The sequence below is a fragment of the Eptesicus fuscus genome, chromosome 4 (genome assembly GCF_027574615.1).
Source record: "Eptesicus fuscus isolate TK198812 chromosome 4, DD_ASM_mEF_20220401, whole genome shotgun sequence".
NCBI lineage: Eukaryota > Metazoa > Chordata > Mammalia > Chiroptera > Vespertilionidae > Eptesicus > Eptesicus fuscus.
The window spans coordinates 11000595-11060483 of NC_072476.1; the positions used below are offsets into that span (position 1 = coordinate 11000595).

At 55.3% G+C, this 59889-nt stretch overlaps 2 protein-coding genes and 1 long non-coding RNA gene across 3 annotated transcripts; 1 reads left to right on the top strand and 2 right to left on the bottom strand.

Moving 5' to 3' along the window:
• Window positions 1–12944: 12944 nt before the first annotated feature.
• Window positions 12945–21941, bottom strand: LOC114229730 (mastin-like). Its single transcript, XM_054714151.1, has 7 exons — window positions 21936–21941; window positions 21578–21716; window positions 20112–20292; window positions 19678–19921; window positions 19379–19463; window positions 13410–13567; window positions 12945–13286 (listed from the first exon to the last, which is right to left on the bottom strand). The coding sequence occupies exons 1-7, from the start codon at window positions 21939–21941 to the stop codon at window positions 13116–13118; spliced, it is 984 nt and encodes a 327-aa protein (XP_054570126.1). The 3' UTR covers window positions 12945–13115.
• Window positions 21942–24944: 3003 nt separating this feature from the next.
• Window positions 24945–38779, bottom strand: LOC129148670 (mastin-like). Its single transcript, XM_054714152.1, is given in 7 exon segments — window positions 24945–24983; window positions 24985–25140; window positions 25226–25371; window positions 26217–26488; window positions 26720–26888; window positions 27084–27144; window positions 38702–38779. Coding segments are annotated over 7 exon segments (921 nt in total).
• Window positions 38780–54973: 16194 nt separating this feature from the next.
• Window positions 54974–58342, top strand: LOC129148689 (uncharacterized). Its single transcript, XR_008555653.1, has 3 exons — window positions 54974–55137; window positions 56905–56977; window positions 57324–58342. It is a non-coding gene; the product is annotated as an uncharacterized LOC129148689 (long non-coding RNA).
• The last annotated feature ends 1547 nt before the right edge of the window (window positions 58343–59889 follow it).

A 59889-nucleotide genomic window follows, 5' to 3' on the forward strand; every position in this document is an offset into this window, starting at 1 on the left:
TCCTTTGAGTGAATTTTTTTTATTAGATTGCTGTCGTTGTTTAAAAGGTCATGAATTTGCCGTAATGTAAGTTGTGTCACTTTCAAGGCCAGTGCTAGACTTTTTGCCGCCACTATAAAATATAAATAATACGAGTACTGTCTGCTAAATTCAAGAAAATTTATGTATTTATGAAATAAATAAATTACTTACCTAAATTAAAAAAAAAAAAGAACTACGGCTCAGGCGACACAATGGTGGCCTGGAATGTGCTCGGCGCAGTTCCCCCGGCGGTCTCCGGCTGAGAGGACGGCTCCACTCGCTGCCAAGCACGGACAGACAAGCCCCTGGGAGACATGGGGTGGGAGACTCCGCGCTTGCTGACCTCCGAGTCCTTCAAGAATCTCAACGCCCTGGAAGCGACCAGGTGCGCATGCTCGGCGACCGGCCACCGCTACAGACCCAAGGGCCGATGCAGCGACACCAGACCAGCCCGCCGCCGTGCACCGGGCACACCGGAGCTTCGCTGAGCCCGCCGCCCAACGAGTTCTGCGGGAGCCGCCCTGGAGCTCTGAGAAAATGGCCGAAGGAATTGCTGAGAGGGAATTGACCAACAGGAATTGGGATCAAGAAGACGAAACCCCGCTGAGACCCGGGTCCAGGCGAGGCTGCGAGCCTCTGGGCCCGGGTGTGGTCACACGCCCTTGGGTCTAGGTGGGGCCTCACGCCCCTGGGTCTGGGTGAGACCATGCGCCCATGGGTCCGGGTGAAGCTGAATCCTGGGTCCGAGTGAGGCCGTGGGCCCCTGGATCCGGTAAGGCTGGGTCCTGGGTCCGGGTGAGGCCGTGCGCCCCTGGATCTGGGTGAGTCCACGCGACCCTGGGTCCGGGTGAGTCCACGTGCCCCTGGGTCTAGGTGAAGCTAGATCCCGGGTCTGGGTGAGGCCATGTGCCCCTGGATCCGGGTGAGGCTGGGTCCCAGGCCCGGGTGAGGCCATGTGCCCCTGGGACCGGGTGAGGCCACGCGCCCCTGGGTCTGGGTGAGGCTGGAGCCCGGGTCCGGATGAGGCCATGTGTCCCTGGATCCGGGTGAGGCTGGATCCCGGGTCCAGGTGAGGCCTCACGCACCTAGGTCGGGGTGAGGAAATGCGCCACTGGGTCGGGGAGAGGCCACGCGCCCCTGGGTCCAGATGAGGCCACGAGCCCCTGGGTCCTGGTGAAGCTGGCTCCCAGGTCCGGGTGAGGCCACGTGCCCCTGGGTCTGGGAGAGGCCATGTGCCCCTGGGTCCGGGTGAGGCCACGCGCCCCTGGGTCCAGGTGAGGCCATGTGTCCCTGGATCCGGGTGAGGCTGGGTCCCGGGTCCGGGTGAGGCCTCGCGCACCTAGGTCCGGGTGAGGCCACGCGCCCCTGGGTCTGGGAGAGGCCATGCGCCCCTGGGTCCGGGTGAGGCCACGCGCCCCTGGGTCTGGGAGAGGCCATGCGCCCCTGGGTCCGGGTGAGGCCACGTGCCCCTGGGTCTGGGTGAGGCCGTGTGCCCCTGGATCTGGGTGAGGCTGGGTCCTGGGCCCGGGTGAGGCCACGCGCCCCTGGGTCTGGGTGAAGCTGGATCCCAGGTCCGGGTGAGGCCATGTGCCCCTGGATCCGGGTGAGGCTGGGTCCCGGGCCCGGGTGAGGCCTCGCGCACCTAGGTCCGGTGAGGCCACGCGCCCCTGGGTCTGAAAGAGGCCACGCGCCCCTAGGTTCGGGTGAGGCCATGTGCCCCTGGGTCCAGGTAAGGCCATGTGCCCCTGGATCCGGGTGAGGTTGGGTCCCGGGCCCGGGTGAGGCCACGCGTCCCTGGGTCCGGGTGAGGCCTCGCGCACCTAGGTCCAGGTGAGGCCACGCGCCCCTGGGTCCGGGGGAGGCCACGGGTCCCTGGGTCCGGGTGAAGCTGGATCCCGGGTCCGGGTGTGGCTGTGTGCCCCTGGATCCGGGTGAGGCTGGGTCCCGGGCCCGGGTGAGGCCACGCGTCCCTGGGTCCGGGTGAGGCCTTGCGCACCTAGGTCCAGGTGAGGCCACGCGCCCCTGGGTCCGGGGGAGGCCATGGGTCCCTGGGTCCGGGTGAAGCTGGATCCCGGGTCCGGGTGTGGCTGTGTGCCCCTGGATCCGGGTGAGGCTGGGTCCCGGGCCCGGGTGAGGCCACGCGTCCCTGGGTCCGGGTGAGGCCTCGCGCACCTAGGTCCAGGTGAGGCCACACGCCCCTGGGTCCGGGGGAGGCCACGGGTCCCTGGGTCCGGGTGAAGCTGGATCCCGGGTCCGGGTGTGGCTGTGTGCCCCTGGATCCGGGTGAGGCTGGGTCCCGGGCCCAGGTGAGGCCACGTGCCCCTGGGTCTGGGTGAGGCCGTGTGCCCCTGGATCCAGGTGAGGCCACACGCCCCTGGGTCCGGGTGAGGCCACGCGCCTCTGGGTCCGGGTGAAGCCGGATCCTGGGTCCGGGTGAGGCCGTGTGCCCCTGGATCCGGGTGAGGCCACATGCCCCTGGGTCCAGGTGAGGCCACGTGCCCCTAAGTCCGGGTGAAGCCGTGCCCCTGGGTCCGGCCGAGACCAAACCAGAGGGCGTCGGACCTCCATTACCACCATTTGTCCACCATCCAGAGCTGAGGGGTCAGTGCCGACATGTACACATAAGGAACTGGTGGACATTGAAATTGGATCTCAAAAGAACTGTTGGTCCAGAAAGAAACTCACTACAGACTGATTCATTTGCCTGTCAGCATAACTATTATTGCTCGTCTCACATTCAGTTCTTATAAGTATATCTCTAGTGACACATGATCTCGCTCATCTAGGGGAAATGATGAACAACATAGACGGATGAACAAGAACAGAACCAGAAACAAAGAGGCATCGATCGGACTATTGGGCCTCAGAGGGAGGATAGGGGAGGGTGGGGGGAGGGGGGAGAGATCAACCAAAGGACTTGTGTGCATGCATATGAGCCTAACCAATGGTTAAGTTCAACAGGGGGTTGGGGCATCCGTGGGGAGGGGTGTGGGATGGGAATGGGGGGATGAGGACAAATATGTGACACCTTAATCAATAAAGAAATTTAAAAAAAAAATAAAATAAAATAAAAATAAAAATAAAAAATAAATTAAATTAAAAAAAGAGGCCACTGGAAAAGTGACTGCACCTGGAAAAGTGACCGGCCCTCTGTGTCTCAACGTAGAGGGGCCGTCCTTCCAGGTCATGACCCGCCACTGGCCACGCTGGAACTGGCTGAAGGCTGAAGATGCCAGGACTCCACGACCCATCACCCTCGCCGGGCCCCGGGTAAACGCTCAAGGTAGTGGGTAAGCAGATCTCCTTCCTGATCATATGGGGGCTAAGGCTCTGTCCTTGCCCTCCTTTTCTGGGCCATTGCCCCTTCCACCATCTCAGTCATGGGTATTAACGGCAAACATGCTCTGGCCTCAGCGCCTTCTCACCCCGTCCTCTCCCCCTCTCCACCCTCCCTAGAGAACAACTTTCTTGCTGGCACAGGCTTATCAGATACTCAGTTCTGAACTCAAGCAGTTAGAGGCCTGTTCCAAGAAGTTCTAAAGTTAACTGTTGACAAGGATTTTAAAAGGACCCACTCACCTGGACAGTCCTTCCCCAGGGGTTCAGAGACAGCCCTCATCTGTTTGGCCAGGCCTTAACAGAGACCTCCAACAATGCTCATTAGAACCCAGCACTCTCCTCCAGTATGTAGATGATCTCCTTCTCTTCATCTCCTCCCTGGACACATCTCAGAGGCATACAGCTGGCCTCCACTGGTAGGATTCTTCCAGCCTTCACCCCGCAGCCTACCTGTCCAGACAGCTTGATCCCACGGTTAGGGGATGGCAGCCCTGCCTCCAGGCTCTGGCTGCAGCTGCTGCTCTCACCAAGGAGGCCCAGAAGATTTGCCTCCAGCAACCCTTACAGGTCTTCTCCAGGATCTTCTGTCACACCGATCCTTATCTCTCCTTGCCCCCTCTCGCATGCAGGAACTCCATCTCCTGCTCCTCCAGAGTCCTGACATTTCCCTAACTCAGTCCCCAGCCCTGAACCCAGCCACACTCCTTCCTGCTGCCTCCACCCAACCTGCAGCAAAGCACTCCTGCCCCAAAGTCGTCAGAGGCCCTCACTCAACCTCGGGCGGGACTCTCAGATCTTCCTCTCTCTAATCCTGACTTAACTCTGTTTGTGGATGGAAGCTCTTGTCTAGACCCCCAGGGACGTCAGAAAGCCTCCAATGCGATAGTAACGCTCGAACGGACCCTGGAGACGGCCTTCATCCCTCTTCACCTCGCCCACACTTGTGAGAGGCAGTCACAAGTGCCTGCTCCTCCTACTCACCCCAGGGAGGAATGCGCCCCAACTTTCCTACCCATCAAATGAGGGGACACCTCCCAGGGCAGGACTGGCAGGCAGCTGCTCCAGGAACAGGCTGACAGGTGGACAGGACTGCACACAGTAATCCTCACAACCCCCACTACTGCCAAACTGCTTGAAGATCCATCGTGGCACCATCTCTCCAGACTCAAGAGGACCCCGGAGCTTCATGACTTCTATAAATGTGAGGTGTTGGGCCCCACTAAGGTCCGCCTTAGCCGCCCTCCCCCTCCTCCTTCTCCTCCCAGCCCTGGACAACCTACACCCACCCCCACCTGCTTATGTGTGGAGGTTCAAGGTCCATGAAACCTACAACCAGGACAGCACACAAGTCACCCGGCAGCAGAACCCAGACAGGTGTAATCGAGACGTCAACACCTATGGGGGTTGCCGCTGGTCAGGCTGTGTCATCCATGATGCCTACAATGAGGTCAGGTCTGGTCCCTTTTTCTGGAAGGACGGGACCTTCAACATCAGGGTCCGGGACCCCTGGGACCAGCGATGGGTTGCGGGAGTTATGGGAAAACTATATGGGGGTAGCTGGAGCTCAACCCCTTCAGGGACCATCTACATCTCCCGGGAATATGTCGTGGCCCAGACGGCCCAAATCCAGGTCTCCAAAAGCATCCTACAGGCCGAACATTCCCTTAAAGAGAAGCTGTCTGATTCCCCCCGGGTAGAAGTCCTGTCTTCTTGGCTCCAACTTATCCAACACACTCTACTATTCCTTAACGAGACCCGCACCCTGCCCAATGTCTCGCACTGCTTTTTATGTTTCTCTCTCCAAAGACCTTTGCTGGCTGCCGTCCCACTCATGACTCATCCAGGAACCCAAGGACACGGAGAATGTCACCCTCCCCTGACTGGCATTCCCCTCTGGGAACCCGAAACTCCAGAACCCACCTTGCCCCCGCGGATATGCTACCAGACCAGCAACCTGGTAACTGTGGGACGGGTCACTTGGAACTGTACCCAAAACCACACTGCAGCCAGTCCCACCAAGGCCAGCCCGGGTACCTTCTTTTGGTGCAACGGCACCTTAAGCAACTGCATAAACTCCTCTGACCCCGGGCCTTGCTTCGGGGTCACAGTAGTTCCCCAGCTAACCTTGTATGGAGCCTCGGAGCTTGCCTGGTTGCTCCCTTCATCCCACCCCCGGGCCCGCAGGGCCGCCTTCCTCCCTGTCATGTTGGGGGTAAGTATCGCTGCCTCGATAGGCCTAGCTGGGTCGGGAGGGGGGGGGGGGGGGGCCCTCGGGAACAGCATAATCTCTGCTCAGAATTTCAATGACAGACTCCAGAGTAGCCCTGGAGTCTATGACTACCTCCTTAGCCTCCCTGCAGCGGCAAGTAACATCGGTAGCCCAAATAGCCCTGCAGAACCAAAAGGCCCTAGACCTTCTTACTGCGGAAAGAGGAGGAGCCTGCATGTTCCTTCAAGAAGAATGCTGCTACTGCATCAATGAGTCCGGAGTGGTGGAACAGAACGTGCAGACCCTGACTAAGCTGAGTGAAGAATTACGTGCAAGACACTCCCGGGACAACTCTCTTTAGAGCTACCTGGATCTTACCCCTGATAGGGCCCCTAATTCTCATCTGTGTCTTTTTTCCCCTAGCTCCCTGCCTCCTCAAATTCATCCGCTCCCTTGCAGAAATGTCTCAGGTGACTGTAAACCAGCTCCTGCTCCATCCCTACACTCGGCTGCCCCTCAACCCGCCTCTGCCTGACCCTGGCCTTTAACATCCCCCACCCTCTTCGCCCCTGGTCAGCAGGAAGTAGCCAGGACAATTTCGGTGCCCCTATCACCAAAAAGGCCGGGATGTTAGGTCGAGGCAGGGGGGAAGTCCACAGCCATACAAGCATCTGCAAGGTAGATGGTGACAAAGATAACTGGCGCCTTCCCAGACCCTTGCCCACCTTCCCAGACCCCTGGCCAGAGGCAGGAATTCCGCACCTCTCATGCCCTCCACCCTCCCCTCACTAAACAGCTGTATAAAGGAAGTACCTAAGCCCCCGTTTGGCACGAACTTCCCTGGCCCACTCTTGGACCAGTGAGTTTCACCCGGGAGTGCAAGATTAAAACCTCTCCACTTTCCATCACCTGGACTGTGTCTTGTTTCCTGCGTCGAAAACCTTTCACTTATCATGTTAGGAAGTCACCTATGGCCCAAGTTTTGTAAGAGTTTTATCACAAACTGTGGTTGAATTTATCAACCAAAAAAAAAAAAAAAAGTATTTTTCCATATCTATTGAGACTATCACATGGTTTACATCATCTATTTCTGCTCCGTTAATGTGGTAAATTGCACTAATTGGTGTTAAGCCACGGTGGTTTAGACCTTCCTAGGTTTTTTGGCAATTATTTTATACATTGGGAGTTGGTTTGATAATGTTTTACTTTGGATTTTTCAATCTATGTTTGTAATGGAAACTGGCCTGAAATTTCCCTTTATTCCATGTGCCTAGTTCTGTTCTCCAGACAGTGTGCCAGGGAGCCGCCACTCTTTCTGTTCCCTGGGAGATCGCTCGGCCTTGAAGTCTCAGTGTAATTCTCCAGGAAGCCATGCTGTGGTGTAAGTCTCCCATGTTTTCCTTTATATTTTAGTTCTGGGTAAATGTTCACCACCCAGAAGCAGGCCTTTCATGATTATCAATTTGGTCCTGCTTTCTTTTCTTCTAGTCAGTTCTCATAAGTTATACTTGCCTAAAAATTGTCCATTTCACCTGAGGGCAAATTTGTTTAATGTAGTTGTTCATACTAAACTCTTTCGATTTTTAAAAATCTCTGCCCTGTCCATGTTTCTGTTCCCCTGTTTATTGCTAATACTAGAGGCTCAGTGCATGAAATTGGTGCATGGGAGGAGGGGTGTCCCTCAGCCAGGCCTGCACCCTCTCCAATCTGGGACCCCTTGGGGGATGTCCAACTGCCGGTTTTGGCTGGTTTTGGTTCACAATCCAGGACTAATGGCTCCTAACCACACCTGCCTTCCTGCCTGATTGCCCCCTAACCAGCTCCCCTGCCAGCCTGATTGACCACTAACTGCTCCCCTGCTGGCCTGGTCACCCCGAACTCCCATCCCCTGCCAGCCATCTTGTGGTGACCATCTTGTGACAAGGGCATTACGCCACCTAGGCTTTTATTATATAGGATTATCTGTGCCTCAGTTTTCCTGCCTGATCAATCTTGCCAGAGGTTTGCCTATTTCATTAGATTTAAGGAACTCACCTTTGGTTTTGCATCCCAGTAATTTCTTTATTATCTAGTCCAGGTGCTTCTTTTATTCATTTTAAATCACCCCTGACTTTCTTCCTTTAGTTAGCCTGTCTTTTATTCTCTTCTTTATAATCACTTTCGGTTTCCTCTGACATCATTTTTCTCACTTCTTACTTAAACAGGACATTCTCTGTTCTATTTGTACTAAATCCAGAGAGGACTGGTCATCTCCCTCCAGGTACAAGCCCCCATGTCCCTGTGAATATTAGGAGGTGGTATTGTCACCATTGTGAGTCATATATACTTTTTAATTTTCATTCTGACATTTCCTTAGAAGAATATTTTTTAAATTTCCAAATGTAGGAGGGCTTGTGCCCATTTTTGATATAAGTGTGAGAAAGCTTACAATACCAATGTAGCCTGATGTTTTCCAATACAAGGCAACTGGAAGTGACCTCTGAGAACAGAAATTCAGGCTCAGTATTTGCCGAGGATGTAAACAAAGGCAGAGAAATAAAATGTCCAGCGTCAGTAACAGAAGATGGGTTACAGGACGCCCCTCTTAACTCAGACAGTGAACTTGTTGGCAAGTGGCCTTGTCACATGGTGTTCGCTGTGATCTACTCCTGTCCAACGACTATCAACGTCATATGTGACCATTTAACTGCAAGTATCAGACCTTCCCAATGCATGCAACTGACCAACCACACACACACACACACACATGCACACACACACGCACACACACACACATGCAGAAGATGATGCATGGGCACACGTGGAGGGAGGCCCTAGGAGGCTCCGGGTGCAGGGAGACCAGCCTGGGGCTGAGAACTCAGTCCTGGGTGGCAGTCTGCCTGCGGGGCCCTGGGCTTCCAGCCTTCTCTCCCAGCGGCCCTGGAGCCAGGGGAGCAGCCAGGCCACTGCACCTGGAGCCTCTTCTGGCAAAACTGATCACCTCAGGGGAACGCAATCCGACCACCAACCAAGACGCTGGGAACGTCCCACAGAGAGGCAGCGGGAACCTCCAGCTGCGGGGCCTGTGTAGTAGGAGCCCAGCAGGCAAACCCTAGGGAGCCCGGGTGATGCCAGTCAAGACTCCTACCCATTAGAACACGGTGGGTACCAGGGTGCCTGGGCCTCGGGAGGAGGGAGAGTGGAGAGTGGAGAGCCAGCAGGAGGAAGGAGGGGATGGTGGAGGGGGACCCCGTCAGCCTGGGTGTCACAGGCTGGCACCCCGGCGTCCAGGACAGAGGCCTGGCTGTGGGAGGACAGCCACCAGGAGAGGTGCCAGGGAGCAGCACACAGAACTCGGGGGCCTTGGTCAGAGCCCGGGGGGCACTGCGGAGCTGGGTGCTGCCTGGAAGCCGGTCTCAGGCGCTGCCCTCGGTGAGGAGCAAAGCCGTCCTGTGGACACAAAGCTGCGCTGTGGCCTGTGTCCCTCTGAGCGGTAGGGCAGAGTGAGTGAGATTCAGTGTCATTGTCAGTGTGGTCACAGTTGTCCTGAGGTTTGGTGGGGCCCGAATGGGACAGCCAGTGACATGAATGAGGGCCTCCACGAGCCTCCCTGCCCCGGGCCCCAAGACCACCATTGTGACACGTGAGGACCCGTGGACGCTGGCACACTGCTGCCAACACAGCACCCCTCCCGCCCTCTCTGTCCAGCTTCCACTGCAGTGTTGCAAAATGGGGCTGTTAGGTAACAGAAGCTGTGCCGTTTGCCCACCTGCCCTCAGCCTTCCCCTATCAGGGCTCAGACATCCTCATCACAGCCCCGGCTTTGATCCTGTCCCTGATGCCCACCCAGCCTCACCCTCACTCTGGGCATCCATTCCTGTCATGCAGACCCAGCACCCTGGGACCCCCAATGGCGGCCTGAGGCCAGAAGGACCCCTGCTCAGAGCAGGAGTGCAGGGCACTGCCCACCCTCCCTCCCACACACAGCTGCTGGCCTGAATGCCCACGTGCATGTTATCTCAGCATCCCTCTTCTCATCTTTTTTGTGTATTCTCTCCTCATGGTATTTTTTTCCATTGATTTTTAGAGAGAGTGAAAAGAATTGGGGAGAGAAAGGAGAGAGAAAAGCATCAAAGTGAGAGACATATCAATTGGTTGCCTCCTGCAGGCACCCCAACACGGGGCTGGGCATCAAACCTGCAACCCAAGCACATGCCCTGACTGAGACTCAAACCCAGGCCTCTTCGCTCTGCGGTTTGACACTCCAACCACTGAGCCAAACCAGCCAGGGCCCCTCTCTTCTTTTTTAAAATTATTTGCAGAAATACGCCATGTAAATATTGTAAAGATAGGACAGCTTTGTTATTTTCCTTTTTAATTTTGTCCCCACTCCTCATCCCTCTTCCCCTGGACCACCACCCACTTCTTCCCTAAATCTATGGGTATGTTTCTGTTTTCTTTGTTTATTTCTTTTGTTTTGTTTTAGATTCCACATATGAATTGTTCATTTCTCAACATCTTTGCAAACATGTGGTTTTATTGTACTTTTTTATTTTCCCCAATCTGATGAGTGTGAAACTGTATGTCCTTTTATTTCCCTCAGTATTCCAGTCAATATTTATGGCCACTGAGGTGTGTCTTTTGAGAATGGCAAGCAGTGTGTCTTTTTTCCATTAATGCTTTGTTTCCTTTGTCCCACACCATTCCTCTGAATTAGTATTTCATCTTCCTGGAATAAATCCTTAAGTAGTTCTTTTCAAGAATGCCTGCAGGTGATAAAACACTCTTCGTGTCTTCTGTAATATCACTATTTTTTTCTCAATATTTTGTGACAGTTTATCTGGGGATAAAATTTTATGTTGATGGTGATTTTTCCTCACCACTTCAAAGGAATTGTTCCAGGTTCTCCTTCCACCTCCTGTTGCTCATCAGAACTCCACTGAGTCTGATGGTCATTTCTTTTCAGATTAAACTCTCACTTGCCTCTTCTGGCTTTTAATGTTGACATTTTGCAGTTTTACTATAATGGGTTTAAGTGAGAATTTTTTTGTATTTATTCTGCTGAATTTTCACAGGGCACTATCCCCGGAAGAGTCACTATTTTTCTTTGATTCTAGAAAATTCTCAGATATTTTTGTACCAATACCACGTTGTAGTTTTTCCAGACAATTTTTTTAAGTTCCTAATAAGGGGTTTCGAATCTCTAATAAGCTTCTGAGTTGGAGGATCTCAAACCTTCTACCAAGATGCTCTTGCATATATTATGTTGTTGTTTTTAAGATTCCTCTGTTGCTGCCCTGAGTGGTTTAGTTCAGTGGATAGAGCGTTGGCCTGCAGACTGAAGGGTCCCAGGTTCGATTCCCGGCCAGGGCACATGCCCAGGTTTCGAGCTCGATCCCCAGTGTGGGGCATGCAGGAGCAGCTGATCAATGATTCTCTCTCATCATTGATGTTTCTGTCTCTCTCTCCCTCTCTCTTCCTCTCTCAAATCAATGAAAACATTTATTTTTTAAAAAGTTTCCTCTGTTTCTGATATGCTGATGTTGAAAACCAAACAAGCCGACATTCAAGAACACTCGGAGAATGGCTCTCCACCCCGTCAAATCCCTTCTAAGCTCATGCTTCTGTCCCCACCACCTCTCTCCCTACAACCTCTCTTCCCACCACTTCTGTCCCTCTGCCCAGAGCCCCTTCCCCCCAATGCCCACCATTGCTCATGCTTCATAAGCTGAGCCTGGCATCTCAGCCCCATCAAACCCTCCCAGCAGGGTCAGGCTGGCTCGATCATGCCCTGTGTCACTCCAGCTCTGTCTTCAGCACTCGCCTCCACACCATGTCCCACACTCACTGCAGTGCTGTGTTTATGTCTGTCCTCACCTCCCTGTGGGTTCCAGGAGCCCAGGAACCCACTCAGTGAACTCCTTTCCCAGCCGACCTTGTCCATGCTGGGAACATTTGGTCAAGGATTGCTGGGAACCAAGATCAACAGTAATTAATATAAATTCGAGAAGTCCCCTCAGAAGGCTGAATGGGGTTTTTTGATATTCACAGGGATGAATATCTGCATGGTATTACCTACTACTGACTCAATAGCCTAAAGCAAACTACCCCAACCTGATCATCTTACTGTTTACCAAACATCACCTTTGATGTGTCTGTTTGCATTCCTAAAAGGCAATTGTGTGTTCTAGTAAATAAACATAGATGGGAACAGAGACTCAGTGGAACTTGGTTCTTTGTACCAAGATCACAACTGGCTCCCCCCCAAATTTCCAAATTTATATTTCTTGTCTTGTGTGCTTAATTTGCGCATCAGCTCTTTCTACAAGTCTTTGAACACGAGGCCACGTGGGCTGTGACTTCACAAAGGATAATTAAGAGAGGGAGGGCTGGGAGGAGCTAAGAGACAAGTAGGGATAAAATAAAAAGGAGGGAGGGGAAGAAGAAAGAACGAGGAAAGTGGAGGGATGGAGGCACGGACACTGGGACAAGCATAACCTGCATGAGCTCCCAGAAATGCCATCACATGGAACTGTACCCTGGAAAACCTCCTCACACCCAGACACAGAGACCAGGGACCCGGGGACCTCTCAGGGAGGCCCCCACTGCGCCCTCAGTCAACGCCATGATGAGTCCATGCCACCATCTCAAGCCACGGTTTGGAGCTCGCTTTTCCAAGTTTAGGAATCAGAGGGTGAGCAGGAGGCCATGGGCACAGGCCCCTTATCCTGTGAGAGGCACCAGGCTTGGAGCATTGTCCTGTGTCTGCCACTCTAAAATCAGGAAAGGTGTGTGGACGAAAGGAGCCACATGCTAACCTGACAAGCTCAGGGGAGGCCTGTACAGCAGTCTTGAAAACTCAGAGACCTAAAATAACCACAAAAGATGGTCTAAAAATTAAATATTTAACTACAAACAGTTAAAAGGTTACAGTGGGCAGTCATTCCTAGGCTGATATTTTCCCTGACAAAGATCAACTTAGATCTTTCCTGAGCCCATTTGCCTTTTTGCTTCTAAGATAACATATCTGTGAGATGTCTGGGTAACTTGTAACTTCCTTTTTTTCTGGAGCCCCTGGGGCACAACCAAATGTGGTGGGCGCCAGGACAGATACTTCAAATTCCTTCATTATCATGTTAATTGTTTCTGCACCCACCTAAGTGTGTGTCCATCATTTTACTTTTTATCCAATCCCAGGGGTTTCCCACCGATTTGCTTTATCCCACCTCCTTAATCCATCACCAATGGATTTCATGTAACCCACCTATGTCCCTCCTTAGATGGCAATGTATAAATACAAATGTAACCCACTATTCTTTGGAGCATTATGTCAATTCATTGAGGTTCTGCTTCCCGGCATATGTCAACAGTTTGGCTCAAATAAACTCACTTGACAGGTTTCAATGGTTTTTTTTTTTTTTCGTTAACAGGTGGGTGACCCAGAGGGCAGGAGGGTGAGACGAAGGGTGAGGAGGTTGGGAGGAAGAGGCTGGAATTGGGAAAGCAGTAGGGGTGTCAACAAGGAAGATGGAGGGTCCCCCATCATGGGAACCCTGCCTGGCCTCATCTAGGATCCAGGGGGAGGAGGAACATACTTCCGGATCCAAGAAATGTAGCTCATCACCCGGGCATACACCCCAGGGAAGTCTCGATGACCACAGATGTATCCCCAGCTCACAATCCCTACCTGGACCCAGGTGCATTTCCAGCTGCACACCAGGGGGCCCCCGGAGTCTCCCTGTGGGGAGAGGCAGGACTCATTAAACATTTCCACATGGGCCTCTGCATGGAGCTTCTGAGTCCCAATTCCACCGGGCCAGGAGAGGACAGAGGAGAGAGTCGGGGACAGATAGGGTCTCACCTGGCAGGAGTCCTGGCCCTCACTCCCAGCACACAGCATGTCCTCCTTGATGATCTGGCCAGTGTTGTTGGAAGAGTTCTGGTAGCGCTGGTTACAGACCCTGTTCCCCACAATGGGAACCATCACCTCCTGCAGCTGGTAGGGCCAGGGCAGCGGAGCTGTGGGGAGGGGCTGGTTGAGAACCAGGACTGGTCCAGCCTTCTGCTCCTTCCCAACGACCAGGTACTCCTTCCCCTCCTCTGGGCCACCCTGGCCATCAGCGAAAAGCACAGGGAGTCCCTCTGTGGGCCCTGACCCTCGGTTCTAGAAGCAGCTACACCTGGCCCTGGGACTTAGCCTCCCAGCAGCTACTAAGCCATTCAGATCTGGACGCAGCACTTCGTCAGCCAGAGTCTGGTCTCCACATGCCTGAGGGTAGGCACTGAAGAGAGAGTGTTATCCCAGGATTTTTCTCCTTGAAAAGGAATGGATCAAGGGCTCATCCCAGAGAAATGCATCACAACAGGAAGGAAACACTTCTGCGCTGAGGGGTTGTGTTTTAATTCTGATTTAGGAACCTGGGCACTGTGAGATCACCACAGGCCCTGCCTCTCGCTCCCAGACTGACTCAAGAGGACAATCAGTTCCAAACACCCCCACGGAGTGTGGGGAGGACCCAGGCAGAGCCTCAGGAGAGCGTGTCGGCCTGGTAAACACCTGTGTCCTCAGTGTCCATGAATCTGATCATGAAATCCCAGCTCTGCACACCTTTAGGCTCAACAGGAAATCCCCCCTCAAATAACCAAATGTAGAATTCGCACATGTCCCAGAAATTCTACTCCTAGTCTATTCCCAAAGAATTGAAAACAGATGGTGACAGCCGAAACCGGTTTGGCTCAATGGATAGAGCGTCGGCCTGCGGACTCAAGGGTCCCAGGTTCGATTCCGGTCAAGGGTATGTACCTTGGTTGCGGGCACATCCCCAGTGCGGGGGGTGCAAGAGGCAGCTGATCGATGTTTCTCTCTCATCGATGTTTCTAACTCTCTATCCCTCTCTCTTCCTCTGTGTAAAAAAATCAATAAAATATATTTTTTAAAAAAAAAAAAGAAAGAAAAGAAAACAGATGGTGACAGAGTAGGTGGAAGGTACACTCACCTCCTCCCAGAACCAAATCAGAATCACAACTAAATTATAGACAATCAACCTGAATAACCACTGAAGACTGGCTGAAAAGTCTTATCATTAAGGACACATAGAAGAAGCTACATGGAGACGGGTAGGGAGGGTGGAGACACAGAAAGGGCTGGCATTGAGAGTCAGGAGGGACACCTCGGCTGCAGAGGTCCTCTCTGAGAAGGGAGGGGTCTCCACCCCTCCTGAACTGCCCAGCCTGGAACACCAGTGCCTGGAAGAGGAGCTACACAACATCGGGCTGTGAACATCAGTGGGACTGCACTTGCCAGAGTGAGACAGGAGACTGCTAGGAACCCAGATGCCCTTTTAAAGGGCCAGTGCACAAACATCTCATTTGCAGGTACTCCACCTGGGCTCCAGCGGCCCAGAATGGAAGGGAGGCATACAGGGAGAGATTGGGTTGTATGGCTTTGGGGAGAGGGCTGAAGGGGCAGCCTCCATTATCCAGGACTGAGTCCCTCTCTCACACGGCCCACTCATGCCATCTTTCCTGAGTTGAACACTATGCTCCATAGGGCATCAACCTGAGGGAATGCACTCCCCGCCCCCGCCCCCCACACCGCCCACACCCCTCAACCCCTCACACCTAACCCCCTCCAACCCCCGACTCCAGGCTCCCAGTGGTCCTGCCCTACCAAGCTCATGCCCTCTGGGAGTCTGCTAGCAGCATCCAGCCTGGACCCATACACTCTTCCTCAGAAGGCTCTCCAGGAGGTCTGAGCAGACTCCAGGGCTGTTGGAGACACACAAGTGTTGACTGAGTTGTGTGTCTCTGAGGCAAGGGCCATTTTCCCCAGACATCCCGACTAGCTCCACTGTGCAGAGCCCTCCCTCCTCACTGCCAGATCGTAATGTGTGTGAGCCTGATGAACTTTACTGGCCTCATCCTGACGACTCCCTGATACCCTACCCCACTGCAAAGATTTGAAGACCCCAGGTGGGTAGTACGGGGGGTCGGATTGGGGCGGGGGGTGGCTGGCCTTGGTGTGCCCGGAGGCTTCTGTTGAGTGGTGTCAGACCCAGCACTGGTGCTGAGTTTGAATCTGTATCAACTCGATGAACACCACTCGCTCCAACCCAATGACTCACTGAGAAACTACCTCATGCAACTCAACTACAACAGCAGGGCTCACGTCACCCAAACAACGGACATTCCTGGGGCACCAGCTTAGCTGGAGGCTCTCTCAGTGGCAGAGCCAATGGCAACTGGCAGGCAGAGGCAGATGGTGGGGTGCTTTGGGCCTTTTGTGTCCTGACGCAGGTCTGGTATTGCTGGGAATCAGCCTCAGTATGCAGCTTGGCCCCTCCCAGGTGCACCCAGGCCTAGCAGAGGGAGCCACCAACTGTGGAGCACTTTGTAGCTTCTAACAGGTAGCCCAGGATTGGTCGCAGGCAGGGTCTGACATTGACCTGCACCAGAGTGCCCCCCAGAGGGCCTAGAACCAGCCCACATCAGAGTACAACCCAATTAGCTCCACAAGGGCAAAATCAAAGGGAGATCTCCGCTGGCTCCCGACCCGGCTGGGGCACATAATGCTTCATGGGGTCAGCCTACTCACAGCAGCTCATACAGTGTGATCAGGGTCATTACTCACAGCCAGTCAGCTTGAGGGTCAACCCTACCTACAACAGGCCAACAACAATCAAGACTCAACTACAACAGCAGAGTTCACACAGCCCACACCAGGGACATTCCTGGGGCACCTAGCTTAGGGAATCAGGGAGACTGCACCACTGAGCTCCACAGGACATGTACCCCAAAAAGCCACCCTACCAAGACTAGAGGACATAGCAGATCTACCTAACACAGAGAAACACATACAGAGAGGCGACCAAAACTGGGGGACAAAGAAGCATGCCCCAAATGAAAGGACAGGAGAAATCCCCAGGAAAAGAACTAAGTGAAGTGGAGACAAACAATGTACCAGATTCAGAGTTCAAAACAATGGTTCTAAGGGTGCTCAAGGAACGTAGGGGAAGGGTTGATGAACTCAGTGAGGACTGCAACAAAGGGACAGTAAGCATTAAAAACAGGACATAGAAACCATAAGAGAAAACAGTCAGATATGAAACATCTGAAATGACTACACTGGAAGGAATGATAGCCGATTAGATAAAGCACAAAATCAAATTAGCAATTTAAAAGACAAGCTGGCTGAAAATACCTAATCAGAGCAGCGAAAAGAAAAATATTTTTTAAAATGAGGATAGTTTAAGGGACCTCTGGGACAGTGGTCACCAACTGTTGGTCCGTGGACCACTGGTGGTCTGTGAGGTCCTAAAGGTTGGCAACCACTGCTCTCGGACAACATAAGGCATAGCATTTGCATCATCGAGGTACCAGAAGGAGAAGAGAGAGAGCAAGGGGTTAAGAACCTATTTGAAGAAATAATGATTTAAAACTTTCCCAACCTGGTGAAGACAAAAGACATACAAGCCCAGGAAGTACAGAGAGTCCCAAACAAGATGAACCCAAAGAGGCCCACACCAAGACACATTATAATTAAAATGGCAAAGGATAAAGACGAAGAGAGAATCTTAAAATCAGTAAGAGAAAGACAGTTACTGACAAGTGAGGTCCCATAAGACCAATTTCTCAATGGAAACATTTCAGGCAGAAGAGATTGACACAAAATATTTAAAGTGATAAAGAGCAAGAATCTAAAACCAAGACTACTTTACCCAGCAAGGCTATCTTTTGTCCTAGCTGGTTTGGCTCAGTGGACAGAGTATCAGCCTCCAGACTGAAGGGTCCCGAGTTCAATTCCAGTAAAGGGCATATGCCTGCTTGCAGACCTGATTCCCAGTAGGGGCCATGCAGGAGGCAGCCCATCAATGGTTCCCTCTCATCATTGATGTTTCTATCTCTTTATCCCTCTCCCTTCCACTCTGAAATCAATAAAAATATATTTTTTAAAAATATATATACACGCCTATGTTCACTGCAGCATTGTTTACAGTGGCCAAGACAGAAACAAGGGCAGTGTTCTGTGCTAGATGATTGGATAAAAGATGTGATACATGTGTACAATGGAATACTACTCAGCCATAAGAAAACATGAAATACAGCCATTTAGGACAACATGGACGGATCTTGAGAATATCATGCAAATTAAATAAGTCAGACAGAAAAAGTTAAAAACCATATGATTTCACTCACATGTGGAATATAAAACTGAAAGCAACAAATGAACAAACAAGAAAAGAAACAAACAAAAACTCATAGATACAGATAACAGTGTGGTGGTTACCAGAGGAAAGGGGATGGGGTGGGATAAATGGTAAAGGGGTCAATATATGGTGACAGAAGGTGTGACTTTGGGTGATGGGCACCCAATGCAAGATTCAGATGATGTACCATAGAAGTGCGCACTTAAAACCTCTATAATCTTACTAACCAATGTCACCACAATAAATTAAATCTTAGAAAATAAGATATAAATAGCAAAAAGAGGACACAAGATGGCCAACAGACATATGAAAAGATGCCCAATGTCACTAATCATTAAAGAAATGCAAATTAAAACCACAATGAGATACCACCTCCCACCTGTCAGAATGGCTGTCATCAATAGATCAACAAGCAACGAGTTTTGGTGAAGATGTGGGGAAGGTGAGCCCTCATGCTCTGTGGGTGGGAATGCAGACTGGTGCAGCCCTGTGCGAGACTGCATGGAGGTTCCTCAAAAAATTAACCATGGAACCGCCTTATGACCCAACAATTCCACTTCTGGATGTACATCTGAAGAAACCCAAAACATAATTGGAAAGAATATATGCACCCCTGTGTTCATTGCAGTGTTATGTACAATAGCCAAGACATGGAAGCAGCCCAAGTGTCATCAAAAGACGAGTGATAAAAACACGGTGGTACACAGAGGGTTGGGCAAAAGTAGGTTTATGGTTATGAGTAGGCGAAATACAGAACTTCTTCTTGTATTATTAATTATTATGTTATTTTCCATATAAACAACTATAAACCTACTTTTGCCCCACTCTGTATGTACAATGAACTATTACTCAGCCATTAAATAAGAAATCTTGCCATTATGCTAAGTGAAATAAGTCAGTCAGAGAAAGACAAATACCATATGATTTCACCTCTGTGTAGAATCTAAAGAATAAAATAAACAAACAAACAAAAGAGAAAAAGGCTCATAGATCAGGGAACAGACTGGTGGTTGCCAGAGGGGTGGGGGGGTTGGGCTCTGAGTGAAAAAGGGGAGAGGATTAAAAAATACAAATAAGTAGCTACAAAACAGTCACAGGGACTGTGAAGTACAGATTAGGGAATGTAGTCAATAATATTGTTATAGCCATGTATGCTGCCAGGTAGGTACGGAACTATGAGGGGTGGGGAGACATTTGTAAAGTATATGATTGTCCAACCACTGGGCGCACACCTGAAACTAATACAGAATAATACTGAACATAAACTGCAACTGGAAAATGTTTTAAACGACTTGAGAACAGGTGCTCTGGCGGTGCTTGAACACACAGGTTCACAGCAGCATGACTGACAACAGCCAGAAGGCCGCACCAGTCCCTCATGCAGGAAAGTACAACAAAACGCTCCCTCCACCCAGTGGATGTTACTGGGCCACAAAGAGAAATGCAGTTCTCACACAGGTTACAGCAGAGCTGGGCCTGGAAGGCGACATGCTATTGGAAAGAAGACAAACACGCGAAAGCCATACGTTACACGATTCACATTCAATGAAGCGTCCAGAACAGGTGAATGCACAGAAGTAGAAAGCAGCTCCGTGGTGGCCAGAGCCTGGGGAAGGGGAGTTACCGTTTCCTGGAGACCAAGCTGCGCTTGCGAGGACGAGAAGTTCTGGAAGGGGTGGTGGTGAGGGCTGCACAACATGCTGACTGGGCTGAATACAGAATGGTCACGTGCCCATGTCAGGTACATTGTGATGCACATTGTGCCACAATAAAAAGGTGGAGGTTCCCCCAAATTGCCGAGAACAAAGTATTTTCAGCAAAGCCACAGCCACACCTCCAGCGGCTGCCCTGTGTCTCCCTCCGCACTCCCAGCAGGTCCCCCTGAGCCTCACCTCCGAGGCTGCTGTAACCCCAGCTGCTCACCCAGCACATCTTCCTCTCAGGGACCTTCAGCCAGGCAGGTGGGAGGGGGACCAGGCTGAGGTGCTCCGAGAGTGCCACAGGGGCCTCCAGTTTCAGCAGGGCGACGTCCGCGCCCCCCTCTGCAGACAGGCTCTGGTTGAACTTGGGGTGGCGGACGATCTTAGTCACATTGGTCAGTGTGTCACGGTCATAGAGTCTCAGCTGCCCAACTTGAACCCTGAGGCCATAAGCCTCCACGTCCTCCCTGGGGGAGGGACCAGGAGCCTCTCAGAGGAGCCTCCGGGGCAGGGCCAGTGTGGGCACAGCAGCAGGGGTGGGGCTCACTGACAGCGGCTCTCCCCAGACCCAGGGCCCTGCCCACAGCCCACCTCCATCACCCCTCCGTGTGTTTCCCTCCCCACCCCTGCCAGGGGGCCTCGGGCTGCGTGGCTCACCGCTGGGTGCAGTGGGCTGCGGTCAGCACCCACTGGTGGTGGATGAGGGAGCCCCCACACAGGTGCTGCCACAGCTCCAGCTCCTTATTGTACCGTCGGACGCTGACCAGCCAAGGCCATCTCCCAGCGGGGGCATTGTGCGCCCCCACGGTGCCACCCCGCCGCCTCCCTGAGCCGGGTTCTGGGAACAAAGGGGACACCATCATAGACCCCAGCAGGGCCCCTCGCTCTCAGTCTCCCCCAGGACGAACCAAGGAGTCCCACCCTGAGTTGGTGCTGAGGGGCCTGGGCAGCCTGAGCAGAAGATGGGGACAGGGAGTGAGGACTCACCTGGGAACAAGGGCACGGAGCCCCCCAGGCCTGGGAGGCTCAGGAGCAGCAGCCACAGCATCTGCGGGGATGGCAGGGGCCTGGCTGAGGCCACCAGGGTCTGGGGTCCCCGTGGGGGGATGGAGAAGCCAGGGTCTGGGCAGGGACTTCCTCACCTTGAGGGACTCTCCTTGGGACCCTCTCTCCACCCCTTCATCCCCTGGCACAGGAAGGGGCAGGAGGGGGGCCCCCTGGCTGGGCCATGGGCAGAGAGAGCTTCTCCTCTCTCAGGCCCACCCCAGGTCGGGGGGTCAGTCAGCAAACACCAAGGAGCTGCTGCTGGGCCCTGGGACCAGCCCCCTGGCTGTCCCTGGGCAGCAGCCCCTCTAGCTGCAGGGATCTCAGCCACAAACCCAGCCAGGCCGCGGCATGAGCAGGGAGAGCGTGCCAAGAGGTGCGGGTTTGCTGGCAGAAGCCCCGGAGCGGGGCCCAGGCAGGCGGGCCCAGGCAGGCAGAGACCCAGAGCTGCTGCTGGGCCCTCGAGCCACGGGGCAGCCCCTGGATCCGCTGAGCCCTGTGAGGCAGCGTGGAGCACGCCATCTGACTAGAGCATGCCCTCTGCCTGGCATGGGGCCTGAGGCCACCCTCACTGCCCCCAGTGGACACTGCCCTCTGCAGGGGGCTCTCGGAGCTGCACCGAGAGGGGCTTTCATGGGTACAAACAGGGAGAGGCACCTGGGAGGCAGGTGGATGGAGCAAAGCTGGGCAGAGGGCGAGGCTGGAGCACAATGCAGGCTGATGCCCCCTGACCAGCCCACGGGAGAACCAGTCCGCGGCCCCCACAGGACACACGGCCAGCCCCTGCCTCCTCCTGCACAGCCAAGCGGGACCTGATGGGGTGAGGCAGCCAGAGGAGCTGCCAGGCCTCCCAGACGCTGCCATCAGGTCCCGCCCTGAGGGGGACCTGGCGCCTCTGTGACCGGCAGCGCCCACCGCCTTCTGCCTCGTGTGCTGAGGAGGCGGCCGCAGGACCCCCGAGGAGGCCCTGCCCCGGAAACTGGGAAGGAGAGGCTCAGGGTACAACTGAGGCCGACAGGGCCCCTCACTGTCCACCGAGACCCCCACCCTTTGCTCCCAACTGGGACTCTGGGGCTCACCTGGTAGCAGGACCCACACCCCCCTCCCTGAGGCGCTGAGCTCTGGGCACAGGGACGTCTCAGGCCGGGTGGCCGCACGTGTCCACCTGCCATCACATGGACGAGGGGGCACCAAGGGACACCCAGGGCCCTCCCGTCCCTGCCCCCCATTGTGACACAGCAGCCCTGCCTCTGCCTGGCGGTCAGTGTCATTGTCCCCACCAAGGTGGCGGCACGGCTTGCTCCCTGGCCCCAGACACCAGGAGCTCCATGTACCCAGACACCAGCTGTAACTCCATCTCAGGGACATTCCTCAGTGCCGGCTGCACGGCCTACGGTGTCATGCCCCCGGGGGCTGGCCCATCACCAACACCTTTACCGCCATCGTGTCTGCGGCTCCTGTGACGCCAGTGCAGCCCGGACCTGCAGCGGCGCCCTGTCTGGCTGGGGGAGCGCTCAGAGCCGCAGCCTCTGTGTGGCCAGCGTCCCGGGCTGGAGGGCCCTGTGCGGTGTGGAGCTCGCTGCTCGCTGAGAGGTGCAGAGGCCCTCACGGCCTGTGGTGATGGGGGTGCCCCTGGGTGCTGGGCCGAGGGATCCTAAAGCTTTCCTGTGCCAGCCCCTGGCCTCCTCAGGGCGCTCCCCCTCTCAGGAGCACACAGCCTGGTGGCCTGGAATCTCACCGATGAGGTAGGTCAGGGTGGACCAGTGGGGTCCCTCAAACCTGACCTGACTGAGAAGCAAATGCAGATGGAACTTGGTCAGATGAGGTCAGAGTGCAGGAGGGGAGGCCCTAAAGCCAGTGATGGGTGTCCTTGTAGGAAGAGGGGAGGATGTGGAGAGACACAGAGGGGTGGGAGGGGGTGGGGGTCCAGTGGTTCCTCCATAAGCCAAGGGTCCCAGCACCACCAGAAGTGGAGGAGGCAGGAGCCTGGGGGAGGTGTGGCCCCAGAACAACTTGGTTGAGGGCTTCTGGCCTCCAGCCGGTAAGAGAATGAATTGTGTTGTTTAAGCACACACACACACACACACACACACACACACACACACACCCCAGTCCTGGGCGTTCACTGCCACCCCAGGACACCACAGGTGGGCGAGCCTGGCAGTGACTGAGGTGTGACTTCCACCTGGAAGAGCGTGGACCTGCATGGCATCTCCATTCCAAGCGCTGAGGGTGTCTCCTGTCACCTCAGACAAGGGGAAGAGGCCAACGCCCTCCCCAGGGTCCCCATGGGCACTGACCTGGCCTGCAGGGGCCTCTTTTGGGGGACAAAGCCCTGCTGGCTCAGTGTCCCCCACCTCTGCTGGCCCAGGGCTCAGTTAGAACAGATTTCAGGTACCAGAGGCAACCAGCACCCCGTCCATCTCCAGCCCAGGCATCTGGCTCTGCCCACCTTGCCTTACTGCTCAGCCCAGGAAGCTGTGCTAGGGCCAGGATTCCAGGCAAGTGGGGGGAGGGGAGCAACAGCCCTGAGCCTATCCTCTGGCTAGATCCCAACGGGTACGCCCACCCAACCCTCCCCCTCCCCCGTGGCCATGCCTGCAGACACGGCCCCAGGCCCAGGTGTGTCTCACTCCAGCCTTCCCTCCAACACCAAGTCCCAGGTCCTCTCCCTCCTGGGAGCGCTGGCCTCTAGTCACTGAACCCTCATTCTTACCCTGGAAACACTAAGGTCTGACTGCACCCGCACCCATGGAGGAAGCCCTGCAGAGAGTCACATCCCCCAGGGCCCAATGGCACGGCAGGCAGCCCACGCCCCTCCTGGCGGGCAGAGGGGGACCTAGATGGGTGTGGACCCCCTGGCAGTGCCCATCCACAGGCCCCGTGGACAGGGCAGTCACTTAGGCAGAAAGTGTGCGGGAACCCGAGGGCCAGGGCACAGCGCCAGGCTGTGCTGGGTCAGGCCCTCCTGGCTCCCTGGGCGGAGCAGATCCCCAAGGGGGCCATCTGCACGGTGGTGCCTTCCAGCTGAGTCCTCGGCCTCATTTTCCCAGGAAAAGGAGTTCCTGGAGAGCTCCTGGCGGCCAGGAAACCCAGACTTCAGTCCCGGGCACATGGGGGACACAGCTCCTGGTCCGCCCGCCCTGGAGCTCCCCCTCTCCCTAACTGGAGGGCAGCCCTCCCCGAAGGACCCGGTCACAGGGAGAGAACAGGGCTTTTCCACCCTGGCCTCAGGGGCAGGGTCCTGGGCACTGGGCAGGGATCTCGAAGGCTCCACCACATTTTAGAATAAGGCTGCAGGGTATGGAGCCCCCTCACCCACCATCCAACCGCCTCAGGCTCCCCAGGCTCTCCTGGGTCCTGGCCCCAACCCACAGGTGCAGGGGCACCCCAGCCGGCACCAGCAATGCCCCCCAAATCCTAACCCAGCAGGAACTGCACGTCACTGCCTGGGGCAGGAGGGGCTCCACACCCCCTTCTCACTCCTCCATTTGGGACAGAAGCTCCTCTGTCCTCTGGGAGCCCCTCCCACCCCCTGGGAGAAAGGATGGGCTTTGAGGAGCCTGAGAGGAAGGTGCACCGCGGTGCTTCTCCAGCAGGGGCGCCATCACCTGGGGAGGATGGGGGTCCGCCTCTCCATCCTCCTCTCTGGCCGCCACAGACCCACAGAACTTGGGCTCAGAGGGAGCTGGAGGAGGGGGCAAGGAAGGGGAACTGGGCTTGTCCCTGCCCCTGCAGGTTCTCCGTGCTCAGGAGAAGCTCAGAATGGGAGACTGAGGTTCTGCGTGGAAATGTGATTGGAATTCACTTGGTCCAAGGAGTTGATCAAATTGGAAAATGAGGATTCAGTGGCCTCCATGTCAGAGCAGTGGTGACCATGGGAAAAAATGCTTCCTGTTTGGCTGCTGCCAAGTCCAAGTCCTTCAAAGCCTCCCTTCCACACTGACCGCGATGGAAGGAGGAAGAGGGAAGGTGTGGGCCGCTCTGGGAGCAGCCCTCCGGGCTGTGGTCTCCAGCCCCAGGCAGAACGCTCATCCTCCTCCCCAGCCAAGAGAGCCCACCCATGTGGCCCTCTTCCACGCTGCAGCCATAGTGCCCATCCCCACCTGGTCCACCGTCCAGAGCCTGGGTTCCCCACCAGGACGGACCACCCACTGCCACCCTGGCCCGCCCACAGGTAAGTACACTCAGTCCAGAGCAGTTTGTCATGCAGTTTAATGAGCTACAGAGGGTGGGGAGGAGGCAGGAGGCCTGCAGTGCCCCGCCCCACTTCAGAGCACATCCCCCCTCTCCCTTTTGCCTGTCAGGGGGAGACAGACTGATGGAGGTGGCTGAGGAGGGAGGAGCTGGGGGAGGAGGAGGGGGAGGGCGCTAGGTGCAGTGAAGAGCTGGCATTGGGGAGGAGCAGTGCGGGTCCTCAGACACCTGGGAGAGCCTGTCTTCATCTCATGGGCAGCATCCCGGCCCGGCCCCGGGCTCAATGAGAGGAGTGAATATGATGGCGGATCCAAGGCAAGAAGGATGTCACTCGGGCATAGACTCCAGGAAAGCCGGGAAGACCGCACCTGTACGCCCAACTCACCACCCCTACCTGGACCCAGATGTTCTTCCATTTACAGACCAGGGGGCCCCCAGAGTCACCCTGCAGGGAGAAGAGACAGGAGGTCAATACTCAGGGTCCCTGCAGGCAGGAGCAGTGGACGGAGGCCACAGTCTGGGGGTCTCACCTGGCAGGAGTCCCGGCCCCGGCTCCCCGCACACAGCATGTCGTCCGTGATAACCAAGTCGATCTTGAGGTATTGCTGCCTACAGATGTTATTTGCCACGATGGGGACCTCCACCTCCTGCAGATTGTAGGGCGGCGGCAGCGGCTCTGTGAGAAGAAGCCCAGTGAGCCTGCGGGCCTGAGGGGGCGTCCAGTCACAGGCCGCGGGTTCTAGAACCACACGCTGAGCCTCAGTGCCCCATGGGGACCCTGGGAGTCACCCAAGACCCCAGCTCTCTGGGTTACGTTCAGGCCAGTGGGCTGATAACCTCTAGGCTGACCCTGGGGGCATCAAGCTCCAAAAAGAAACAGAGAAATATATTTTTTATCCACAAATAATTTTTATTGGGAAAAATCAGAGCAAGTGCTTTCCCCCGAGAAATGCACAGTGAGCGGCCCTCCTGTGAAATTTGACTTTGTCCATTGAACAGTGACTCCTGGAGCAGGTCACTGAAGTTCTCTCTCCTGGTCTCCATCCCACTATGGAGCCTCAGCGAGAACGGACCCCGGAAGGGAGCACACAGGCCTGGTGCAGAGTGAGGGAAAGAAATGCCCATGGCTCCCTGGCCGGTGTTCTCAGTGGTTAGAGCACTGGCCCACAGGGTCCCAGGTTTGATTCTTGGCCAATGGCAAGGACCTGGGATGCAGGTTCAATCCCCAGCCCTGGCCGGGAAGGCAACTAATAGATATGTCTCTCACATCGATGTTTCTCTGTCCCCCTCCCTTCAACCCTCTCTAAAAATCAATGGAAAATACATCCTTGGGTGATATTAAAAAAAAAAAAAAATTGCCCATGGCCATACCTCACTCTGGCTACATTGGTCTCTGCTCCTGAACAGATTCCTCTCGGGCTGTCTGCCTCCTACACCCAAGGGAGACGTCGGAGGGACCCCAGCTGAGCCCTCATCTGTAAAGTCTGGCCCGCCCCGTGTCATCCTGGTTCTGGTTCTTACCTTTATAAGCAATGTTGCCCCAGCCAGTCACCCAGCACCGGGTGCCTGGGGGGAATGCGGGGGAGGCTGGCGGGAGGCTGATCCACCTGACGAGGTTAGATGGTCGCACGGAGGCCTCCAGTTTGAGAAGTGCCACGTCCGCCCCATCATCTGCTGCCTCTTTAAGACTGTACTCCGGGTGGCGGATGATCCTAGCCACCCGCACACTGTCATTGAATGAGGGTCTCACTCGTCCTAGTTGGACCTTGAAGTGCTGAGGCACGGGGTTTCTCCTGGGGACAGAGGCCAAAGGCTTCTGAGAGGCTGCGGCAGGAAGTGGGCCAGCCCCTCAGAGCCCAGAGACCTCCCCTCTGTGGTGGGCAAGGGGAGCGCCAGGAAGCTGAATCCTGGTGGGGGGTCTGCAGCCACTCAGCCCAGGATCTGCCCACAACACACATCACATGCCTCCCGACATTGTCCCCCACCCCCACCCGGCCCCCCGGGTGCTGGCAGTGGGGACTTACCCTGGAATGCAGTGGGCAGCGGTCAGCACCCACTGGGGGTGGATGAGGGAGCCCCCACAAATGAGACCCCACTTCTCCTTTGTTTGATTCCAGAACCACAGGCCCACCTGCCACGGCCACGCCCCATTGGAAGCATCATGCCCCCCCACGATGCCCACCAGCTCAGTCCCTGGGCCGGGATCTGGGGAAGCAGAGGAGGAGCCATCAGGGACCCAGGCACCGCTGCCCGGCACTCAGCATGGCCCCATCCTGTCCCTCCCACAGCCACCCTCAGAGGGGGATCTCCACCCCATCCCAGGGGCGGCCTCTGAGAGGTCAGAGTCAGGGGTTCGGAGACAAGCCAGGCCTGGGGGTCAGCACCCACCTGAGGTCATAGGTACAGAGCCCCCCAGACAGGGGAGAGTCAGGACCAGCAGCCACAGCATCTGCAGGGGGAGAGAGGAGGGGAAGGGGGAGAGCCAGTGAGGAGATCTGGGGCAGGAACCTGGGAATGGAGAGGATGGGGCTTTGAGCAGCGTCCTCACCATGCCAGGCCTCTCTGCCTTCTGCCCCTGGGCCCCTCTGAGCCCCTTTATCCTCCTGCCCAGACTGGCCCAAGGGGAAGCCGCCCTCCTTTGGGGAGGGGCATGGAAGGAGGCGGGACTTATCCCTCCAGTGGGACCAGAGGTGACCAGCAGACCAGCTATCAGAAAAAAAAATATGGGGTTTCCTCTCTGAGAAGACACTCAGCATTGGTGCTGGAGCCCTAGCTGGTTTGGCTCAGTGGATAGAGCGTCAGCCTGAGCACTGAAGAGTACCAGGTTCAATTCAGGTCAAGGGCACCTACCTTGGTTGCAGGTTCCCGGCCCTGGTCAGGGTTCATGCAGGAGACAAACAATGTGTCTCTCTCACATCAATGTTTCTCTCTGTCTCTCCCTCTCCCACTCTCTCTAAAAATCAATGGAAAAATATCCTTGGTGAGAATTAACAAAAAATAAAAATAATATCGGTGCTGGAGACATTTCAGTAGTAAGATGACAATATGCACATGAAAAAGAAAGAAATGAGATGTTTTTCATCATCCTGTGCACTGAAGGGTCTCAGGTTCCATTCTTAGTCAGGCCACATACCTAGGTTGAGGGTTCATTCCCCGATCGGGACGCGTACAAGAGGCCACCAATCGATGTTTATCACACCTCTCTCCCCCTTCCTCTCCCTAAAATCGATAAGCATATCCTCAGGTGAGGAACTAAATAATTAATGAACCAGATGCTCTGAAACACAACAGAGCGGGGACACGGATGGAATGGGGGGCTGTCACCTGAGCCAAGAGCGGGGTGAAGGAGAGCAGCAGGCCCAGTGCTCCCCTGCCCCCTCCTTCTTTTGAGGCTCACAGTGCCCCCCACAAAGGACAGACTCGCTGGACCTGCAGACAGAGTTTGCCAGCAGCACACGAGATGGAGGAGGCAGCTGCCCTGGAGCCTCTGGAGGGAGTGGGGACCTGCTGACACCTTGATGGTAGACTTCCAGCCTCCAGCACTGTGACAGAAGGAGGTTTTGTTTAAAGGCCCGAGTCTGTGGCATTTGTTACGGCCGCCCCAGGACACTCAGGCATCTGCTCAGCTGTCCTCATTCATCCTGTGCATGACCAAGCTTTGTCAAAATGCACAGCAAAGGGTGTGAGAGGTGCCGATTTAATGCTAGTTCTCCTCACCTCTCCTCTCCTCCTGCACACACCCGGCACCCCCACAGCGCTGGGAGCCAACCTCCCCTCTCACACTCCCTGCTTTCTGCATGGAGGAGCTCTGTCCCCCAAGTCCACCCCCAGGCCGAGGCCGGCCACCCGCCAGGGACAGGCATTACTGCCCTTTGACATTCTGAGAGTCATTCTCCACCAAGCATGGGATAGGACCAGACAATGCTTCCAGAGGAGAAGCAAGAGAAGGAAGAGGGGTTCCCACACCCCTGAACCACGCCCGGTCCTCTGTCCCCCGTGAGCCCAGTGAGGAGACCACCGAGGGATGCTTTGCAGCACTTAGGTGAGCTCAGGTCTCTAGAAACCCATCATTCCCCCAAGACCCTCAAACTCCTGGGTCCAGAGTCCCTGTCATCCTTGCTGAGATGCGGGTGTGTCCGGGGGCACCCAGAATCAGAATCCTCAAGGGACACTGGGGATCTCCACAGGAAATAACCAGGATCCAACATGGCCAGGGGCCCCCATGATGGGAGGAGCAGGGGAGCACCGAGAAGGGAATGGGCTAGGCTCACAGACAGGAAAGTCCTCAGGTCCAAGGGCGAGACCTCTGGGTGATAAGTGGTGGGGGGGGGGGGGGTTCCATCACTCCCTGTCACTGGTCTGGACAGATCCCTGACCTTTACCCACCTCAATAGAGGATGTGGGTTTTGGGCTGGTTCCCAGGCCCAGATGACAGGAAGGCAAGTCACAGAGGGTTCAGCAAGAAGCCACAGGCCCCAACGCCCAACCTGGACCCAGACTTCCCGTCCCCCTGCACCAGGCCTGAGACAAAGACAGCACTTGATCAGTTCGAGCAGATCTGCCCGAAACACAAACAAGAGGTTTGAGGTTCTTGGGGGGATATCACGTGACTATCATTGGCAGATAATACGATCTTCTCAGAAAAGCCCAAAGCCTCAACTGGAAAGAATTTAAGATTAACTTTCCCAAGGTGTCTACCTGTGAGATAAATGTTTCAAACACAAATCAGGAGGGAAAGAAGAAGAAACTCATCTTTTACTCTCAGTCGTAACTAATGCGATGCCATGATGGTAAAGACTCCATTCACAGCCATGTCCTTACTTTCCTAATCCAGAGTCCGTGACAACCACAACACTTCCTGGACAAGGAAACTCACAGGAAATAAAATGTCATTCCATGTTAAAAAGAGACGGTGTCATCAAATATCAACTCTTCAAATCCCAATAGAATGTGAACTGCAGGCAAATCTGGAACATTCAACATGACCCCCAAGTTTGCCAGGAGGAAAATACAGGTGGGGTGTCCCAGGAAGCCACAGGGCAGTCAGGCAAACTAGACAGCTGGTACCAGAAAGCTGTGGAAATGGGAACCGACTGGCCGCCCAGTGACGCAGGGCAAGTGAACAACCTGGCCAGCCTGCCCATCCTCCTAGGCCCAGCCTCGGTGACAGCACAGCAGCAGACAAATGCACGGTATCAACTCAGAGCAAAGAAGGAGGAGATGGCATCAGTGATGGCCGCTGGGAACCAGATGGTGGGGAGGAAGAAGAGGGGCTTGGAGAGAAGTGCAGCCCACTGTTCCGGTGCTTGGTGTGAAGCCCTCACTGTGCAGGAGGACACGTGCAGATGGGGCCTCCTTGAACTTGAGGGGCCCAAGCAACTCAGATCTTGGCAGGGGCTGGAGAGGGTCACCCTGCACAGAGGAAGGTGGTGAGAGCCGTGAGACTGGAAACACGGTCAGGACCCAGTCCCTCCTCTCCCTCCTGCAGTCGGGGTCACCCCAGGAGGAGGGGGAGTGATCCATCTCTAGGACCTTTGGGCCCAGCAAAACAGAGGACTGGCATCTGGGAAGCCCAGGTTTCCGCCCAGTCGTCTTAGGACAAAATCAAATAGTCCACCCGCCAGCCAGGCTGACAGATTCGAGGCAGCATTTGAACTGTTAATAAACACAGTTGTTTCTGTTCGTTAGAAAAGTATTCTTGCACCCGACTGGTGTGGCTCAGCGGGTGAGTGTCAGCCCAGGAACCAAGAGGTCCCTGGTTTTAGTCCCGATCAGGCACATGCCCAGGTTGCTGGCCCAATCGCCAGTCGGGGGCGTGCAGGAGGCAGCTGATCAATGATGTCCCTCTCTCTTCAATGTTTCTATCTCTCTATCCCTCTCCCTTCCTCTCTCTAAGTATACTTGTTTATGGTGGTAATTTTTTACATAAACCAGCCCAAAACTTAGTGCTTTGCTCTTACATATGAAGAAAACTGTTGGGGCTGACCAGGAAAGCACTGAATTGGAAAGTTAGAAACCAAAGTGAAAACAAATGAAAAAAAAGTTATTCAAACCTATTCAACTAGCCATGATGAGAATTAGAAGTTTGAGTAAGTTTTCAGGGAGGTAGGAGAAGAACTGCATTTATGAAACAAGGATTACCTACTGTTTTCTTCTCAGATCAAGCAGATATTAACCAAGTGCCCTTGGACAAAAAAAAAAAATGTAACAGAGGCCTGTGCACGGTTTCCACACGTTTGGTTGCCATAAATATCTGAGAATCAGTGTCATTTGGGAATGGGCAGATTTCATTTAAAGAAATAAGGTGGAAGATAGCAGCATGGGTAAACACCTAAACTGCTGCCTTGCACAACAATTTCAAAACTACAACTAAAAGACAAAATGAACATCATCCAGAACCACAGGAAAGCTGGATGAGTGGAAATTCTACAACTAGAAGGAAAGAGGAAAGCACACAGAGAATCAGAGGAGCTGCAAAAGGCTGAGGTACAGAGACACACGCCCGGGCGGCTGAGTGCCTGGAGGGCTTTCTCTAGCGGGAAGGAGACAAAAGCTCCCGACTGCACTGAACCTCAGTTCCGACTGCACTGAACCCCAGTTCCAGGCGAGACCCTGGGGTCCAAGGTTTATACAGGGGAAATCTGGACTATCAGGTGGAAACTCAGGGGAGCCACAAAAGGCAGAGGTCTGGAGGCTCGTGCGTGAGTGGGCGAAGAGAGGACTAACTGCTGAGTGTGCTGCTGGCTTTCTCTAGCGGGTGGGAAATGGAAGCTCCCCCACTATGCTAAACTCCAGTACTGGGCGAGAATCTAGGAATCCAGATTCATAGGGGGAGAAACTGGACTGTCTGGCAGCGGGCGAAACTCGAGGGCGGCTTTCTCTCAGAGGTGCTTGCAGCAATTACCAAGGGACACTGAGACCCAGGGGCCTCGTAGGGCAGGGCTGACGGGAAGCCAAGACTGTCTGCTCAGCCCTGAGACTCTGCCCCCTCCAAGCTGAGCACAGAGGCTTTTGCAATTTTGCAAGTCTTGTCTCATAAGGCTGTCTCCAGCACAGAAGTTCTCCCAGCATAGACACAGCTGATCCTCACAGCCAATTGGCCTGGAGGTCAATTCCTCCCAGTGATACCAACAACAATCAAGACTTAACTACAACAAGGCTGTACACACAGTCCACAAAGGGGTGCACCAAGAGTGTCCACCTCAGGTAACTGGGGAGGCCAACCCACTGGGCCATATAAGACACCAAGCACACAAAGCTACCCTACCAACTCAGGGAAGCAGCGAAAATGCGGAGACAAAGAAACAGATCACAAATGAAAGAAATGGAGGAAAACAAATGACTGGATATAGAGTTCAAAACCATGGTTATAAGGTTTTTCAAGAATTTCCTAGAAAAGGCCAATAAATTTAATGAGACCCTCGAGGATATGAAAAAGGATCAACTAGAAATTAAACATATACTGACTGAAATAAAAAAAATATTATACAGAGACCCAACAGCAGACTAGAGGAACACAAGAATCAAGTCAAAAATTTGAAATACAAAGAAGCAAAAAACACTCAACCTGAAAAGAAAAAAGAATCTAAAAATTTGAAGATAGTGTAAGAAGCCTCTGGGACAACTTTAAGCATACCAACATCAGGATAATGGGGGTGCCAGAAGAAGAAAGAGAACAAGATACTGAAAACCTATTTGAAGAAATAATGACTGAAAACTTTCCCCACCTGGTGAAAGAAATAGACTTATAAGTCCAGGAAGTGCACAGAACCCCAAACAAAAGGAATCCAAAGAGGGCCACACCAGGACACATCATAATTAAAATGCCAAGGGCAAAGGACAAAGAGAGAATATTAAAAGCAGCAAGAGAAAAACAGTTAATTACCTACAAGGGAGCACCCATACGATTGTCAGCTGATTTCTCAACAGAAACTATGCAGGCCAGACAGGAGTGGCAAGAAATATTCAAAGTGATTAATAGCAAGAACCTACAACCAAGATTACTCTACCCAACAAAGCTATCATTCAGAATTGAAGGTCAGATAAAGAGCTTCACAGATAAGAAAAAGCTAAAGAAGTTCATCACCACCAAACCAGTATTATATAAAATGCTGAAAGGTATTCTTTAAGAAAAGGAAGAAGAAGAAAAAGGTCAAGATAAAAATTATGAACAACAAATACATATCTATCAACAGTGAACCTAAAAATCAAGTGAATTAAAAATCAGATCAACAGAATAAACTGGTGAATATAATAGAATCAGGGGCGTAGAAAGGGAGTGGACTGACAATTCTCATGGGGTGGGGTGCGGGGGGTGCTGTAAGAGACTGGACAAAAATCATACACCTATGGATGAGGACAGTGGGTGGGGGGAGGTAAGGGCAGATGGTGGGGTGGGAACCGGGTAGAGGAGAGCTATGGGGGGGCGGAAAAGAGGAACAAATGTAATAATCTGAACAATAAAGATTTATTAAATAACAAAAAGAAATAAGATAAAGGAAGTCTTCAAAGACTGAAATATATATATATATATATATATATATATATATGTATATATATATATATATATATATATATATATATATATATATATATATGAGACTAGAGGCCCAGTGCATGAATGAATCATGCACATGTAGGGTCCCCTACATGCTTTCGCTTTTCGTGGTGGAGCTGGGTGCCTGTCCGCTGTTGCACCAGGCCTTTCAGAAGCCTCCGGCTCAGCTCAGGCACCCAGCTCCCCCACTTTTGATGGTCTGCGGCTGCTGAGGGGGGCTACCCTGCTGTTGAGAGGCACAGGGGGCAGGACTCCCGCCCCCTGTGTCTCTTAACAGCCGCTGAGGCGGGCTGCCGCAGACACCTGGCTACCCTGCCATTGAGAGGCACAGCTGGGTGTCCGCGGCAGGCCCCCTCAGCAGCCGTGGATCTGGCTGTTGAGAGGCACAGGGGGCGGGAGTCCTGCCCCCTGTGCCTCTCAACAGCAGGGTAGCCCCCCTCAGTGGCAGCGGATCCGTGCCTCTCAATGGCCGGATAGGCCACCCCGAGTCCCGCCCCCCAGCCTCCCGCCACCCAATCATGGGCGTAGCGGAGTGATGGTAATTTACATGTTACTCTATTATTAGATAGGACATAACAAATTAGTGCTGGCCAATGTGTTCAATGGTTAAAACAGTGTCCCGCCCACCAAAGGGTCACCTGATTCCCGGTGCAGGTTCCATGTGTGGGAAGCAACCAAACAATGTGTCTCTCGCCCACTGATCTCTCTCTCTCTCTCTCTCTCCTCTCTCTCCCTCTCCCTCTCTCTCTCTCTCTCCCTCTCTCTCTCTCTCTCTCTCTCTCTCTCCTCTCTCTCTCTCTCTCTCTCTCTCTCTCTCTCTCTCTCCCTCTCTCTCTCTCTCTCTCTCTCTCTCTCTCTCTCTCTCCCTCTCTCTCTCTCTCTCTATCCCTCTCTCTCTCTCTCTTCCACCCTCTTTCCCTCTCCCTTCTTTCCACTCTCTCCAGAAAGCAATGAAAAATATATCCTTGGGTGAGGATTAACAACAACAAAAACTTTTAATAGAACAAAAGAACAAAAAAATGGGCCTTCCTGTTCTTTGAACAACCTGGCGGGGGTGGGGGGTGGGGCGGAGTATGCCCAGTTGGCCCAGCACTGGATGGTCATGGGGCCATGCCACTCCCCCTGCCTCCCCCGCCACCAGAGGCGCATGGACAGCTGCACAGACAAGGAGGATCCAGGTCTCGGCTGGGAGCAGCTCTCACAGGGGCACTAAGACCCGCTGCCCAGAGCCTGCGGCCTGGGAGGAGCTGCCTTTTGGAATCGCTCCCCCCGGAGAAGTGGCAGCTCTGAGCCATCAGCTACTGCTAGTCATTGTGCGCAGCCCCCAGAGTTCCTGGGGCCACTCCCTGAACAAACGCTGAGATGGGAGGGGCCCACCTGCTGTCTCCACAGGAGTGGCCCCAGGTGTCTCAACAGGCTGGAACCTACAGCCCCGCTCTCAAAATGCCCAAGGAAAAGGGCTTAACTCCCAGGAGGGCTGACCATGAGGGCTGTCTGTCCCTAGCACGGCTGGGGAGCAGCCCCTTCAGGCTCCCACAGACGGCTCTTCCTGGGGAAGCCAAGGGAAGGGCTGGTGGGCAGATGCCAGCCCTGCCTCTGCAGGGGTCCCCATCATGTATTCCAGGTCCCCTCCCCCTCAGCCCCCCTCTGCAGGGTGGCCCTAACTCGCACCCCTCGGGACCTAGTTCCTGGTCCCAAGCCCTTCAGAGGCCTTGCCTGCTACCCGTGTCCACTTACCATCAAAATAGGGCAAGGGGACAGTAGACTCAGGAGGCGGGACTTCCGGCCACCAGGATCCCGCAAGATGGCGGCCGCAGTGGGAGTGCCAGATGCCGGTGAGCCAAAGATCACACTTTAAGAACTACAGCTCTGGCGACACAATGGCGGCCTGGAACATGCTCGGCGCGGTTCCCCTGGCGGTCTCCAGCTGAGGGGATGGCTCCGCTCACTACCGAGCACGGACAGACGAGCCCCTGGGGGACATGGGGTGGGAGATTCCACGCTTGCTGACCTCCGAGTCCTTTGAGAATCTCTGTGCCCCGGAAGCAGCCAGGTGCACACGTCCGGTGACCAGCCGCCGCTGCAGACCCGAGCGCTGTCGCAGCGACCTCGGACCAGCCCGCTGCCACGCACCGGGCGCACCAGAGCTTCACCGAGCCCACCACCCAACGAATTCCACGGCATCCGCCCCTAGCTTTGAGAAAATGGCCGAAGGAATTGCTGAGAGGGAATTGACTGACAGGAATTGGGATCAAGAAGACGAAGCCCCACTGGGACCCAGGTCTGGGTGAGGCCGCGCACCCCTGGGTCCGGACGAGGCTGGGACACGGGTCAGGGTGAGGCTGAGTCCTGGGTCCGGGTGAGGCCGTGTGCCCCTGGGTCCAGACAAGGCCACGTGCCCCTGGAACCGGGTAAGGCCGCATGCCCCTGGGTCCGGGTGAGGCTGGGTCCCGGGTCTGGGCGAGGCCGTGCGGCCCTGGGTCCGGGTGAGGCCATGCACCCCTGGGTCCGGGTGAGGCTGGGTCCCGGGCCCAGGTGAGGCCGTGTGCCCCCGGGTCTGGGTGAGGCTGGATCCCGGGTCCGGGTGAGGACGCGTGCACCTGGGTCCGGGTGAGGCCGCGCCCCTGGGTCCGGGCGAGACCAAACCAGAGGGAGTCGGACCTGCATTACCACCATTTGTCTACCATCCAGAACTGAAAAGTCAGTGCTGACATCTAATCTAATAATAGACAAATATGCAAATTGACCGCACCTTCGCTACACCTGAGCCACGCCCACCAGCCAAGCCACGCTCACCAACCAATCAGGACGAGTATGCAAATTACCCCAACAAAGATGGCGGCTAATTTGCATATAAAGACAGCGTTGAAAGAAGCCAAGAGCTGCAGAAGGGAGTAAAGCTTCGAAGAAGCAAGCAAGCAGGGGGGGTGGGGGTGGAGAGGAGAAGGGAGGAGCGAAGTCAGGGCCGGAGGCGAAGGGAAAAGCAGGCGGGCTGGCAGAGAAGGCGGGGCGGGCGACCAGGGCGGAGCGGAGGCGGGGCCGGGGGCGAAGGGAAAAGCAGGCGGGCTGGTGCAGAAGGCGGGGCAGGTGACAAGGGCGGAGCGGAGGCGGGGTAGAGTGCAGCAGGAAATCCTATAGCAGGATTTTTTCCTGCAACTGGAACGCTAGTGTACACATAAGGAACTAGTGAACATTGAAATTGGATCTCAAAAGAACTGTTGGTCCAGAAAGAAACTCACTACAGACTGATTCATTTGCCTGTCAGCATAACTATTATTGCTCGTCTCACATTCAGTTCTTATAAGTATATTTCTAGTAACACTTGATCTCACTCATCTAGGGGAAATGATGAACAACATAGACTGATGAACAAGAACAGAACCAGAAACAAGGAGGCATCGATCGGACTATCGGGCCTCAGAGGGAGGATAGGGGAGGGTGGGGGGAGGGGGAGAGTTCAACCAAAGGACTTGTGTGCATGTATATGAGCCTATCCAACGGTTAAGTTCAACAGGGGGTTGGGGCATGCATGGGGAGGGGGGGATGGGAATGGGGGGATGAGGACAAATATGTGACACCTTAATCAATAAAGAAATTAAAAAAAAAAAAAAAAAAAAAGAACAGACCCAGAAACAAGGAGGCATCAATCCGACTGTCGAGCCTCAGAGGGAGGGGAGGGGAGGGTGGGGGGAGGGGGGAGAGATCAACCAAAGGACTTGTGTGCATGCATACAAGCCTAACCAATGGTTAAGGACAACAGGGGGGTGGGGGCATCCATGGGGAGGGGTGTGGAATGGGAATGGGGGGATGAGGACAAATATGTGAACCTTAATCAATAAAGAAATTTAAAAAAAAAATAGGGCAAGGAAGCATGGAACACACCGGGGGGCACCTGGGCTACACACATTCCTCCTGCCCATGGGGGCCACAGCTCTACCCCCTCTGGGTTAGCAAATCAAGGACCCCTGCTGTTAGGGGGTACGTGTGTCCCCAAAACATATGTGTAAGTCCTACCCCCTGGCAGTTGTGAATGGGACCTCCTTTGGAAATAGCCTTTGCCATGGAATCAGGGTTAGATGAGGGCATGGAGGAGGAGCCTCATCCAATATGACTGGTGTCCTTGTGGGAAGAGCACAGAGACAGACAGGAGGGAAGACCATGTGACCATGGAGGCAGAGACTGGAACCAGGCGGTGCAGCCAGAACACCAGGGATGGCCACCCCAGGAGCTGGGAGAGGGCCTGGGACGCATTCTCTCCCTGAGCCTCTGAGAAGAAACCCCTGCTCGTAGCTGATTTCTGACACCTGGCCCCAGAACCAGAGTGAATCCCCGTTGTTAAGACCCCGAGTGTCTGCTAATTCCTACCGCAGCCACAGGACACGGAGACTCCTGCCACCTCGGTGCCTCTGCTTCCTGCCGCCAGTCCCTCACCGGGAGCACAAAGAGACGAGGCGCAGCGATGGCTGCTCAGGGGCCTCTCCTGTCCCCTGGCCAAGTCCCTCCCCTTCTGGGGACCAGGACGGACACCCCTGTGCAGGGAGGGAAGCACCACACCCCAGGTCCCAGCAGGGATGCAGGTGGGACTGCTCTTCCTTCCAGATCATTCCAGGCTTCTTGGGACAGGGCCCAGGTGACAGTCGCTGGAGGGGAGCCACCAATCAGCACGTGCCGAGTCCACTAAGCCCCCATTCCTTCCCATTCCTCCCCTCAAAGGCGTGTTCCCCTCTGCACGTGCTGCTGTTCTCCCCTTGAGAGACAGCCCGGCAGGTCCTTCTCCTCTAATGAAGCCTGTAGTCCTGGTTTTCAGCCTTTGTCTGATCTTTCAGTTTGGGTGCCACCAGCCATGTGGGTCCCGGTTGGGCGGCAGGCAGATGGCAGCAGGTGGGCCTGGGCCTCCGCCAGCAGCAACTCATAGTGAGAGGCCGCCTCCCCATCAGGTCCAGCCAGAAAGGGAAGGCCTGTCCAGGACGGTTGGGCGCCTTGGTTACAGCGTCAGCCCCGCACTGAAGGGTCTGGGGTTCAGTTCCCAGTCAAGGGCAGGCACCTGGGTTGTCCTTCCCTCCCCGCCCCCCAGTAGGGTTGCGTGCAGGAGGCAGCAGTCGATGTCTCTCTCACATCAGTGTTTCTCTCTCTCTCCCTCCCTCCCTACTTTTCTCTGGAAGCAATGGGAAACTACCCTCAGGGGAGGGTTCAAACAAAACCTGCTTGTAGGTTCATCCCAGACCATGCAGGAGGCAACCAACTGATCTCTCTCTCTCTCTCTCTCTCTCTCTCTCTCTCTCTCTCTCTCCTTCTCTCCCTCCCTCCCACTCTCTCCAGAAAATCAGTGGAAAAAACACCCTCTGGGAGGATTAACAGAGAGAGAGAAAGCGAGCCCCATGCAGCTGCTGACAGTGCAGGGCCTCCGGCAGTGGGTTCCCCAGGGCCTGTCCCCTGGGCACCCTCGGACCAGGCACTCCAGCAGGTTTCCCGGCACCTTCTCCTGGGGCTCAGGTTCCAGGGCAGGGCTCCCGCCCCGTCCAGCCATGGCTCCGCTGTCTGGACACCAGCCCTGGTGTGCCCTCACCACTCCCGCAGGAGCCTCTTGGCCGGATCCCAGAGCTCCTTGGGAGCACAGTCACGTTCCTCTCTCCTGGGCCCTGCAGGGCTGGGCTGCCACTAACCCGGGACAGACTAGCGCTCAGGAGATGAGGGGCAGGTCTTCTCAGGGAGATGCCTGTGCATTATAATGGGGCTCAGAAGGCACAATAATGGCCCCCAAAGACATCCACGCCCTAATCCCCAGGAACTGCAAACATGTCAGGTTACCTGGCAAAGGGGATAAAGGATGCAGATGGAATTAAATAACCGGTGACCTTGAGATGGGGGTCATTCCGGATTACCCAGGAGGCCACATGCCATCACTGGCCCTCAGGAATGCCCCAGGAAAGGCTGGGACATGTTCCGGAAGCTGGGAAAGGCCAGGAACCTGCAGGAGGAACCAGCCGACACCTGGATTTAGCCCATGAGGCCCCGGTCTCCTGACTGCAGGATGGTGAGATGATTCATGTGCCCGGTGGTGACTGTGACAGCAGCCACAGGAGACTAATACCGGGTGGTGTGCTGGCCCTCGGTAAGCGGGAGCGGGGGTGGGGAGCTCAGGGGACCTGGGGACTCGAGATTTCCTGGGCAGCAACCGGATGTCACCTTTCCACGTGTCAGGACCCACTGTGTTCTAGCCAGGCCCTGGCCTTGGCCCTCCATCACCCCAAGGGAGCGTCTCTGTCCCAGAGCTCGGCTCCTGGTGGCGCTCACTCTCTGCCCCACACCCCCAGGCGCCCTTCTGCTCTGTGTGCGGCCTTCAGTGACCAGTCCATCGCTGTCAGCTTGTTGGCATCTTTCTCCAGTGCCGACACTGAGCTCAGCATCCCCCCAAAATCCCTGCTCTGTGCCCCATTGTCAGCGCTGGCTTCCCATGGCCGGCCAGGCAGCAGCGTCCAGCTCCAAGGCCCCATCCCAGCGTGGCCTCCTCAGGTCACACCTGGCTCCAGATGCTGTGGGCGGGGTTCCCAGAAGCCCACAATCACAGGCTCTGCAGCCTCTACACAGGAAGCAGGGTCAGGAGCAGGAGGTCCCTGGGTAAGGTAGGGCCAGGCCTGCGTAACTTCCTGTCATCCATTTTCAGGTGCGGACAGCTGGGAGGGGCATGGCCTTGGCGAGCTGGCTCCCCCAGCTGCCCCTACAGCCGGAGGGTGAGGGGCCTGCTAGCAGCTGTCCCAGCAGCAGGGCTGGCCCATCCTTCCGGAAGGGACCTGTGGGAGGCTTATCAGCACCTGCCAGGATGCCCTCCTTCAGAAGTCCCGCTGAGGACATATTGCATCCATGGCCAAGGGAAAGTGTGTCAGCTGCTGGCCGTGTTTCTGTCCCTCCAGGTGGCCAAGTCTGGTTCCCACGGGGGTGGGGGGCACTCCCACTTTTGGGGAAGGGATATAGTGAGGGGCACAGACTGAGGCAATCCAAAACATGTCTCCCATGTGCCAATGAAGGAAGGAGGAGTGGGGTTTCAGGAATGAGGGAAGCAACAAGGGCACACCTGGAGGAGGGGCGCCAAGGAGAGGAGAGGTCACGGAGAGGTCATGGTCTCAGTAAAGGCTCTGTGCAGCCAGCTGGTGCAGGAGACCTCAGAAGAATGCCCACCAGCCAGGATGCCCAGGTCACTGCACTAGCAGTTGCACCCAACTGTCCTAGCAGGGTCACTAGCCCCACCACCTCCAACCCCAGCCCCCACCCCGCCCCTAAAGGACAGAGGGAGAGAAAGAAGGGGTACCAAGCAGAAGCCAGCCTTTGTGGCCTCCCCCAACTAGAGGGCGAGGGTGAGCCCCCGGGGAAGCCAGGGAGAGAGCATGGGTCCTCAGCATCTCCCAGCACCTGTCCCTGTCCAGGTGCCCAACATACCATAGGCCGCCTGCAGGTGCAGCTCAGGGCCTCGACCCCAGTGTCCACAGAGGGGTCCCCTGGCTCAGCGATGAGCCAGCCCAGAAGCTGCGCTTTTGTCCCCCAGCTCCCCTCTAGCCATTTCCCCCAGAGCACCAGACGTCCTGGGAGCACTTTGATAGCAGGGCCGAGTCTCAGGTTCATCCCTGAACCCAGGAGCATGGGGGAGGGGCTGGGCGTGGAGTGGGAACTCAGTTTTCACCCCCAAATGTGAACAAAAAACTGCCTAAGAGAGGGCACCGGGCTGAAGGAAGCAGCCACCAGGGGACGGCAGAGAGCAGAGGCTGGGCTCCTGCAGCGTCCTGGCCCAGAGCTCCCACCAGGGGGCAGCAGAGAGCAGAGGCTGTGGCTCCTGCAGGGTCTCCCCCCAGAGCACCCAGACCCTCCCCCAGTCCCCGCTCCATGTTTTCTCCTTAAATTTGATCAAATGTTGTACAAATTGTCAATTATAGAAACAGTCTTAGGGATGTAAAGTATAGCATAGGAAATACCCTCCTATAGAATAAAGAGCTAATGTGCTAATGGGCATCACACCATAACCCCCAATCAGCAGGAGGCTGCTTGCACAGCAGGCACACGCGGGTGGGCGGGGCTGTGTGCTTGGCGAGACACTCACAGGTGGGCAGGGACTTGATGCTGCGTCCTTCCAGACAAAGCCGCAGCGGCTGCCTGAGGTTCAGGCAAGCCACAAATGGCGGCTGCCACTGCTCAGGGCCCGAGGCTCAGGCAACAAGGGCCAGGCCAAGGCTCAGGCAAACTTCAGCGGCTGTGAGGGCTGAGGCTTAGGCAGCCACGTGGCTGGCAGTGGCAGCAGCAGAGGCGTGATGGGGGTATCACCTTCCCCTGATTGCCGGGTCGCCTTCCACAGAGAGAGGCCAGAGTCAGCAGCAGCGAGGGGGTGATGGGGGCAGTGGTTTCCCCTGGTCAACGATGTGGAGCGGGCCTAAGCTGTCAATAGGACATCCCCTGAGGGCTCCCAGGCTGAAGGACCCCCCCCCTTCAATGCACGAATTTTCATGCACTGGGCCTCTAGTAACTAATAATCCTATATAATAAAAGCCTAATATGCTAAGTGTCTGGTCATCTGGTTGGTCGTTCAACCAAACAAAGCATAATATGCTAAGGCCGCTCAACCGCTCGCTATGACATGCACTGACCACCAGGAGGCAGGCAGTCAACCGGTAGACCAATTGCTATGATGTGCACTGACCACCAGCAGGCAGACGCTCCATTCAGTAGGTTAGCTTGCTGCTGGGGTCTGGCCAATTGGGACTGAGTGAGACGGGCTGGACACGCCCTGGAGCCCTCCCACAGTCCCTCCCCGGCCCTGATCGTGCACCAGTGGGGTCCCTCAGCCTGGCCTGCACCCTCTTGCAATCTGGGACCCCTCCAGGGATGTCAGAGAGCTGGTTTCAGCCCGATCCCACAGGCCAGGCCGAGGCCTCTAGCATTGTAATAACTATGTATAATGTCAGATGGGTGCCAAACTTGAGGCGAGGTGGATGATCGCTTAAGTTATAGGTTATATGAATGTCTAGTAATTATGCTGTAGACTTGAGACTAATATAATATTGTATGTCAACTGTAATTGAAGTATTTAAAATTATTATTAAAATAAATAATACATTTGATCAGATATTTAATAAAGTCTGGAATTTTTAAAAATTCTATTCCTGTTAGAAATGAAATAAACAGAAAAAGTATGGAAAATAGAAACAATGTGCTATTTTGTGGTCCAGGTAGAGGCTGGGGCTGCTGGCTCCTCCATCCCAGGCAGGCGCTGTGTCTGGCCTAGGACCGTGGTCGGCAAACCGCGGCTCGCGAGCCACATGCGGCTCTTTGGCCCCTTGAGTGTGGCTCTTCCACAAAATACCACATGTGGGCGCGCACATACAGTGCGATTGAAACTTCGTGGCCCATGCGCAGAAGTCTATTTTGAAGAAGTGGCGCTAGAAGAAGTTTAAGTTTTAAAAAATTTGGCTCTCAAAAGAAATTTCAGTCGTTGTACTGTTGATATTTGGCTCTGTTGACTAATGAGTTTGCCGACCACTGGTCGAGGAGACTGAAGAGAAACAGCCTCTACTGCAGAGACAAAACCTCCCACCCACTCAGGCGCCAGCCTCCTGGCCCCAGGTGTCCCTCATCAGAGCGGCTGCAGGCCAGGCCCAGCCTCAGAGACGGGATGCTGTGGGGCCCTGAGCAAGGCTTTGACCTCTTGAGCCTGGGTGTTTCTGTGTCAAAATGAGGGATGGCCGAAACCGGTTTAGCTCAGTGGATAGAGCGTCAGCCTGTGGACTGAAAGGTCCCAGGTTCGATTCCGGTCAAGGGCATGTACCTTGGTTGCGGGCACATCCCCAGTACGGGTTGTGCAAGAGGCAACTGATCGATGTTTCTAACTCTCTATCCCTCTCTCTTCCTCTCTGTAAAAAATCAATAAAATATATATTTAAAAAAAGAAAATGAGGGATGATGTCCGCCTCTTGTGGTGTGGGAGGTTGAGTGAGCAGCACAGGTCCAGCCCGGCCAGGCTGGAGGGAGGGAGACCAGGCTGCCATGGTGGGAGGATGTCACAGCGGCCTGTAGGTTCAGCGGGGTGATGCCCATGCCCTCCACAGCAGCCAGGCTCTCCTTGAACTTGGAGCGGCAGGTTGCTGGCCGTGATCACAGTCTCGGCTGCCTGACATGGACCCTGTGTTTAGAAAGCCCTGCCCCTGATGAGGTGACGTCCTGCTGGGAGAAGAATAAGCAGAGAATATACTTTTGGGAGAGATGAGTCTGAAGAAGTAAATCAGGATAATGGGATACAGTGGGTGAATTTGCTTCTCAGCTAAAATTTGGAAATAGGAGGTCAGAACCTGCCCGGGGATGTTCCTACCCCTGCTGGGGTCTGGAGCCCAAGGCCCAGGGTCCCCATGGACCAAATGGCCCCCGATGGTCCCCTCTACCTACACAGCCTGGGTCAAACCTCACACGGGCCAACGGCTAGGGGTTGAGGAAGGATAGGGGCCAGGGATCTGGACCACACAGGACACTCAGGCACACACAGACCCAGAAAGACCGCACCTTCCGGGTGTCTGGATTCTGCTGATGTTGGTGAGACCCACCCTGACGCTGGGGACTGCTGCTGTCACGCCCTCTTGTGGCTCTGTGGCCATCATTCCCGTGCATCTTCCAGCACGGATGCCGGTGGGGCCTGCGTGCCACCAGGAATGACGGTGAATGACCAGCTTGGCCCCCGATGCAATGGTGCCTGTGTCCTGGCAGGGGTGGGGGGCGGGGGGGGGGAGGCTACAGCTTTCCCACCCAGAAGGAAACCTGCGGGAGGTCTCCCTGGTTCGTTCCCAGGGTGGCTGTCCCAGTTTCACCCCCACCCGCAGCCCGTGCGTCCCCACCAGCCGGCCTCCCCTGAACCGGGCATGCCTGGGCTGTCCGGCTTTGCCAGGCTGCTGCCGGATCACAGGACCTCAGTGCGGCTTTAATTTGCTTATCTCACCAGGTGCTTTCTTCACCTGGGAGAAAAATGAACTTTGGTGGCGGCTGGGGTGAGTTCCCTCTGGAAATGAGGGAGTGGGGAGGGAGTTGTGTGTCCCGAGAGCTGCTGTGTGCACCTGGCAGGCTCTGCAGCGAGTTCATTTGGTCACTTCTTGGGGAGGGGGCGGGGCCCCCACCGAGCCTGCGTGTGACCTTTTAAACCCACGTCTGAGTGTGACCTTTTAAACCAGATGCTCCTCTGTGGTTGTCAGGTGGGAACTTTGGGTGAGAAAAGCACTCCTGGGGCTGCCGGGGTCCATGGGAGGGAAGCTGGCGGGGACACCAGACGGAAGGGGCAGCGTGACGGTGGCTGCGGGGCATTAGCATTGTCAAAGCCCACGGGAGGCTCAGCGGTGGCCCTGCGGGGAGCTGTGGGCTTCAGCTAAGAACAGTGGGTCCCTAGCGACTCATCAACTATAACGAACGTGCCGCCCTAACGAACACCGTTCGCGGAAGGGACCCTGCGTGTGGGCACTGGACTTTTACACACTTTTAATGAACCTAAAACTGCTCTAAAAATATACATTTCAATCCCCCCCCCCCCCATTTATTAGCGAAAAGGTCTGAGACGGGCTCAAGGCAAAGAGGGAACTGAGGGAGGTGGCAGATGGAGGTGACGAGGTGATGAGGTGACGAGGTACAGTCTGCAGTCACAGAGCAGAACTGGAGTGAAGGCTCGGCGCCATCAGAGGGGCAGCCAGGCGTGCGCGTAGTCCCCGGGGGGTGGGGGGGGGGGGCACCAGGGCTGCACGTCTGACAACTGGGAGAGCCATCGCAGGGAGGAGCGGGAGGAGCAGCCCTCAACGCCCCGCCCACGGTGACCGGCGAGAGGAGTGGCTCCCCTGGAAAGCAGGGCTTGAGGGCCAGGGGAGGGAGGGGAGGGTGGTCTGGTGTCCATGACGACGCCTTCTGCTTTCAGGGACCTATCCATGGGCTGTGACGGTTTGCTGCAGGTGTGGGAGGACCAGAGGAGAGGGAGTGATGGGGCACACGCCCTCCCCTGCCCCACAGCCAGGGTCCCAGCCTGCAGGAAGCTGCGTGTCTTGGGCATGGATGTGCAGGAGTGTATGGGTCGGACAGTATGCATCGCCCAGGCGCCAGGCCGAACCTGCAGGGTGGGGGAGGGCGGGGCCAGGTCTCTTGCTGGACCCTTGTCCATCCCACACTCGGCCCATGTGGGACCCTTAGTCACGCCCGTGTCAGGCCCCTGGCCACACATCTGCTGACTCCTGGGCAGGGACACGCTGGAGACCAGCCACACACAGCTCTGGCCGACGGCAGCAGAAAAGGGGTTTCGGGAAAGGGTGCTGGGCGCAGCTCCCACTCCCCACGAAATGGGTCCACGTAGAGCCCTGCCGGGCAGCTCAGCCGGTTAGAGCATCGCCCCAACACACTAGGGTTGAGGGTGCAATCCCAGTCAGGGCACATACAAGGATCCGCCAATGAAAGCATCAATAAGTGGAACAACAAATCCATGTTTCTCTCTCTCTTTCTCCCCGTCCTCCTTCCTCTCTTTCTCTAAAGTTAAAAAAGAAAAAAAATTTTTTAAAAGAAACAGATCCGTGTAGAGCCCGGCTCCCTTCCCCGGGCACAGGGGGTGGGCATAGCGTCCCTTCAAAACCATGTCCACCAGGAACCTCTGAAGGTGACAGTTCACACACAGGTCCTTGCAGATGGAATGGGGTCAAGGTCATACTGGGTTAGGGTGAGTCCCGAAAGCCATGCTGGTGTCCTTACAAGAGAAGAAAGGGAGGGGAAGGCCACGGGAAGACAGAGGCGGAAACTGGAGTGATGGGTCGACAGGCCAAGGGATGCCAAGAATTGCCCACCAGAAGCCGGGAGAAGCACGACACAGATTCTCCCTCGAAGCTTCTGGAAAGAACTAACCTGTTGACACCTTGATTTCAGATTTCTGGCCTCCAGAACCGTGAAAAGTTAATGTCTGTTCTTTCAAGCCCCCGAGTTTGTGGTACTTTGGTAGGCAGCCCGGGAATACACCAGCCTGGCCATGGAGAAAGCCAGGAGTGACAGCTGTGTCAGACCGAGGCCAGAGGGTCCCCTGGCGACAGACTCTGGACAGCAACGGCGTGGTGTTGAGGGGCGATGGCTCTTGGCACTAAGGAGGCGGAACAAGGAGAGGATGTGAGAGTCTGGGCTGCCCCCATTGTCTCTGCCGCCGCCGCCAGGGGGCGCAGGAAGCCTTGCGAGACTGAGCATTAGTCAAAGTTGTCACAGCGCACACTTAACATTGGTGAACGTTGTCAAAGCACACCCAGCAAACCTGCCTTTATCAAAAGAGGAGGGATAATACCTTAGTCAATAAAGAAATTAAAAATAAAAGAGGAGGGAGAGGGCAGGCATGATGCTGCTGAGCATGGCTGGCAGGATTCTAGAGCTCACAACTGTCAGAAAGGAAAACTTAAAAACATAGGCGCCAGCAGAGCTTGGGGGGACGCAGAGGAACGGGACTCCCGTGTTCGGAGGGGGGTGGGTATGTTCATTTCCTGGGGCTGCCGCAACAAACTGCCGAACCTGGTGGATGAAAACAACAGAAATGCATTTATTTTCTCTCTTTTGATAAACTGGAGTGGCGGCCACATCGCTGCACTCCCTGCCTCCGCGTCCCCGTCCCCTCTGTGGGACTTTCATAAAAGACCCATGTGGCTGCCTTTAGCCCTCCGCCCCCCCCCCCCCATAATCCAGGGGAAGCTCCTCCTCCCAAGATCCTTAATCACGTCAGGTGCCATGTTATGGAATATCCGTTGGTTCCAGAGATGAGGACCCAGACAGACCTGTGGGGCGCCATTCAACCCCTCCAGCGGGGTGGGTACAGCACACACATCCAGTCTGGAGACTCACTGGCCATGCTCCGTGAGGCTGGGCCCCTAGAAAGGTAACCAGAGGAGATTCTTGCACGAAGAACACGGTCATGGGTCATGGAAAGAGGGGAGCAGCCTGGCAAAGAGGAAGCAACACATCGGAAGTTCATTCAGTGACGCAGCTAGCCCCCAAAGGCACCGCGTTGAGTGAGCGGAGGGATCCCCTGGACGAGAATCCCCAACTCAAGGAGGGCGAGAGCAGACACCTGGAGCGGGGCCAACGCCAAGAAGTTCGAGTTTAACAGTCGCCGGTCCATCGCGCCCCTCGGAGTCCAGGCAGCCCAGCCCCCGCCTGCACGGTGGCCAGGCGTTAGGGCACCTGTTCCACCAGCGGCCTGCCTGGGCCTCACCCCTCCTCCGCAGAGAGCGTGGGTCCGGCGCGCCCCCGTGTGGCCACGAGGATTAACTGCAGGCGCCCCACCCCCGCGCCCCGCTTTAAGCATCTCAGCAGGCAAGGTCAGCGACCAGCTGAGGTCAGCACCCCATTGTGCTGGCCAGGAGCCGGTCCCCAGTGCCCAGCACACCCAGCCCGCCTACCCGCGCCGCTCCCGGCTCAGGCCCCGGTGCCCTCTGAGGGGTCCCCACTGGCTCAGCGCTGAGCCCAGCCCAGAAGCAGCTCCAGCTTTGTTGCCCCAGCCCCGCTCCAGCCATTCCCCCCAAAGCACCCGCCGTCCTGAGAGCCCTTCAAGGGCAAAGCTGTGTCTTCGGTTCGTCCCTGGACCCCTGGCCTGGGGCATGGGGAGAGGGGACATGGCGTGGAGTGAGCACTCTGTTTGTACCCCCAAACTGCCCAAGTGAGGAAGCCCGGCCCACAGGGGGCGGCCAGCAGGGGGCGGCAGAGAGCAGAGGCTGTGGCTCCTGCAGGGTCCTGGCCCAGAGCATCCAGAGTCTCAAACTTTTTAAAAAGGGGGCCAGTTCACTGTCCCTCAGAGAGAAGGAGGGGAGTCGGAGAGTGCGGCACACATTCCACACATGCGCACTGCGGGCCGGGACCAGTCGGCTGCTCAGCAGGACAGGCAGTGGTGGCAGAAACACCCCGCGGGCCGGATAAATGTCCTCTGCGGGCCGCATGTGGCCCGCGGGCCGTAGTTTGAGGACCCCTGACCCAGACCCTCTCCCAGTTCCGGGATTTTTCTTTACATTTGTTTACATGTTTCATTAAAACCTGGAATAAAAACAAAAACTGTAAAGCTCTACCAGAAAGAAAGCTCTACACCGGTCTCTCGTCATCAACAGAGATACAACACAAACGTTACAACCGTGGAAACAAAGTATGCGGGCTGTGCACCACTCTCAGGGTCCTGAGGGGTCAGGGACCCAGTCCGGCTCCGGCTCCGGCTCCGGCTCCGGGGAGAGAAGAAAGCGCAGTGAGACTCCGGTTTTCCCAGAGGGAACTCTCTCCACTTGCCCTGGAGCCGTTATGGTGGGAAAAGCGAGGTAGAAGCCCCTAAAAGTGCCCTCCTCCCTTCGGGGCTGGGTAAGAGGCAACCGGACATCCACAGTGGAATGGCAAAGTGACGTCACGCTCAGACGTCAGGGACTTGGGGAGGCGGGATGGGGGGGGGAGGGGGCCTCGTCACAGCCCAGTGAATTCACAGGAGGCTCCCTGCAGACACTGCATGGATTCTGGTGTGTTGTGAGCAGCAGCCGTAGCTGCGATGCTGGCATCTTCACTAGGACAAATCGGCACAGCCCCCGGCTCTTGAAAGGTGACTTCTGACCTGGTGACGGAGTTTTTTCCAATCCCCATCAAGAGGGAGGGTCACAGCAGTTTGCGTTCGCCTGGAGGGCGCTAAACCAGCCATCCGGCAGGGCACCCCACGGGTCCTGCACACAGACGCCATCACCGTCATCGGACTGGAAAAGCAGGTCTCTAGTGAGACACCCGCCTGGAGTGGGCGTGGCTCATCCATGGCCTGTGTAGGGTGAGTGCTTGGGGGTGGCTGAGACATCCTTCCCAAGTAAAGAGCACCCCCTGCCAGCAAACACAGAGGCACGGTGCTTCGCGGCACCTGTGGCTCTTGGAGGCAGTGTGTGCACTGGGGAACAGTAACTACTCCAACCCAGTTACCGGGTGGAACCCTCTGGTCACTGCGGGTGTGGAATGGAGTCCAGACAAGAAGGGCATCTGCACAGCATAAGGCGAGCGCAGCGGCCCTGATGCTCAGCCTGGGTGAGGCCTGAAGAGCAGTCTCCCCGGGGCCCCCCAGCCAGTCGGGGAGAGCTGGTGCTGGAACTCCGTGTCCATGGCTTGTGGCCCCTTGATGGGCACCTTCCCAGCTTCCCGCCTGCCCTGCTCCCAGTTCTCACTGCCAGCTGTTCCCGCCGCCTCCCACCCCTCACCCCGCAGCCCAGCCCTTGTCCTGCCCTGCACCGCAGCCAGTCCGCATGCAGGATTCGGAGGCTGGTGCGCAGGCTGGGCTCCCTCCCCCTTTTACCCCCCACACCAGCCAGGCAGAACCCCTCCTCCGTCACGGCCAGACACCAGGTGTTTCAGAAAACCCATGCTCTCTGCCCCAGCCTCCTCCCGCCTGGCCCTAGGAGGCCTGTTCCTTCCTGCGAGGCCTTGGCAACAAGTCCGCTGGCGACCAGACCTCGGAGCCCTCCGAGGGAGACCCTCCTTTCTGAGAAACTCACACCGTTCCGTTCGTTCACTCGCTATGCCTCTCCAAGGTGCTTGCTGCAGGCTGAGCACCGGGAGGGTGGGCCCGAATACAATCCTCTGCCTGGGGGCTGCTATTCCTCCCTCTGCAGTGGATCCACGGCTCTGTCCAGCCCCTCGGCATCCCGCTTCCCATCCCTCCCCTGGGCAGCACCCACTCCTCAGCTCTCAGCCCTCTGCCATTTGAACAGCAGCCCCCCTGGCAGGTGGTCTATGGGCTGGACAAGAGGAAGGACAGTTGGCAGCGGAACAGGCATGTGTGGTCTGAGACCTCAGAGAAGCCGATGTTAACAAAAAAAAAACATTGAAACCTGTAAAGAATTTTAGTGAGTTTATTTGAGCCAAACTGTCGACATATGCCGGGAAGCAGAACCTCAATGAATTGAGATAATGCTCCGAAGAATGGCGGGTTACATCTATATTTATACTTTGCCATCAAAGGAGGGACATAGGTCGGCTACATGAAATTCATTGGTGACGGATTAAGGAGGTGGGATAAAGTCAAACGGTGGGAAACCCCTGGGATTGGATAAAAAGTAAAATGATGGACACATACTTAGGTGGGTACAAGAACGATTAACATGATAATGATGGAATTTGAGGCATCTGTCCTGGCGCCCACCACATTTGGTTGTGCCCCAGGGGCTCCAGCAAAAGAAGGAAGTTACAAGTTACCCAGACATCTCACAGATATGTTATCTTAGAGGCAAAAAGGCAAATGGTCTCAGGAAAGATCTAAGTTGATCTTTGTCAGGGAAAATATCGGCCTAGGACATGACTGCCCACTATAACCTGTTTGTAGTTAAATATTTAATTTTCAGACCATCCTTTGTGGTTATTTCAGGTCTCTGAGTTTGCAAGACTGCCACGCAGGCCTCCCCTGAGCTTGTCAGGTTAGCAGGTGGCTTCTTTCGTTCACACCGGGATGGTGTCCTCGTTGGCTCAGGCCACCACAACAAACACCACAGACTGGAGCTTAGGAACAGGGACATGGATTTCTCACTGTCTCGGGGCTGGAGTGTAAGGCTTGAGGCGCAGGAAACTGGAATCCGGGACAACCAAGGCATATTAAAGGAAGGTTTATTCCACAGGAGGGAAAGGAGCAGGGACCCAACCGGACTGCCTCTGCAGATGGAGGGGGGTGGAGAGGAGAGCAGTGCACCTGGGAGTGTGGAGCGGCCGTTTAAGGGTTGGGCCCAGGGCGGAACTGGCAGGGGTGGGCCCCAGGGCACTCTGCACGCACTGATTGGTGGTTCGATGTCTTGGGGATGTCTCCGTGGCAGATGCCAGTAATGTCGTAACTCCGCCTTGCCCCCTGCCTCGACCTAACATGGAGGACTGCGATCAAGGTGCCAGCCTGGTCCTGTTCTGTAAAGGTCTCCCTGGGCAGGCTGGTTCCTCGAGGGGCACAGGGTTAGGAGCTGAGTGCCCCTGAACCTGGGTGGGAAGGCGCGTCCCTGTGGCCATCTGCCTCTCTAGTTTTGCTAGCTCCCCAAACTCTCCTGCTCACACACCCGCCCCTCAAGACCAGTGCAGACTCACCCAGGCCTACCCAGACCCAGAAACACAACAGGATGGGCCCCCAATGCTGCATGCCCTCCACCAGGCCCTGCCCAGGCTCCCCTGACCTGCCCACAGTCTCGGCCTCGCCCTGAAGGGGCCTCCGCTTTCCCCTCTGTTATTCCCGAGCTGGTTCAGCTCCTGTGAGTCACTGACCTCTGGCCTTTCGACAACCGGCTTCTCAGCTGTGGGTGTTTTTCTAATTGGGTGAGTGCTTCATTCATTAAGGTTACCTGCCTCTTGGGTCATTCTTACTGACAATATTTTTCTCTCCCCATTTAGAAAAAAAAAGTTGTTTTTCAATGCCTTGCGCTTATTGACCTCCCCAGCACTGAAACACGTCAGATTGCTGGGAAAGCCCTTTGATGGGCACCTTCCCAGCTTCCCGCCTGCCCTGCTCCCAGTTCTCACTGCCAGCTGCTTCCACAGCCCCCCCACCCCTCATCCCGCAGCCCAGCCCTTGTCCTGCCCTGCACCGCAGCCACCAAAGCGCATGCTCCCCTCACAAGCCCTGTGTGGTAGGGACCTGCCATCCTGGCTTGCCTAGAACTGAGGGGTTTCCAGGAGGTGACTTCAGGGCCTTATTATCCTATATTAGAGGCCCAGGGCACAAAATTCGTGCACTCGGGGGCAGGGGTCCTTCAGCTCAGTCTGTGTCCTATCGAAGTCAGGGACCCCTCACTCCTTACTGCCCGCCTGCCATAGAGGCGGGAGAGGCTTCCCCAACCACCACTGTGCTTGCAAGCCGTGAGCCAGGCTCTGGCTGAGCGGCACTCCCCCTGTGGGAGCGCACTGAACACGAGGGGGCAGCTCCTGCGTTGAGCATCTGCTCTCTGGTGGTCAGTGCATGCCATCGCGACCAGTTATTCTACTGTTTGGTCCATTTGCATATTAGCCTTTTATTATATAGGATAAAAGCCTAATATGCTAAGTGTCCAGTCATTCACTCAATCAATCAAAGCATAATATGCTAATGATATGCTAAGGCTGCTCAACCACTCCCCATGACATGCACTGACCACCAGTGGGCAGACAGTCGATCGGTTGACCAGTTGCTATGACGTGCACTTACTACCAGGGGGCAGACACTCCAACTGGTAGGTTAGCTTGCAGCTGGGGTCCGGCTAACAGGGACTGAGTGAGACAGGCCAGACACGCCCTGGAGCCCTCCCGCAGCCCCTCCCCAGCTGGCCAACTTCCCGTGTCCCTCCCCAGCCCTGATCGTGCACTGGTGGGGTCCCTTGGCCTGACCTGCACCCTCTCACAATCCGGGACCTCTTGGGGGATGTTGGAGAACTGTTTTTGGCCTGATCCCTCAGACCAGGACGAGGGACCCCAATGGTGCAGGAATTCATGCACCGGGCCCTAGTTATTATTAGAAAATAAAATAAAAAAACCATAAAATGTGCCATTGTCACCATTTTTTAAGGAAACAGTTCAGTGGCATTAGAACATTCCTGATGTTGAACAGCCACCATCTCTATCTAGTTCCAGAACATTTTCATGCCCCGAAAGGAAACCTGTGTGTGTGAAGCAGCCACTCCTCCCCACCCCGTGCCCGGAGGAACCACATTCTGCTTTCTGTCTCTGTGGTTTGCCTGCTCTGGGCGTTTCACACGACTGGAGTCACACACTGCGTGACCTTTTGTGCCTGGCTTCTCTCTCTCAGCATGTTCTCCAGGTCCATTCATGCTGTGGCATGTGTGTGGGGCTCTTCCTTTTCATGGCCTCCTATTAGTCGACTGTGTGGGCGGACCGGTTTGGTAACCGTGTGGCTGTTGATGGACCTGTGGGTGGTTCCCACTTGGTGGCTGTGGCGAATGGTAATGCCATGAACATTCATTGACATGTTCCCGTGGGCCAACCTGGTTTCAGTTCCTTTGAGTCTCTACCTAAGAGCGGACTTGCTGGGTCCCTGACTTCGATAGGACACAGACTGGGCTGAGGGACCCCTGACCCCGAGTGCACGAATTTTGTGCCCTGGGCCTCTAATATAGGATAATAAGGCCCTGAATCACCTCCTGGAAACCCCTCAGTTCTAGGCAAGCCAGGATGGCAGGTCCCTACCACACAGGGCTTGTGAGGGGAGCATGTGTTTTGGTGGCTGTGGTGCAGGGCAGGACAAGGGCTGGGCTGCGGGATGAGGGGACTTTCAATATTAAAACCAAACGGAGCAGGCTGCCTGCCCTGCCAGGGCCATCCCCGGCTGCTCTGTTCTCCTCGGTGCTGCCCCACCTCCCACGTGTGCATCCTCTGTTGGCTCCTCTGCAGAGCCACTTGCCACCGCCTGTGAATGCTGGTGAGCTCAGTCCGCCTGTGAATGCTGGTGAGCTCAGTCCGCCTGTGAATGCTGGTGAGCTCAGTCCGCCTGTGAATGCTGGTGAGCTCAGTCCGCCTGTGAATGCTGGTGAGCTCAGTCCGCCTGTGAATGCTGGTGAGCTCAGTCCGCCTGTGAATGCTGGTGAGCTCAGTCCGCCTGACAGCAGGCCTTGCTGCCCTCCGGCCACCCGCCGGGGTGGTCTCCTCCATCCTGGGGCTTCAGCTACACCTGCACAGCAAAGATGCCCAGCCCTGCACCTGCACGGGTGTCTTATGGCACTCGGAACCCAACGTGTTCCACACTGGGCTCCACAGACCTGCAACCCCCAGCCTCCCCCATGGGACCTCCTGCTCCCAGCCAGCCAGCCTCAAGGCCGGGTGTCACCCTTGACCTCCCCTGCTCTCCCACCCCCACAAGGCCAAGTCCTAGCTATCCCTCCACCCACCCACCTCTCTCCTCTTCCCTGTCTGGGCCACCAAATCTCCCCACCCCCGATTTCATCAAGGGTCAGCTGGTCTCCCTCTAGGTTCTGACCTCTTGTCCACTCTGTGATCCACTAGAACACAAACCCATTCACGTCACCAGAACCCTTCCCACCTCCACCTCCCGCAGGACAGCATCGAAGGTCCTTGCTGGAGCCAGTCCCTGTTGTGACCCTGGCCATTCTGAATCACTCTCCAGCCCCTCCCTTTCTGACTGCATAGCCCTTGTCATTGGCTCTGGAAAATGCCTCCCTGGCCTCCCAGCACTGCCTCCAGGAGCAGCCGACCTGAGTGACAAGGCCTTTCCTCCATCCCCGTAGTCACGTGACTCTCACTGTAAGGCAAGCCCCTCTTTGCTCAGCTATCGCACCTCTGGACTGTTCACTCTGGGGGTGGTAGGGATGGGTTCTTACTCGTGACACCTTGTACCCCAGTTCCACGCTGGGCACACAGCACAAACACACATTGAGTAAGAATTGGTTGTCTCAAAGGTAAAAGAATATCATGATGTTGGAGACCCCTCAGGGGTTTGTGTGGGAAACCGCCCGTTGTCTTCACTAGCAGAGAGGTGTGGACAAGGAACCCGGAAAGCTGGAAACCTTGAGCTCTGGCAAAGGTCAGAGCTATGCACCAACTATTTAGTCCAGACAATGGTAGCTGAAGCAAGTTCCCTACCAAACAGTCGTGTGAATCCTTACTGAGAAGATAGTCTGCCTGTTACTGGAATTGCCTGCCTAAGGGCTATGGGTGTGTCCCAAACCTGAATAAAAGGATGGCTAGGCCAGCGGGAAGCGGAGCCCTCCCTTGGGCTTCCGCCTGGCCCCCAATTTCCAAATTATTATTATTTCTTGTCTTGTCCCTTTCATTTGCGCGCGGCCTCCTCCAGAGCCCGAACTCTGAACCTGAACCCTGAACCACGCGGGACGTGAGGGGACGCTCGCAGGTTTGAGCTCATTATCTGGAGAAAGCACATGGGAGGTGAGTCAGCATCGCAGCCTGCCAGGGGGGAGCCAGTGGGCACGGCCAGGGAAGTGGCAAACATGGCTGTCATCTCCCGGGAGGGGCCCTGGTGGACAGGGAAGATAGCAGGGCTGGCCCTGAGGCAGGAGAGCCCCTGATGTGGCTAAGCTGACCTTCCTGCTTCGCTTCGGAGCTCTGGGCAGGGTGTCCTGCCCTCTGAGGCCGTCTCCCTCCGCAGGGCCGGGCAGCCAGGGACCAAGACCCAGCTCAGCCGCAGGGCCGGGCACCTGAGTTCTGCGCCTCACTGGGACCGGGAATCCAGGATGTAGAAGGAGAGCACCGGGAAACCGGGAGGGGACATGTCACGATGGCCTTGGAGCATGTGGCTGTCCACTCTAAGCACGTTGTTCAGAGTAGGAACATGGAGAACACGTGTCCACAGATGTTTCTTGGGGGTGCAAGCAGCCTGCATTAAATAACTTTGAATTAATGACTGAGGAAGGCATTCTTGTTCCTTGTAAAATCCTTCTGATTAAAGCAAACGACAAGGCTCTGCTTTGTTTGGGCCAAGGTGGTTCCTTTAACACCTTACCAAGTCTGGGTGTCCTCCCTCTCTCCCTCCCCCTCTGCCACCTTTAACAAGAAAGAACTGGAGGGGCCCGAATCTGGGCAGGTGACGCTGTCCTTGTATAAATTAGCGTGATCTGTTTCGCGCTGTTTCTGTGGGTGCAAGGAAGGCATAGGATGGCTGTCCCTATCCAGTTGTGACGAAAAGCCTCCTTTTAACACGTGCTGTTTACCTAGATGAGTAAGCTAACAAATGCTACGTCAGCGGTGTTGGGCTGAACCTGCCTTGATTGCTGCTGCCACTTGGGACCTGCGGGAGCTTTGCTGCCACCTGGCGGCCAAAGGCGCCAGGGCCTGGAAACGCTGATGCCACATTAGAATAACCCGAGCCAGGCAGGCTCCGGCTTCTTGCATTTTCCCGCCTGGCATATTTTGAACACCTTCTATAACCCGGGCGCAGGTTGGGAGGCAGACTCACTCACCCACCCCCCGCTACCCCCTCTCCCCAAACAGATGGTTATAGTATAAACTGGGAGGATTTCCAGAGGCTGGGGGAGCGGGAGGGGATTTAGACCAATTAAGAGGGAGTTACCTAGCTGCAGTGTTGGGGGAGGGAAGGGCGAGCCCTCAGAGGGGCTGTGTGGGCAAAGGCCTGGAGGCAGGGAGGTCGAGGTGGGTGTGTGTTGAGGGGGCGGCGGGGGCGGGGGGGGGGGGCGGAGGAATGATCTGGGCGGAGTCAGAGGTCTCTGCACCTTAGCCTCCTGGATTGAGGGTGAGATGGCTGCCATGAAAGAGGAGACTTGCCTCGCCCAGGTGGGCAAGGACGACCGCTGGCAGCGGCTCTGGGATCCTCAAAAGGCCTCGTTTACTCATGGGGGGCTGAGTCTGACGGGGTATCCGGGGAGATGCTGGGCCAGGGCTGAGCAGAGGGCTCTGGGAATGTATTTATGGGCGCGTGCGCCTGCAGGGCATGAGGACTGGTACTTCTAGGTGCGCCCAGTGCAGTAGCTCTCCCCTCCCCTCCCCTCCCCTCCCCTCCCCTCTCTCTCTCTCTCATTGAATAAAAACAAACAACCTCTTCCTTGGCCCCATGTTCAATAAGCAGGAAGAGATGATGACTGAATGAATACATGTATGACCAGGTGGGAATGAGTCTGGAGAGAGAAGGCAGGCCACCACCCCATGCTTTCTGCTCCAAGCCTTTTTCTTCTGTTTCAGGAGTTTCGGAGGCCAAACTGTTAGTACCAGGTTCTTCCTGCACAGCGGTGAGGGGGACGTCCCAGCTCCATCAGTAAGTCCTTTATTGTCTACTCTCAGTGGAAACACTCAGCTATGTCTAGCCCTGGTGGCTGTTACCTGCTGGCCAGGCTGGAGCAGAAATGGAGATCCCCTCTCCTGGTCCCCAACCCCTGTGGCTGGGAGGGACACACAGCAGGAGGGGAGCTGCTGCCAGGTTGTGAATGCTCAGCCTGGTCACAGCCTCTTTAGTGACTTGATCTGGCAGTTGACAATGATGGCATTCAACGACCATCTTCCTTTCTCTTGGGGGGGCATGAAAAAGCACTAACACCCGTCAGTGATGGCCCAGGCAGACAGAGCCCATCCCAGACTTTGCTCCTTCCTCTGTTCTAATGTAGGAACCACCCAGTGGATGGGATTGAGCAAGGTCCAGACCAGCTGACCAGCTTCACACGTGCACAGATTGGGGGTGCATGATACCTTCACTCAACCCCAGCATCCCAGCTTGGGACCACCAGAATGTGCTGCTGTGCCCTGTGGGGTCAGGCCAGGAGCTGAGGAGTCAAGTAGGGGAGAGGGATACCCCACTGGGGACAGAGGGTTCCCTTGCAAAAAGAGCCTCTTGGAAGGGAGGCCGTGGGACCAGAGTCACAGCCAAGTCACTGCTACACAGGAACCCTTTGTGAACGGCTCAGCCTGGCCAGGCTGGGCTGCAGGGCAGAGAGCCCCTCGGAGACCCAGGGTGTGTCCCAAACGCAGCTGGAGCCAGGAGGAAGCAAGGGCACCATGCTAGGATGGAGGAGAGGAAGGCTGCGGGAGGGGACAGCGGGCACGAGTCCAGTGCCTCCCCCAGGGTCCCCTTGCAGTCTGCATGCACCCCCCTCCCCAGAGCAGGAAGTTGAGAATCTTGGTCCTCCGAGGATGGATGCCCCAGGAGATGAGTCCAGCTTTTGCACAGCAGCTGCACCATTTTACGTAACCACCAGCAATGCACAAGGGTTCCAATATCGCCACATCTTCACCAACATCCAATGTTCTCCATCTTTAAGATAAAATAACCACCTAACGGGTGTGAAGTAGTATCTTTTGGTGGCTTTGATTTGCATTTCCATAATGACTAAAGGCGTTAAGCATCTTTTTATGTGCTTGTTGGTGCTTGTATATCTTCATTAGAGAAATGTCTGTTCAGACTCTTTGCCCATTTTTGAACTGGGCTGTTTGTTTTTTTGTTTGTTTGTTTTTGTTGTTGAGTTGAAGGGGTTCTTTACATGGTATAGATATTAAACCCTCACCAGATATGTAATTTACAAATATTTTCTTCCATTCTGTGGGATCCCTTTTTACAACTGTTAACTGTGTCCTTTGATGCACACGTTTTTTATTTTAATGAAGTCCAATTTACCTATTCTTTTCTTTAGCTGCCTATGCTTTTGGTGTCATAGCCAAGAAATTATTGTCAAATCCAGTGTCATGAAGATTTTCTCCTATGTTTTCTTCTAAGAGTTTTATAGTTTTGGCTCTTATGTTTAGGCTGTTGAGTTAATTTTGTACATGGTATGGGGTAGGGGTCCAACTTCATTTTTTTTTATATATATAATCTTGTTCCTTTTTAATTCAGCCCCTGGAGCAGGGGCCCCTGCACACAAACCTATGTGCCCACAGCTTGGCCCCCAAGAGGCACCAGGGAGAGCTGGGAGTCCTGCTCCTACTCCAGACAGCTTCCAATCATACTGCCCCCTTCCCACAGGGTGGGCATTTGACCTGGGACAATCAGCCAGAATCTTTCTCCTGGGTTTTATATGCACTGACTATCCACAGAGCCCTCACCCTCTGCAAGCCTGTTTCTCCTTTGTACCCAGGGGGCTGAACCCAATGAAATCCCCTCTCTCTCCTGATGCACTTTGGACACACAGCATACTCGTTAGCACACTGGAAATGCCACGTAAGGTCTGGTCCCAACTGCCTGTTCCAACCCATCCCATACCACCCTTCCCCCTGCTCCCTCTCCCCAGCCACACAGCCTTTCCCTGCTCACCCCACCTCCCGCTCCTTTTACCCAAGTCTCTTCCCCAGCTCTCCCCACAGCTGCATGCTGCTCCCCCTTCAGATGTTTGGAGGTCACCCCCTCACAGACCTCCCTGACCACCCTGTCTAAACCAGGTGTATTAGTTAGCTATTACCCTGTAACCAATCACCACAAACTTAGCAGTTTTTAATGAGGCACATCTGTTATCACAGGTTCTGTGCATCAGGAGCCCAGGCTTAGGAGGGTCCTCTGCTCAGAGTCTTGAAAGTCTGGGGTTGCATTCTCCAGGCCTCACCTGAGGCTCAGGAACCTTCTGCAAACTCACTGGGGGTGGCAGCATTCAGCTCCTTGCAGTTGAAGGCCCAAGGTCCCAGCTTCCTCGCCAGCTGTCAGCAAGGGGCCGCTCTCAGCTCGTGGATGCTGCCCCTGGTCCCTGCCATGTAGCCTGTCTACAACACAGCAGGAGGCTTCTTTGAGTGCCGGATAAATGCTGTGAATTGACTTGCGAATGGATGATCAAGCCATCACCAAGAACATATGTGCTGCCCTAGCCGGTTTGGCTCAGTGGACAGATCATCGGCCTGGGGACTGAAGGGTCCTGGGTTCAGTTCTGGTCAAGGGCACATGCCTGCGTTGCGGGCTCCATCCCCAGTAGGGGGCGTGCAGGAGACGGCCAATCAATGATTCTCTCTCATCATTGATGTTTTTTTTTTAATTATTATTTTTAAAACATTAAATTTTAGTAAGTTTTAACATCTCAGTTTTTAATCAGTGATCTATAAAAACTTCCAAATAAGTTCTTTAGAAAATTAAAAGTAACATAAGCCAATAACTAAAAATCTGATGTGCAAATACTGTTTAAAGTTACTGATGTTTCTATCTGTCTCTCCCTCTCCCTTCTCTCTGAAATCAAGAAAATAAAAATAAAAATAAAAAGA

Excerpts from the sequence above, each read along its gene's own strand:
- LOC114229730 (XM_054714151.1), bottom strand. Across the intron at positions 19,922-20,111 it reads GCAGCCCACTGCACCCAGCG|GGAGGACGTGGAGGCTTATG; the intron begins GTGAGCCACGCA and ends TCCCTCCCCCAG. Across the intron at positions 19,464-19,677 it reads CTGAGAGGAAGATGTGCTGG|CCCAGTCAGCATGTTGTGCA; the intron begins GTGAGCAGCTGG and ends TTCTGTATTCAG.